This window comes from Acipenser ruthenus, unplaced genomic scaffold (assembly GCF_902713425.1).
Source record: "Acipenser ruthenus unplaced genomic scaffold, fAciRut3.2 maternal haplotype, whole genome shotgun sequence".
Classification (NCBI taxonomy): domain Eukaryota; kingdom Metazoa; phylum Chordata; class Actinopteri; order Acipenseriformes; family Acipenseridae; genus Acipenser; species Acipenser ruthenus.
In genome coordinates, this window is record NW_026708269.1 from 5,633 (window position 1) to 76,555 (window position 70,923).

Below are 70,923 nucleotides of genomic sequence, written 5' to 3' on the forward strand. Positions count from 1 at the left end.
CTCAAAACAAGAAGTGTGTGAATATAGCAATTGTTACAGCTGGGTGTAATCGTATTTAAAACAGGATTCATTCATCCGACTTCTTACATATGCGCCCTCACTCTGGTCCCAGCGCAGTCGGATTACTGTATTATAAAAGAGAACGGGACGGCCGCTCTTGGGGTTCCTAAACCTCTTGATTTTCTGTAACCAGAGTTCAGGCGACTGCTCTCCTGGTTTAAGGCATGAGGGAACCCCTTGATGCAATGCGGTCCCTGTAATTCACTGCAGCCCGTTGTATTCCGCTCAGTTCTTTAAAAACAAAACACATGTGCCGGGGTGTCGCAGTTTTATTGAACATCACAAGGCTCCGCTTACACAAACCCGGCCTCTACGCTCTCTTTAAACCTTGTTCAGGACGCTACACCTTTAATAAATAAAGAATTCCTGTAGATTAAGACTGGGATCAAGTTTAAGGTCAAGCAGACTTCTCGGAATGACAGAGCCAGAGGGTTGCAGCACTGCATGCCCGCAATACACTGACCCCAGCACTGAGACAGAACTGGCAGCAGGCACACACACCACGGCACGCCAACTTGTACCCCAAACAACCATCTTACAGCCAAGCACAGACCCACCTACAGCTGCGGACAAACCTTTAACATCCCCCTATAGAATGAACTCATTTTGCTTCATAAAGTTGAATGAAACCCGCTGAATAATGTTACGTTAACATATTGAATTACACACTGCTTTGTACTAAACCCCATATACTAAAAGAAAAACTGAAAAACGTGACATTTTGAAATCTAACATGAAAGACTACTGTACTACTATGTTGGCTTCCGGTAGACTTTTGCGCTATCATTTTGTAGTTTCTTTGATTACATGATGTGAAATAAAAAGATCAAAATTATGTTCATATATTATTATTATTATTATTATTTTTAAATGAATGTCTCAATTCTAAATCCTTTGCCCGGCGCTGTACAGCACTTCACCATTCACTCCTCTGCAACCAGCACCCCTGCAGATTCATTTCTGAAGCTATTCCAATGCAGGCTAGGTTAACTATGCTGCTTAGACCCAATTTGACAACCTTATGACACACACAGCTAGTCAGTGGGCTGTGAGTGTGGATTCAAACCCAGATCTTCCCTCAGCTCGAACCGCTGTGCCTCAGGTCACACACACACACACACACACACACACACACACACACACAGTCCGAGCTCGAGGATTTGAACCAGGATCTCTTGCCTTTAGCCTGGTTTTGTTCCAAACACGTCTCAGCTCAATTTGGAGCCCTCATGGTGGTCAGGTTTCAGGTTCCATAGTAAGCAAGGTCAGACTGGGACCCTCCAAATCCACACTCCCTGCCCCTGCTAACCCCCCTTTGATCCTGGGTACAGCTCCCTGTGCAGCTGCCTCTCCAGCATGGCTCCAGCTTCTTGCCAAGTCTAAAATGATCGATTGAATTTTTCCACTTACAGCCTTGACAGAACACCTTCCGCTCCAGAACGGAAAGGGTTAAGGACGTCCCTTGACCTCGTCAATCACAGGACAAGGAACGACCCACGATCTTGAAGAACTAACCCTGATAGCCCCTGCAGTGATCCCCCCCCCCCCCAGCCCCCAGCCCCCAGCCCCCAGCCCCCAGCCCCCAGCCCCCAGCCCCTCTGCTCCCTACCTTGCGTTTGCGATCCCGGGACCGGTTCCTTCGGGTCTTCTTCTCGTCCTCCTTCTCTTTGAGCTCCTGAGCGGCGAGAGCCTCGATATCCTTGTTCTTGCGGAGATGCTTCGCCGCTTGTGCCATGCTGCCCGCGGACGCTGTCCCCTTCCCAGCGGACAGACGATAAACACATCAACGGGAGGAACGAAGACAGGTGCGCTCCAGGGAGCTCAAGCCCTCTCTCTCTCACACACTCTCCTCCACCGAAAGAAATATCTAATTCAGTTTATTTATTTTTTATTCTCGTTTCTTTTTCTCTCCTCCTAGCACAATGCCTCCATGCTTCTGCTCCGGGATGCTAAAGGTGCTGTATGCGCCAGAGTCACTCCAGGGCTATACATAATTCACAACAATGTGCTCTCTCTCTCCCTCTCTCTCTCTCTCTCTCTCTAGCGCTCTTCAGCTCCGTAGTGCTGCTCACTTTTTCTCAAGCAGCTGCAGGAAGCAATCGCTGATGCAGTGTGCAGTAATTTCAATATTTCAGCAACACAAAATCCTGGTTTTGCACGGGCAGGCAGACAGGCAGGCAGGCAGGCAAGATCCTGGGGCTGTGTTTCTCTCTACCTTGCCTGTTGTGTGTGTACAAGAGAGATGAGATGAGCTTTAGCTAGCCGGTTTGCAATGGATCTTCCGCTAGCGCTCTCTCTCTCTCTCTCTCTCTCTCTCTCTCTCTCTCTCTCTCGCTCTCTCACTGCAATGCTGCTGATGCAGGGAAAAATTCCCTAACATCACACACTCTCTCTCTCTCTCTCCCTCTCTCTCTCTCATTCAATGCTCATTTCAGAGCCAATAAAAAGGCTTAGCAGAGAGAGGGAGAGTGAACGAGCAGCCAGGCTGTGTAACACAGAAATCAAAGCAGGAGGCTGCATTTATATCATTAGTCTCTCTGCTCTGTTTAAGACACACCGCTCACAGTTTAGCTGCAATGAGCTGTATTGTACAATTTTTCAAAAATGAAAGTATATATAAAAACTGGAATTTTGAAAGAATATTCGAACATGCAAAAAAACAAAAAAATCAACACACTAAAATGTATTTTGAGTGCCGCTGCTAATGATCTGAACAGTGGTGGACCTTGATTTGGATATTATTATTATTATTATTTGTTTATTTAGCAGACGCCTTTATCCAAGGCGACTTACAGAGACTAGGGTGTGTGAACTATGCATCAGCTGCAGAGTCACTTACAATTACATCTCACCCGAAAGACGCAGCACAAGGAGGTTAAGTGACTTGCTCAGGGTCAAACAATGAGTCAGTGGCTGAGGTGGGATTTGAACCGGGGACCTCCTGGTTACAAGCCCTTTTCTTTAACCACTGGACCACACATGATAGAAGGATAGAATGTATTAATGCTAATACGTCCCCCTTGGAGAACCCTAGCTGGATGAACACACAGCTAAAGAGCGGCGCTATTTAGACCCGCCGCGGCGGAGATCATTAAAATCGTTGGTTTACGCGATCTGATTAAGGCTGGCGCTGAGATTGTAATTAACACAGGAGCTAAATGAGGCTCTTTGTTTGCTGCCAAAAGGTGTGAAAGATCAGTTTTGTGTTCACCACAGTTCTCAGCTTGTTTTGGTAATTGGTCTCACATGTATTCTCATTTAAAGCACACTATCTGGTAGAGCATTGCAAAGTAATGTCTTCTGGTGGGGGAGCGTCTTACTGGCATGTCAGTCAATGGGGAAAGCTGCTGATTGGTTAAGAGGAAAGGAGGAGGGGGCAATGTGACCATCCAGGCGTATTGATCAGTACTGTGGTATTGTCATCTGAGAGTGAACCCTGATCACTGTACTGCCTGCTGCCCCCGGGAACCCCCTTAGATGCTGCATCAATGGAGGCTTACAGCAGGTCTGTGTTCTGTCACGCACTAAATAATACCAATACAGAGCCATCATAAAAAAAGAGCTGCTTCAAGGGGTCTGTTTGATTGTAAGGTCTGGATTGTGGTGGGTTAGAATGCACTGAGCAATGAGTCAGAAATGCAGCAGTGAATTGAAACACTCACATGAATCAGCACAGGAACCACGAGCTCAGATCCACTTTCCTGAGAGCTGGCTTTGCAAGGCAAGACCACAGCCGCTTATCTGTGGAATTGTTTTGTGTTTGCGTGCAGGGAAAAGGTCTGGGCACTGCCACCAAAAGCATGCATTTTAATATGAGGAATACCAAAAATATTCAAAACGGGGGCTTTTGAGAACAACAGAGAAGGATCCCTGTGCAGAGAATCTAAAGTGAACGGCATCTCTGAATGGAAAAGATCATTGATACGGATAGAGAGGTTACAGCAACAGGCAGTGAACCCTGAGTGAGAGAATCATAAAACACAGCCGTGTACCTCCTGTAAAGACATCGTCTCAAAGCGTGCGGTCTGTATCATTGATATGGGCAGAGATAAAAACAGCCTGGCAGTGAAAGTGTTAATCTTCACTGGACAACGCCGGTAATGAAACTTAAATGAGAAAATCATAGAATACAGCTGTGTGCCAAACATTAAGAGATGAACTCAAAGTGCACCGTCTCTATAAAGCACAAAGCTGAAACCTCACATGACTAAAATATGGCAGCCATTTATGTGAAAGGTCAACGTGAAGAGAATGGTTGCATTCTTCCAATATGAAGTGGCCAGCTCAACTGGTTTAGAGATATGAGCATTTGAAATAGCACAGGCTGCAGATCTGATGCAAGATCCACTCTTAGTTAAAATATTCTGCAACATTTTCAAAAGAATATTCAATTAAGATTTCTAGCTCAGTGGTTAGAGTCATGGGCTGCAGTGTGGAAGGCAGTGGGTTTGAGTAGCTCAGTGGTTAGAGTGCTGGGCTGCAGTGTGGAAGGCAGTGGGTTTGAGTAGCTCAGTGGTTAGAGTGTTGGGCTGCAGTGTGGAAGGCAGTGGGTTTGAGTAGCTCAGTGGTTAGAGTGCTGGGCTGCAGTGTGGCAGGCAGTGGGTTTGAGTAGCTCAGTGGTTAGAGTGCTGGGCTGCAGTGTGGCAGGCAGTGGGTTTGAGTAGCTCAGTGGTTAGAGTGCTGGGCTGCAGTGTGGCAGGCACTGGGTTTGAGTAGCTCAGTGGTTAGAGTGTTGGGCTGCAGCGTGGCAGGCAGTGGGTTTGAGTAGCTCAGTGTTTAGAGTGCTGGGCTGCAGCGTGGCAGGCAGTGGGTTTGAGTAGCTCAGTGGTTAGGGTCTGTTTCTGTATTTATACCTGTGATCACTGCTTGGTTATTTAGAATACAGTAGCATGTTAATGTGTGTAATTGTTATATTACTTTTAGTGATAACTGCAAGCAGCTATAATTGTAATGACTGCAGCATAATTGTAACCGTGATTACACGAGCAAAATAACTGTGACTCTAATGGCAATTTCAGCACAGCAATTGATCATAGTTGACCCCACGTCTGGGAAAGCCCGTTTCTTTGTCCAGTTTCTCAACAGTCCGTCAAATTAAATAAAGTCGCCGCTTTCACTCGGTAACACAACACCGTCTGTGTGATTTAAAGGACTTCCGAGCAGCGTCATTTCTGCGCCTCGAACTTCATCTATAGAAACGAAAGCAAGCTGGTAGGCTATTAAATACTGACGTATTACTGGATTCAAATGAAGTTTACATACCTCGTGTTAAAAGCGCTCATTTCTGTCTGCTGTTCGGGCTTGCGATGCATCCAGTGAATGTTTGCAAAAATAAAACTAAAAGCCTAAAAACAGCATAATACAAAATTAAAAAGCCGCGGCGTTAAACTTGAAACCCGAAGTACTCCAAATTACCCCCACTCCCCCCCCGGAAAGTATACGAAAAACGTCACAACAATTAGTCACACCTGAGCAGGTGCCGGCTGTGTGTTTTTCGGTTTTTAAATACGGAATTAATATAATAAAACTAGCGGCCTTGACATTAGTGTCCCTCAACTGTGAATATGTTATATAACTCAGGGCAGTCCTGACTTCCGTAGGAAGGTCGTTCCATCACTTATTATTATTAATAGCAGCAGTAGTCGTATTTGTGTTATTATTATATTGTATTTCCAATGTATTCATTATATATTTGACCGTGTATACATATTTGCCTTATATCAAAATATACAGTAGGGCCCTTTCTAAAGATAAATAAATGCATGGCACTTCAATGTGTAACGTGTGGACCCTGCAATGGAAACGGTTCTCTAGTAAGGGCAGCTACAATGGGATGCGGCTTCCACTGTAGCTGCTCTTGGGTTTCTAGGGTGACAAACTGGAATGCTAATGGGATCCCAGTGGGGTTTTGAGACTGCTCTGTAGCGAGAGCGAACAGGACAGCCGCGCTCAATAGAGTCAGCGTGGCAGTAACTGTGCTCACAGATACAGCACGGCTTCCTTGGACCTGGGTGTCACCGAGGCATCGTCAGCAGGACTGCACCATTCTTAGAGGTATAAAAACACACGACCATGCAACCATTTAAATAAACACGTGACAGCATAGATCGGCTTTTTGTTTTCTGAAAGAGATATCGGGAACGTCGGGTTGTTGTTGTGTTATTAAAGCTACGCGATAGCGCTTCTGTCTGTGGATCTGAGTCCTGACGGCTCCAAGCCTCTCCAGTGACGCTGTCCTGTCACACGTGTACACACGTGTAAACAGTTAAGACGCTTACTCATCTAACACATGAATGGCAGGGTGCCCTTGATCTGTTGTCACTGTGCGCGGCAGTGCTGATAGCTTCAATCCACACCAAGTCTTATTCAGGAACTCTGTATTTGGCCAGCTTGATGCTAAACTGCAGAATTAATTGACCTTGTCTCAGGTATTGAGTGAAAAAAGATGCTTGGGTGAGCTTGACGCCGTGTGAACAATGCGACAAACCATACTGTACTCACAATGAAGGGATTCTGCTGGAAATCTATGAAAAAGACTGAGGAGTTTATGTTGACTCAAAAATGTCTTCATCTAGACAATGTGGAGAAGCTATAAAAAAGGCCAACAAAATGCTCGGATATATAGTGAAAAGTGTTGAATTTAAATCAAGGGAAGTAATGTTAAAACTTTACAATGCATTAGTAAGACCTAATCTAGAATATTGTGTTCAGTTCTGGTCACCTCGTTACAAAAAGAAGCCTGCTAGTAGGTGCTTGGTTGGCAGGTGCTTCTCTTAAGTGACCGGTCACTTTGCTGCGGTCGGGCTGTTCCTGCTGACAGTGCTATGGCAGGTGTCTCCTTGCTATTCTGTGTCTGTGCTGTTTGCTTGGTCAGCCCTGCGTTGACCCTTGGAAGGACAGAGTGTTGCTGTGCAGAACGGCAAGGACAGCTCCCGTGGTCAGGAATGCGCTTCGCTCCAGACTCTGGAACGCAGAGCTCATCAAGAGAATCTGTCCGGAGCAGGGAGCAGGGAGCAGGGAGCAGGGGGCAGGGAGCAGGGAGCAGGGGGCAGGGAGCAGGGAGCAGGGAGCAGGGAGCAGGGAGCAGGGGGCAGGGAGCAGAAACCTTGCGACGAGTCTGATCAAATTAGCAGCTCACGGATCAATGAATATTCTAAAATACACCAAGGCTCTTCTTTCTCAGTACAGCACAGGAGTTACAGGCACAGCAAGGGTTAACAATACTAAATGTGCGCCACAGCGAACTGCCCGGGAGGGTGGGGTATCTGGGTGCAAGATTACGTTTCCATTGATTCAGAATCGCAACCATCTTCTCTCAATCGTACATCAGGAATGAACAGCTGGAGGCGTTGCTTTACTCGATTACTGTGTTGAATAGGACCCCCCCCCTGCTTACACGACCTAAAATAACAGGCGCTGGAATCAGAGCTTAGCACTCACTTCATTCCCTTTTCAAAAACACTTCTAAATTATGGAGGCGCTGAGCATCGGGTATTAGACGCACTACAGAGAAACCCCATTAGCCACAGTGATTCACTTGGGTGGAGAGGAGAGAGAGAGAGAGAGAGAGAGAGAGAGAGAGAGAGAGAGAGAGAGAGAGAGAGAGAGAGAGAGAGAGAGAGAGAGCATTGAACACTGGTAGGTAGAGGCGTGCTCCACATGTATTGGTTCTATTAAAGGACTAACCTGTGGAATCCTCTAGGGGGCGCCACCAGCAGTTTGCTGCAGCAGCGTTCCACCAGGCCGGCAGTTGGCTCCTGCAATTCTACCCTAACCGTGGTATGTGTTGGGGGCGCCCCCTCCCCCTTATGATCAATCGGCTATGATGCCGTTCTGCCTGCCCATGAGTCAATGTGCTACGTCTAGCACTGATACGATTGCAGCGCTATATTTAGTTTTCATAAGGATTCAATTTGGCTCGATTCTCTGTATTTAAAAAAAGACTACTTCTGTTCGGGAGCTGAAATGCAAAGGAAAGTGCAGCCTGGGTTACCAGCAATGTGTTCTCGAAAAATCGATATCTCCTATTAATGATTTCACAGCACAGCCCAGCACAAGACAGGAGAGGCAGTGCCACCTAGTGGTCAAATACAATTCCACTTCATTACAGGAAATAGATAACAGCAGTCGTGTGTGTTATCTCACAGGTTTGCTGTTTCATCTCTGAAATGTCTTCTGGGTCAGTGCATGTTACTGGCTGAAAGCAAAGCGGTATGTAATGCGAATTCAGTATGTTAACACGAGTCAGCAGGTTTCATTCGACTTTATCGAGCAACATGAGTTCATTCTATAGGATGATGCAAAACAACCACAAGCCAGACAGAGCTTAAACTGGACTGTCGTTGCATCGCTTGACACACAGCAGTTCAGTTTAGGGTTACCGGAGCGAAAAACCGGGACACATTGAAGCCGTAACAACTTTGAAGCCGTTTACAATAAGTATATCACAAACACAATCGTCATATAAAAACGAAACCCTGCATTAGACTGAATGGAAGACAGAATCCAAAATGATATTTGTTTTTTTTTTTTAAATCCTTCACCCTGTAGCGTTGAATATGGACCCGCTCAATTTCCAAGTGTATAGCACACCTCTTATTGGCTGAGTGGGAAACTTGCATCTAAAACAGCAGTCCTGGTTTTGAAAAGGGTTCAAATCTACAGCCTGCTTTTCAACACGTTTCTGAGAAGCGTGTGTTTGTCCAAACAGAGCGCTTCAGAAAGCCAAACCAAATGTTGTAAAGATGGATTATTTTTTACAGTGAAGGGGGACCCCTGCTTCAGCGTTTCTTACACCCGTGGCCGTCAATACCATTAAACAACGTTTTCATAAGCTGTGCTGCCGCTTTCACTTCTCCCCGCAGTTTTGTGTTGTCGAAGTCCTGCTGCCGTATTGAGAAACAACAGTTTATTATTAGAAACTAATATATGAATGTGTTGATAGAGCACACTTAGCATACAACGAGTGACTATACTCTCTAAACAGCCTCCTTCTGCTCTGTGCTGGTGGAGCAGAGAAAGAGAAAGGGAGGCTCTTATACTTTCCGAACAGCCTCCCTCTGCTCTGCACTGCACTGCAGGAGGGGATAGTGTTCGATACAGTGCTGCCACCTGCTGGTCAGCTCCAGGCTCACCACATGCCTCTGGGCTGCACTGCAGAGGGAGAGAGAGAGGAGCTCCCATATAGCGCTCCAATCAACCGTCACAGCTCACTTAAAGGGGCAACAGCAGTATACACTATGCACAGACATAAGCAACTCTTAAAGGGATAATACAGAAATATATATAATATGTTTCTTGTACAGTATTAGTAGTTGTCGTGGAGGAGTTGTCATAGTAATATTGTTATTGATGTGCTTGTATGTGTCTCTGATTCTATGAAAGCTGGATCGATTATTATTTTTAGTTTTTGTTATTATTTATTTGTTGGTTTTTTTTTACTTCAGTGTCTTGTTATTCCCTTTTTGTTGTTATTATTATTATTTATTTCTTAGCAGACGCCCTTATCCAGGGCAACTTACAATTGTTACAAGATATCACATTCTTTTTACATACAATTACATTATTTTTTACACATTATTTTTACATACAATTACCCATTTATACAGTTGGGGTTTTTTTTTACTGGAGCAATCTAGGTAAAGTACCTTGCTCAAGTGTACAGCAGCAGTGTCCCCCACCTGGGATTGAACCCACGATTGAACCAGTCCAGAGCCCTAACCACTACTCCACACTGCTGCCCTTATCCTTGAGGTTTCAGTATTCTCCACTAGGGGGAGCCCTCAAACTTGTAATACTGAAAATTCTGTTTTGTTTTAAAAATTTGGTTACCATTCTGGCGTTGGATTGAAATTATTTCAGTTTCCCACTCAGAATTCCGAGTCAATCCACAGCAATTCTTTCCTACGAAGACACTACCATGTCAATGCAGACACGCAGACACCAGGAGCTGGGAGAGAATGTCATGTATCGAAAGGAGCCAGATGGGGAGCTTCAGGTTTGCATTTAATCTGGATTTCTGTCTCCAGTTCCATTCTGTCTGCACTGTGCTGTGCTTTTACCATGGGAAACAGTTTAGAGTTCTTAAGCCAAATTCTTTCCCACGTGCATATGCATGTGGATTGTGTAGGTGAAAACTGGGATAAGCCCATTAATACTCACATTTGCTAGTAGGATTAGCTGGGTAATTCTATTAGGAACATGACATTTTGGATTGTGCTGCAGTTTCCTTGTTTGACCACCAGATGGTGCCAACGAGCTCTTTCTGCAGTGTGCCGCCCTGGCCATTGCAAAGCTGAGTGTTATTGCTGGATATTTCCATTCTTAATTACCAGCAAGGGGCTGCAGAACCCTACTTTTGAAATTGAGCCCATTCATTCGAGTGCTCTGTAGTTGAGTGCGTAAGAGTGGCGACAGAGAAATATTCCTCCATAACTCAATCCAAGTTCCAAACCTAGGAGAAACTAAGTCAAGCAGACCAGCGTTTTGGCTAGTGTACGCTAAAGAAGTCGCTAGCCTAGTGTTACCTACAAAACTGTAAAATGTTCAACATACAAATTCCTGTCTCTCTCTCCCTCCCCCTCTCGATTGCTAGCAGTCTCTCCTCGGCCGTGCAGCTATTTTTGGAGAGGCCTCGGATGGCGAGGGACACCCTTTGGGATGAGAAATCATTTCTCCTGATCTCGCTGTCTTGCCATTTCCTGCTGAGAGACGTGGAAAGAAAAACCACATGTTGGGTAGATGGGGGCGGGGGGGGGGGGGGGGAGGGGGGAGAGCTCAGGAAAGACGGATATCCCCTCGGAGGTGGGGGGTCCGGGAACACATGCCCTAAAACTCTTACTGCCCAAAAATTTAATAATCTGCACAAATGGCAATGCAGACAGACAGGGGCACTGCAATGGCAATGCAGACAGACAGGGGTACTGCAATGGCAGTGCAGACAGACAGGGGCACTGCAGTGGCAATGCAGACAGACAGGGGCACTGCAATGGCAGTGCAGACAGACAGGGGCACTGCGGTGGCAATGCAGACAGACAGGGGCACTGCAATGGCAATGCAGACAGACAGGGGCACTGCAGTGGCAATGCAGACAGACAAGGGCACTGCAATGGCAGTGCAGACAGACAGGGGCACTGCAGTGGCAATGCAGACAGACAGGGGCACTGCAATGGCAGTGCAGACAGACAGGGGCACTGCAGTGGCAATGCAGACAGACAAGGGCATTACTGGTTAGTGATGGGCACACACACTGTACAGTAAATAAATAACTCTAAATGTAGGACTTTTGGGGTACACTTGGCCTTATTAGCTTCCTTTTAGAATTCAGTGACATCTCTTGTTTACAGGTGAGCATTTCTTACAGTGACTGAATACAGTTGGAGAGAATGGACTGCGTGGGAGGCTCTGGGGTCTTTGTTACCGGTGCAATGTTTTGCATTGTGTCGCTGGCCTCTCATTCCTGCCTCTCTACGGACAGGCCCGGCCTGTTTGAATGTAAACACGTGATATTATTGTTGTAGGAAGTTGACTCCCCCGCTAGAGGGCGCCTCCTCTAGCCTTGCATGGCTATTCGTGATAAGCATGATAAACAGATGCAATACGTTTATTAAACCTACTCTTAACACCCCCTCTACCCCCACCCCCCGTTTCTTCACCCTGTTTCCTACACCGAAACTCAGTAGAGGGGTGATTAATTACCAAACTGCAGCTGGGCCAATTAACCAGGGCTGAGCCGTGTACAGAGACCGGGCGTTGTCACCGGTACCTTCCGTGATTAATCATCCGGGCCACGGGTCTCGCACCTTCTCACACCGCGGCTAAACATGCGGCAGACCGGCTGTGATAATGATTTAGAACCCTTTCACTGCTGATCAAACTGGCGATGGAGACGGAGGCATCAAAACGGAGCCGATTCGGATACATCACAGAGTGCGTACAGGGTTATCAAACAGCTAAACACGCGCTTTACATGGTTAGGACAGTACGCTCAGAACAGTGCAGCGGTCCTGACACGGCAGCACGCTGTCTGTCTGGTGCTGATGTAGTACCGTGGGACTGCAGTGGATTATCAACCGTGTGGATTGTGTGTTCATAGCATTGGGATCCCATCGGTCATGACAGTGTTCTCAATATGCGGCTCATCCCATTGAGTGTGCCTGCGTGTTATTGCTGGTACTGGTTTGATGGCTTGGGGAGGCACTGTTTGTTCACGCTGTGAAGTCTCTGTTTGCTGTTTCTAAACACTTGCTTTGCAGCGATCTTTTTTTTTTCACGGGATGAACACGTTGCCTCTGCGTCTGAGCAGCGTGCTGTGAAAGGTGCAAACCGGGGGAAATGCATTCAGAAAGCGCTGAAATGTCTGTGCGGGTCTATTGCGACATTTTCTGAAACAGTTTTCCTAAGTGGTAATTGAAAAGAGGCGTCTTGTTTACAGACTTGCCTCTGTGAGTGTTAATTTCTACGCAGTGCAGGGGCTGTGAGAGACGCTGGTGTACAACAGAATGCATAGTGACAGGCTGTGAGAGACGCTGGTTTACAAAACACACACACACACACACACACACACAGACACACACACACACACACACACACACACACACACACACACACACACACACACACACACACACACAGACACACACACACACACTCACACACACACACACACACAGGATTGGTCTTTACAGAGTCCAAACCACAACCGCTGGAGTTACAGATGTACTAACCAAGGCATTTAAAACATTCATCTCGTTTCGCTGTTGTTCATTCAGTTCCCCTTGTGTAGCCCTTTATCCAGCACTATGAGTTCACTTACCTGTGCAGAAGGTATTAGTACTGAACCAAGCCCCACCCAACTAACCCAGCCCCACCCAACCAACCTCACCCAACCAAAACCAACAAACCCCACAACACCCCGCCCAACCCCACCCAAACAACACAACCCAACCCCACCCACCACCACCCAACCCAAACAACCAACCCAAGCCCACCCAACCAACCCCACACAACCCAACCCCACCCAACCACACTCAACCCCACCCAACCAACTCAACCCCATCCCACCCATCCCACCCCACACAACCCCATACAACCCAACGACAGCAGAGGGCCATTGTAGCCCAGGGAGTGCAGTGAGTCAGCGCTCCGTCACAAAGCTGCTGCGATGTTTTGGGACAGCTGTCACTTTGGCATTCACAGGAGTGGTGGCTGCTTTGTTGGCTGTGTGCAATTTAACAAAATCAAACCAAACATTCAACAACAGGACTGAGGGTCCCGGGGGGGGGGAGGGGGGGGGCGAGGATTGCTGACAGTCCCATCTGCCGAGCTGCATCCCATCAAATTAGCACCTCAGGGACCAGCGAGGGGGGGCTCTCCTTCCACCCACCCCAGCCCAGAGATGAGCAGGAACGCTGGGATACCTTTGCGCTAACGTGCACAGATCAAAGCGACCAGCAGGCTAATTGGTGTTATGAACACAGCCAGGCTCACCGCTCCCAAGGGTAGCAGCGTCTATAACTGGATCACAGCTGAGTTAAGAGGAGCAGCACCACATACTGGGGAACAAAGAGTGGACCGCATTGCAGAAGCTTGTGATCTTAAATAGCAGACCCTGATGTTGATGCGATACAGACATCTGAACTGTCTTTATAATATATAGTACTAGACCCTGATATTGATGGGATCCAGTCCTCTGAAATATCTTTATAATATATAGCTCTAGACTCTGATATTGATGCAGTCCCGCCCTCTGAAATGTCTTTATAATACATAACACTAGACCCTGATATTGATGGGATCCAGCCCTCTGAAATGTCTTTTTAATATATAGCACTAGACCCTGATATTGATGCGATCCAGCCCTCTAAAATGTCTTTATAATATACAGCACTAGACCCTGATATTGATGTGATCCAGCCCTCTGAAATGTCTTTATAATATATAGCACTAGACCCTGATATTGATGTGATCCAGCCCTCTGAAATGTCTTTTTAATATATAGCACTAGACCCTGATATTGATGCGATCCAGCCCTCTGAAATGTCTTTATAATATAGCACTAGACCCTGATATTGATGCGATCCAGTCCTCTGAAATGTCTTTATAATATATAGCACTAGACCCTGATATTGATGTGATCCAGCCCTCTGAAATGTCTTTTTAATATATAGCACTAGACCCTGATACTGATGCGATCCAGCCCTCTGAAATGTCTTTATAATATAGCACTAGACCCTGATATTGATGCGATCCAGCCCTCTGAAATGTCTTTATAATATATAGCACTAGACCCTGATATTGATGCGATCCAGTCCTCTGAAATGTCTTTATAATATATAGCACTAGACCCTGATATTGATGCGATCCAGCCCTCTGAAATGTCTTTATAATATATAGCACTAGACCCTAATATTGATGTGATACAGCCATCTGAAATGTCTTTATAATATATAGCACTAGACCCTGATATTGATGCGATCCAGCCCTCTGAAATGTCTTTATAATATAGCACTAGACCCTGATATTGATGCGATACAGCCCTCTGAAATGTCTTTATAATATATAGCACTAGACCCTGATATTGATGCGATCCAGCCCTCTGAAATGTCTTAATAATATACAGCACTAGACCCTGATATTGATGCGATCCAGCCCTCTGAAATGTCTTTATAATATACAGCACTAGACCCTGATATTGATGTGATCCAGCCCTCTGAAATGTCTTTTTAATATATAGCACTAGACCCTGATATTGATGCGATCCAGCCCTCTGAAATGTCTTTATAATATAGCACTAGACCCTGATATTGATGCGATCCAGCCCTCTGAAATGTCTTTATAATATACAGCACTGGACCCTGATATTGATGCGATAATGCCATCTGAAATGTCTTTATAATATATAGCACTAGACCCTGATATTGATGCGATCCAGCCCTCTGAAATGTCTTTATAATATATAGCACTAGACCCTGATATCGATGCGATCCAGCCCTCTGAAATGTCTTTATAATATAGCACTAGACCCTGATATTGATATATAATGGATCCCTACTCTAAAGCATCACAGCATGTTGTATGCTGTTGATACCCAGTGACTGTAAAGATGTTGAACACCATACAATGCGTCTTGAGACTCAAACAGAGTGAGCACACCAGCTCCGGCTCCCCTAATGATTTCCCAGCTAAGCTTTCTTTATTATTGATAACAATATTTATAATTGAATGAGCCGAGGAGCTGCTGACAGCTGGATGTGTTTTAACAGAGAGTCGGTCACATCACAAACGCTCGCACTCCCCTCTCTCACACACACACCGGAACGAGCCTCCCAGAGCTCCGAGCAGCCTGCTAATGAAACAGTTGCTGTTTTGCTGCCACAGCATTAATTACTTGATCCCAGGACCTGGTAATGAAGCACCCTCCACAGCAGCGCTAATTACATTAGCAACAAGATGCCATTTCAAAGAGAACACAAGAGCCCTTCTTGTTTCTAAGCCTCGGGGCTTAGCTGGCCTCACGTCTCGTATCTCGGAGGACGCCTCGCTGCGGAGGGGAGGTGAGGCGAAGAGCAAAGCTTCAGAAGCAGCTCGGCATTATCCAGCACTCTCTGAAAGCCAGTGATCTTTTTGTTTGTCACTTCTGGTCATGCCACAGCGCTGGCCGCTCATTTCCTGCCTTCCTTCTCGGCAGGTAACAGGGTCTTTAATCTTGCATTCAGTGCTGCTTTGTGAGGTCGACAGATTGGGGCAGTGTTTGTGAAATCCACCAATGCGCTATGCCGGGGGGGGGGGGGGGGGGGGGTCTAATGGTTTTCCTAATTGGTCAACGCTAACTTTCCAGGTCTTTAGCCATTGCTGTTTTAAAGACACGCAGAAGACCTGCAGGATTGTGGCTCTCCAGGACCAGGGCTGGAGACCCCTGCACTGTGCACTGTCCCCCCACACGTGATCCTACACTTCCAGCCTATGTAATGTCTATCAATCGGAAGTTCATTAAGGACACATTATGGATGATAGAATGAACCAGAGGACTACACATCGCCTGCATTTTACTCAGATCGCATTGCATATCAAGCAAGCAGTTTACAAGGAGATAAAAACTTATTCATAATATAAATACAACAGCCTGGCTCCAATATAAACCCTATAATAATTATTCTGAAATTCAAATCAAGCTCACAGACAGTCCTACCCCAGCAGCAGGTGCTGTAGATCTTTGAGATCATTGCAGATCCCTGTTGGAGCAGAGAAGGCTCTTCCTGGATCACAGGGAGGGAGTGACCGTCATTATATTACTCTGACCCTGGATGACCCCTTTACGCATTTCTTTCTGTCTCAACTACACCACCGAGCTGTGAGTCTGCCTCCCAATTGAACACAGGTGTCCAATCACAGAGCTGGTGGGCAGTTCCTCACCAGGTTTAACAGGTCAGATGATATAATTAACTACTGCAGAGTCTGGATGGAGATTTCATTGGATCAATTAAACCATTAGGAACAGGGTTGGAACAAAGACCAGGAGTGAAGCAGATTAGAAATACAGGGTACAGCAAATGCAGTATTTCTGACGTCCACTAGGGGCAGAGTGTTGGCGTTACTGGCTGCACTCTGGAGAGGACCAGCTGCACTCAGAGAGGATAGTTGATTGAGGGTCCTTTTGAAGCCACACGAGTTTTAAGAAGTGTTTTGCATCACCTAGAATTTTAGGCTTGATATATACATACACACTACAAAGCGGTATGTAATTCAGTACATTATTCGGCAGGATTCATTTGACTTTATGAAGCAAAACTAGTTAATTCTATAGGGTGATGCAAAACTCTTGGCCACAGCTTGATGGAAATGTAGGACTCATGCCTAGTTTAACTCTGCACGGTAGATTATCACACCAGGAATGACTGCTTATTGTTTATTACACATATTAAATAAATACTCTCCACTCTACAGTATGAATGTTTTTTTTATTCGAAAATGATTCAGATCACTTACGTTTCATGACTTCAAATTGTACATTTGACAGTTTTTCTTCCTAATATTGAGCATGTTTTGAAATAATAAAATCAGCTGCATTTTCGTTATATCATTGATAATATTTGTATATATATATATATTTTTAACAGAACCCTTTACTGTGTAGCGACTGTAGGGATATAGTAGAAACTTAAAAATAATGCAAACAAAGCAAAAAATACAATAGAAATACCAAAGTCTATACAAAATTAAAAATAATTATATTTTCACAAAAAATATATATACTGTATATATAAAAAGGTGGTTTAGAAACCATGCATATTTAAAAAAGTGTGCAGCGGAAAAAATAAATAAAATGAAACTGAAAATAAAATTAAAAATGAAACAATAAAACAAAATCCAGAAAAGTCCCTTATGCATCGTCATCTCAAAGCAGTGAGGGTTAGAGACATGAGAACATGATAAGCAGAGACCAGCGCAGCTGGGTATAAAAATCTCAAACACACGGACGTGTAAACACACTAATAAATGAACATATTGTTCAGATCAGCCAGCTTTTAAAGGGCCGCTAATCAAGGGTTAAAATAATGTCATACTTGCAACATATTGTTTGATTTTATTTTAATAAAACATTTTTTTACATTATAGATTAGAATCCGCTGCCAGAGCAGCTTTCTGAATGAATTCTATAATAGAAGGTGGGATTTAACCCTGTTTAGCTCTCCTTTAGTCGTCTGATGAATCAGGTACTTAACAAATCACAGTCGGGCCGCCCCCTCAGTTTATTCTAACAGTTCCTAATTAGATTTTGCCAAAATAGTTTTGCTTTTGAAAACTTTTCACATCTCACTTTTCTTCCCCTTGTAATTCTTATTTTTATATAGGGAGAGAACTATTCAGCAAGATAATAATAATAATAATAATAATAATAATAATAATAATAATAATAATAATAATAATAATAGTACAAAAATGGAGAACAAATGGGTTTATATTATGCCTTACTCTAACTATAATAATAAGTTAAATTGTATCATTTTTAAATAATGGACAAAGGGGCAGCAAACGCCGTGCTTGGGTTCTGAGCGTGTCTGTCTGTCGGTCCGATCCCGTCTCAGTTCCTCACAAATAAGAGTTTGTAAAACAGAGCAGAAAGCTTAACTCGTGTCTTTGCAGTTTCCTGGGTGGGATAATGTCCTGATACCAGCTGGTAAAATGCTCAGATCTCTGCGGCTTCAAGTCTGCTGCTCTTGTTCGGTTCCTGTGTGTGTTTGCGAGTCGAGAGAATTGCTCCACATCCCTTTAGTTAAGAGACAGACCCCCTGAATCGTCTCGCAGTCCCCTGTGTGGATGGACAGCAGCTTCGTGCTGCTTTGTCCGCTTGGACAGAAGCATTAGCTTGTTCTCCCCGTGTCGTTTCTGCCAGGTTAGCTACAGGGACCCCTCCAGTCTCCCGGTGTGTTTATCCATACAGTTTGTACCAGGCTCGAGGATCAAGTTAAAAATCCCAAAATGGGGGAGTCCTGAATCCAGGGTTCAATCGGAGGGGGCCTCCCGTTTTGGGGTTCCACTGTCATGCCGTCAGAGGGGATAGGGGGAGGAGGGGAGGTCTCTTACATTGGAGGGATAACAAGACCGGTCATGGCTGGAGAGAGAGAGAGAGAGGGAGAGAGAGAGGGAGAGGGAGAGGGAGAGGGAGAGAGAGAGGGAGAGGGAGAGGGAGAGGGAGAGGGAGAGGTGAGAGGGAGAGAGAGAGGGAGAGGGAGAGGGAGAGGGAGAGAGAGAGGGAGAGGGAGAGGGAGAGGGAGAGGGAGAGGTAGAGAGAGAGAGGGAGAGGGAGAGGGAGAGGGAGAGGGAGAGGGAGAGGGAGAGGTTGAGGGAGGAGGGAGAGGGAGAGGTGAGGGAGAGGGAGAGGGAGAGGGAGAGGGAGAGGTTGAGGGAGAGGGAGAGGGAGAGGTTGAGGGAGAGGGAGAGGGAGAGGGAGAGGGAGAGGGAGAGGGAGAGGTTGAGGGAGAGGGAGAGGGAGAGGTGAGGGAGAGGGAGAGGGAGAGGGAGAGGGAGAGGGAGAGGGAGAGGTGAGGGAGAGGGAGAGGGAGAGGTTGAGGGAGAGGGAGAGGGAGAGGTGAGGGAGAGGGAGAGGGAGAGGGAGAGGGAGAGGGAGAGGGAGAGGTTGAGGGAGAGGGAGAGGGAGAGGTTGAGGGAGAGGGAGAGGGAGAGGTGAGGGAGAGGGAGAGGGAGAGGGAGAGGGAGAGGGAGAGGGAGAGGGAGAGGTGAGGGAGAGGGAGAGGGAGAGGTGAGGGGTTGAGGGAGAGGGAGAGGGAGAGGTGAGGGGTTGAGGGAGAGGGAGAGGGAGAGGGAGAGGGAGAGGGAGAGGTGAGGGATTGAGGGAGAGGGAGAGGGAGAGGGAGAGGGAGAGGGAGAGGTGAGGGGTTGAGGGAGAGGGAGAGGGAGAGGGAGAGGGAGAGGTGAGGGGTTGAGGGAGAGGGAGAGGTGAGGGAGAGGGAGAGGTGAGGGGTTGAGGGAGAGGGAGAGGGAGAGGGAGAGGGAGAGGGAGAGGTGAGGGGTTGAGGGAGAGGGAGAGGGAGAGGTGAGGGAGAGGGAGAGGTGAGGGGTTGAGGGAGAGGGAGAGGGAGAGGGAGAGGGAGAGGGAGAGGTGAGGGGTTGAGGGAGAGGGAGAGGGAGAGGGAGAGGGAGAGGTGAGGGGTTGAGGGAGAGGGAGAGGTGAGGGAGAGGGAGAGGTGAGGGGTTGAGGGAGAGGGAGAGGGAGAGGTGAGGGAGAGGGAGAGGTGAGGGGTTGAGGGAGAGGGAGAGGGAGAGGGAGAGGTGAGGGGTTGAGGGAGAGGGAGAGGGAGAGGGAGAGGGAGAGGGAGAGGGAGAGGTGAGGGGTTGAGGGAGAGGGAGAGGGAGAGGGAGAGGGAGAGGGAGAGGGAGAGGTGAGGGGTTGAGGGAGAGGGAGAGGGAGAGGTGAGGGGTTGAGGGAGAGGGAGAGGGAGAGGGAGAGGGAGAGGGAGAGGTGAGGGGTTGAGGGAGAGGGAGAGGTGAGGGAGAGGGAGAGGTGAGGGGTTGAGGGAGAGGGAGAGGGAGAGGTGAGGGAGAGGGAGAGGTGAGGGGTTGAGGGAGAGGGAGTGGGAGAGGGAGAGGTGAGGGGTTGAGGGAGAGGGAGAGGGAGAGGGAGAGGGAGAGGTGAGGGGTTGAGGGAGAGGGAGAGGGAGAGGGAGAGGGAGAGGGAGAGGTTGAGGTTGAGGGAGAGGGAGAGGGAGACGGAGAGGTGAGGGGTTGAGGGAGAGGGAGAGGGAGAGGTGAGGGGTTGAGGGAGAGGGAGAGGGAGAGGTGAGGGGTTGAGGGAGAGGGAGAGGGAGAGGGAGAGGGAGAGGTTGAGGTTGAGGGAGAGGGAGAGGGAGACGGAGAGGTGAGGGGTTGAGGGAGAGGGAGAGGGAGAGGTGAGGGGTTGAGGGAGAGGGAGAGGGAGAGGTGAGGGGTTGAGGGAGAGGGAGAGGGAGAGGGAGAGGGAGAGGTTGAGGTTGAGGGAGAGGGAGAGGGAGACGGAGAGGTGAGGGGTTGAGGGAGAGGGAGAGGGAGAGGGAGAGGGAGAGGGAGAGGGAGAGGGAGAGGGAGAGGGAGAGGTGAGAGGTTGAGGGACAGTTAGCATGTTGCTGTTGTTGTTGTTAATTAATTTACAGGTGGTTCTTTGGGACAGTGGTATCACAATGGCATGTTCACACAGCACACGCTGTTCCATTGCAGTCCCATGGTCCCCTATCAGCACCAGACAGACAGTGTGCTGCCATATATCAGGTCCACTGCACTGTGCGGTATCTGCTCTCAATGCATTGTGATGCCATGGCTGGTAATGCTGTGGTCTGCTGATGGTTTTGCTAGCCAGGGTTTCTGCAGGGCGATCCCGGTGGGGTTAGTGAAAGGGGAGTAAGAGCTTTGCCCCACAGGGCAGGAGCCCCAGTGACTCCCCATCCTGTCTGCGTGAGTGTGAGGGGTGGAAGGGGGGAAGGGGGCTGGGTTCTCATAGCTGCCAGCTTCAGGCAGACTCCCCTGGGGTACTGAGTGCTGACAACTAGCAACCAGACACCCGCACACTCTCACACCATCAAACACAACAAGAGAGGGAAACTGTTTAGGAAAAAGAATGGGAAAGTGGGGGGGAGGGCAGGGGGCTATGCAGATATGGCCAAACTTTTATGATACAGACTTTTATGATTACCTCTGAAGCCGTTGCCCCCGGCGCCTGGGCAGGCTGGGGAGGGGGAGCCCTGCGGGCGGATGACTGGCGCGAAGGCACTCTTCTGCTTGACCGAGGGGAAGGAGGAGAAGGGCAACATGGAGGCGCCGCCAGAGCCGGGCACTGTGGGGCTGGAGGGCATGACTGTAGGGAGACACGCGAAGGGAAACACAGCCTTTAACAAAGCAATCCACAACACTGCATAAAACACAGCTGCTAACAAGGCAATCCAATGCAGCCCGAGCTTGTGCCTCCTCAGGGTGGAGATGAGACTCACTTCCGTAGGGTGAGGCTGTGGGGGAGGCGCTGGTGAACCCTGGCGAGCCTGGCACTCCGAGCGAGGACATGGGCACCGTGCCGTACCCGTTCATCCCGCCCGTGCTGCCGTAGCCACCCTGCTGGGGCGTGGAGGCAGAGGGGTAGCCACGCGGGGACAGGCTGCTGGTGTTCCGGATGTAACCTGGAGCAGCAAGAAACAAGAAGGGTTACATATTGGGCTTTTCATACTTTGCATTGACTCTCCTGAAGTGCGGATTAGCTGTTGTAAACTCTGCATGCTCAGGGATTACCGCCAGCATGGAAGTAAGTATTACAGCATTAAACAGGGTTTATCTTTAATCCCCAGCTGACACAGAGACAGAGGCAGGTTACTGCATGATCCCGCTGGACTATGGCACACACCCAGAGATTGGAGGGCTTACCTTGCCCGTTCTGGCTGGGATCTCCGATGCTGACCCCCAGCTGGCTGCTGTAGGAGTTGAGCCCCATGACACTACCGTGGGCCGGGGAGCTGGGCAGGGCCTGGAGCTGACTGTGAGAGCGAGGGACGCTGTAAAGAGCCTCCGCGATATCTGCTGCACGCTTCAACAGCATGTCCTGAGAGAGGGGGAGAGATAGAGAGAGTGAGAGAGGGTTAGGGACTGAGAGAGGGGAGATAGATTTAGAGAGAGTGAGAGAAGGTTAGGGACTGAGAGAGGGGAGAGAGATTTAGAGAGAGTGAGAGAGGGTTAGGGACTGAGAGAGGGGAGAGAGATTTAGAGAGAGTGAGAGAGAGGAGAGAGTGAACATCAGAGACAGAGAGGGAAAGTGAGAAAACAGGAGACAGAAAAAGTTGAGAGCTTTTGAGACAGAGAGAGAGAGAGAGAGAGAGAGAGAGAGAGAGAGAGAGAGAGAGAGAGAGAGAGACTAAAACAGAATGAGAGAGAGAGACACAGACAGACAGGCAGTTAGTTACCTGGTTACTCTGTGCGTTTCCATACAGAGCCTCCACCAGGTCAGCAGCTCTCTTGAGAAGCATCTCCTGCAGAGACACAAACACAGGGGAGCAAAGTTAACAGGAGCACAGTGGAGTCCCAAGTCTTGCTGTCTAGAGAGAGCCACGTGGCTCCAGTGGATGTCCAGTGGGGTGTGTCTGCAGCACGTACGGTACGAGGGCAGTCCCACGAGAGCTGTCCAAGGTGCTGAACCACACTCAGGGTTCCTCCCTTCACTGGACCACGGGTTACTTTTCACCCAGAGAAACGTTTTTATTTTTCTTAAACACCATTACAAGAGAGTTCAGAACTGCATTCAACTACTATACAGTATAGTAACCCTTAGAAAAGTTGGGGGTAGTGTGAGGGGAGGCTGTCCTCAGGGAGTCAGGGTGGGGGTCGTGTGAGGGGAGGGGTCCTCTCACCTTGGCCAGCCTGTCTGGGTCTCCTGGGTGTCTGGGAATGACCTTCTGGAGACGCTGGAAGCCGTAGTCAATGGTGGGTTCGTTCAGGGCTGAGGAGAAACAGGAAGTCCAGGTGTTTACTAGAAGCACCCTGTTACTGGTGTTCTGTGAACCAGCAGTACAATGGCAGGGTCCATTTCCACATGCATTGGTTTATTAAAGCTCATGAAAGAGGAAAGACATCGCTCCCTCTCCTTTAACCCTCTCCCCTCCCCTCCCCTCCCCTCCCCTCCCTTCCCCCCACACAGTTATCCCAGTCCCCGGAGAGCCCTGAGCACACAGACCTCAGTCTTGCTCTGGGGGCTCTGCTCCAGTGTAATGTTACACTTTTTCAGACCGCAAAGCTGGCTGCTGAATCCCAGCAGGACCAGGCAGAGGAAGCTTCAAGAGAGCAGCGAGCCCGGAGATCTCACCCGAGAGCTGACACTTCTCTGGGGGAGCCGGCGCAGCTCATTCAAACACAGGGCCTCCCTGCTGCCCTCACTGAAGATCCTGGAGCTAATCAATCACTGTTGGAAATCTTCCCTTGGAACGCAGACTGTGTCACAGACCCTTGATTAAAAAAGCCCCACACTTAAGGATCTAGTCCGTGCTCTCTCGATACATGGAAATGTGTGTCTGCTTAGGACAGATGGCTGCTTATTCAAGATCCCTCTCTCATTCACTTGTATTGAAATAGTCCTGGGGGTCACTGGCTGGTAAGAGCAGGCCAGCTCTTAGTCCAGTGGCATTTAAAGTACATGCCAGTAACTCTTACCTAATCTGTTACGCCATCATATTTTTCGATGGGAAAGATGTATTTTGAGACAGCTTTGACTGGAGGAAATCATTTTAGTATCTCTGTGCCTCTGGCTTGTGAAGTTGCTTGAAATCGAGATACACGGCCAAGACACTTATAAACGAACATCCCTTTGCAAGCCCAGTGCATCCTGCGGTGGAGGCTGTGCATTTGATCAGAGCAGTGATTGGAGGAGCTCACCTGTGTATATGAAGCGGCCTGGCGCCCCCTTGCAGAACTGCTTGGACTTGTAGGACAGGGTCACCTCCACCACTCCAGGGATGTGCCGGGGAGGGGTCTGCACGCGAATGGCATGGGGCGTGATCAGCTGCAACACAGCAAGAAGCATTCAAACAATCCGTCTCCATTCAAGAGACTTTCTCTGATCTGCTGTACTGATAGGCATCAGTAGAATGGTCCAATGGCACATTACAATGGCATGAACACAATCCACACGCAGTCCCACGGTACCCTATCAGCACCATACAGACAGTGTGCTGCCGTATCAGGACGGTGCAGTATCTGCTCCCGGTGCATTATGGGTAGCTGGTAATGCTGTGGTCTGCTGATGGTTCTGCTAGCTAGGGACACTGGGATTAGACTGGGATTCCTGGAAGGCGATGCAGGAATGTGTGTGTCGAGTCTGCAAGCCAGTCACCTGACCGCCTCTCGCAATGAAATGCAGTCACATGGGAAGGAAACGGGAGCTGGGGTCAAGGGTCGCCCTTCCTTTGCAATCTGGGGCTGTATTTCACCAGGAAGGCGTCTGACACCCTTTCCCAGCGTGAAATCCGATCAGTGCACACGGACAAAAATCTCACATCTTGACAGAATATATTATACCCCCCCCCCCCACCCCGAAGCACTAGCATGAAGTTTAGCTGCCCCAGCACTGCGGTAGAGCCCCCCTCTGCCCCCTGCTCACTCTCCGTTCGGTCCCCTCACCTCACTCCAGACCAGCATGGTCCCGAAGACCACCTGAAGCCCATCGAAGAAGTGCTCTCCAATGACCATGACCATGGCGCCTCCTGTTGTCCAGCCCTCGCTAGGACTGACGGCTTTGATACAGGGCGTGGCTGCAGGACCAGAGAGAGAAAGAGAGAGAGAGATGTGAGAGTCACAAGGACGCAGACGGTCGAGCATACATAGAGTTCATTTAGAAGGAGCTAAAAACTGTTCACACAACAGAGAAAAAAAAAAGGTTTTACAATTTGCGGGACTGAAATCGCGCTTGTCTCTGTGTTCCTGCGTGTGCGTGCCGTGTGTTTGGAGGGAGCGTGTGTGCATGCGTGTGCGTGCCGTGTGTTTGAAGGGCGCGTGTCCGTACCGTACTCCATGCCAGGCTCTGTCGGGTCCGAGGGGTCAAGCCTCCGGGCGCGGCGTCCGTGCTTCGAGTTGTTGTGGACGAACATGTTGTCGGACACCGCCAGGACATGACCGTCCACATTGACCGTCGTGGAGAGGACCACCTGCAGGGGGCAGCACACACAGACCGGAGGTTAGTGCCCACAGCTCACTGGAGCATTGCAAAGAGGAGTGAAGCAATACAAGGCATGCTCTTTAATACACTGTAAATCCCATTGGTGAAAGAATGGGAAACATGGGGAAGAGATGGAAACTGAAGAGAAGCACAATCGTGGAGAGTGGTAGAGCCCAGGCAAGCGTGCTTCATCTGAGATAGTCAGTGTAAAGCACAGGGACTCCGAGACGAATGGGGGAACAATTTGAAAAGAGATTCTGGAAAAAACATCACAGCAAGGGTTTGATGTCAAATCAGAAACACCTGCCACAACACTGTCGATAAACTGTACTTCCACATGATGCCGCTGTTTCAAAGCGAGTCCTTTACATTGAACTGGAGGGATACGTGACCCATCGTCACGGTTACCAGCCTCCAGTTCCTTCAGAGAACTTGCATTGAGGGTGAAAATCTTCAGAAGTCAACACTGAGACCTCAACACATGCATTCCTGCAGAAGGAAGCACCTGTCCAGTGAGTGCCTGTGATCAGCTCTCTGTCAAAGCCTGTACAGTCTTCCAGCATATCCTGAAGTCTGTTCCTCTCCCCAGTCTATCATTAATCCAGACCTGCGTTCCTTTCCCTTCCCTTCCCTGCCAGAAACAAGAACCGTGGGTGTACAGGAGAAGGGATCAGCCATGACCGCTCCACACATGGAAGCAATTATCTTTTGATAAATTGTGGAAATAATGTAATCCTTGGAATACAATGCTCCTCCACCTCCCTCGCCCCTCTCGCTGCTCACCAGATCAAATCATCGACCCATTACCAGCGTTAACGTGAACCAGAGGCCCAGGAAGGGCCGAGGCTGGGGATTGGGTGGAGCAGCCCACTCACAACCTCCCTGACCTTTCACCTCAGCACCCATTGGACGAGTGCTGCTTGTTGTAAAGAATAATGGGACTGCAGTATCCCCTAGTAAAAACACTGCAAATCACTGAGAGATGTGGTACAGTATATTGTACTGTAGTAATGACATGATTAGCAAGATAAAATGCTAAGAGACTTGGAGGCTGTGTGGTCTATTGGTTACAGCTGAGGGACTGGGAGGGAGGGAGGCAGTGGGGTCTAGTGGTCAGAGCTGTGAGGGAGTCAGTGAGGCTTAGTCTATATTAATCATATACAGCCATGAAGGAGTTAACAAAAACATGAAATCTGGGAAAAGAAAACAGATTCGATCTTCTGGTGCTGAATGGTAGAGGAAGTGAGGCGGGAGTCTCCCTAGTGACCACTTCCTGGGTCACGGAGCCTGACCTCTGCATCTGGAGCCAATCACTCAACTCTTGACAACTTCCTGAAACACCTCTATCCATTTCCTGTCTCACTCCCCCCCTCAGACAACTCCCCTGGAAAAAAACCTCACACACACTTACTGTGGTATCCCCCTGGTAAAAGCACAGCACAGTGTAGTAAAACACAAAGATAATGAACCAGCCCCTTCTCAAAGCACAGAGAAGATAATGAACCAGCCCCCTTCTCAAAGTGTACTGCGGGATCCCTTAGTAAAAGCTTAGAAAGACAGATGGTTAGACAGATAAAGCAGATAGATGGGGATACAGACAGGCAGGCAGGCAGGCAGACAGACAGACAGGCAGGCAGACAGACAGACAGGCGTACCTGGAAACGCCGCATGTCTCGCGGGTTCCCTGCTGTCTTCAGACAGTTCTGGTTGCACTTGAGGAAGAACTTCAAGAAAAATCTGTAGGGGAAGAAAAATAATATATACAACGTCAACATTGCAGAAATCCATTTCCTGTGGCAAATGAAGCAACGATTCTGCACGGCAGGGCAGTGCATTCTAATGCTACAGATCCGAACGGGATTGGTTTAATGTGGGAAGATCAGAGCTACCTTTCAACACAAGTGATCCACATTAATCCAAGCTGCCATGAAGAAAGCGATTTGCTACCAGGAAGAAACAGCTGATTGTGGTCTGTTGGGTAAACAGCACAAGAACAGGGGGCTGTGGTAATAATGCCTGTGCTTTTAAAAGGTACGAGACTGGATTTGGAAGCCTTGGCTAGTACATGTTAACCACTTGAAATGCTGGCGCACCTGCATTCATTAGAACATGAGAAACAACAGATAGCCCCCACAGCGGGGGTTTGAAACACCCTCCCGAGTTTTAGAAGGCTCTAGACTCTTTGCAGTGTGTGGTGGATCAATGGCGTTTGAAACTCCACACAAACCCATCTCTCTGTCTCTCTCTCTTTCTCTCTCTCAGACTCTGAAGGGTGGCCAGCGGTCCCTGAAAAATAATTCAGACGCTGCGGAGAAGCCCCAAATCCCAGGTGAGCTCGGCTCAGCTCCCTTTCCCGTCGCCATGGCAACCAAGTTTTGCCGCAATCCCAAAGCCCCCTTGCTGCTCATGAGCTGCTTGTGTGTGTGTGTGTGTGTGTGTGTGTGTGTGTGTGTGTGTGAGACGAGACTGGCAGGAGGACTGCTCACAAAACAATGTGCGCTACAACCAGACAGGGTCTCTCTGATACAAAACACGACACAAAACCAATGCTACCCTCCATCCCAGTCCCTCAGCTCTAACCACTAGACCACACTGCCTCCCTCCCAGTCCCCTCAGCTCTAACCACTAGACCACACTGCTTCCATCCCTCCCAGTCTCTCAGATGTAACCACTAGACCACACTGCCTCCCTCCCTCCCAGTCTCTCAGCTCTAACCACTAGACCACACTGCCTCCCTTCCTCCCAGTCCCTCAGCTCTAACCACTAGACCTCACTGCCTCCCTCCCTCCCAGTCCCTCAGCTCTAACCACTAGACCACACTGCTTCCCTCCCAGTCCCTCATCTCTAATCACTAGACCATACTGCTTCCCTCCCTCCCAGTCCCTCAGTTCTGTCCACAAGTTCCCAGAGTGTTCTACCCTGCCCCTAGAGGTTGCCTTCTATACAACAGAACAGACTCCAAGCACGTCTGTCGGGATTCTGGGCTCAGCTCTTGCTGTTGTTACGAAGACAAACTTTTCACCTCCCTCCCCAATCCCCCACCCCACCCCGCCCTGCCCCGCCCCCCCAGCACACACACATACACACACACACACACACACGCACACACACACACTCACGCACACACGCACACACACGCACACACACACACACACACACACAGCTGCACATTTTGTAAATGAAGGTGAGAATCGTCTGCATTCATTAGCATACATTACCCGGACCTCCTTTCCACTTAACATGCAAATCTACGACTGTGTTACCCAACACCTTCTGCCACACATTAATTTGCTGAATTATAATTAGACTAATCTTGCATAATTAATAAGCGGGGGACTCTCTCGAAATCTCTCCTTTGTTTTTAATTTATCTATCAGTTGTTGTTTTTTTTCCCGGGGTCTGTGAAAACTCCTCGGAACGGAGAGAGAGAGAGTGTGGGAGTTAAATTGCAGTGAAGTCATTTGGGAGACAGTCCAACAGTCACTACCACTAGCATCTAGCACATATTTGAGTGCGAACGGCCCTAAAATGATCCCAGCCTTGTGCGATATTAATGCTGCACCCCCTGTTCAGTGAGGCATCAGATCAGACTTGATTAGGAGGCTATGACAGCCGGTGTTCGGTTGGAAGGTGCTTCCACATTCAAGCCTGCACAGATGACATCATGGAATCCAAGCAAATGGAAATCACGCTGAACTGTGCTTGGATTGAAAACGGCGGGTGATGAAAAACAGCGCCTCTTATGGGCCACAGTGGAGCACAACATGTAGCTTCACTTCTCTATTGCTTAAACCCCCAAACTCAGTTTGGGGGGTTTGACTGATCAGCAGAAGACACTGCAATTCCCGAATGATCTTCACTGACGAAGCAGACAGCCAGCAATGCAATGCAACCACATGATAGCACAACGGCAGCTACAGTGTGTCTTTAATATTCATCCTCCTCTCAGGAGCTCCCCAGCCTCCCTGCCTGTCTGTCTGCCTCTCTCTCTCTCTCTCTCTCTCTCTCTCTCTCTCTCTCTCTCAAGGCGCTGTGGACTCTCTCTTTGGCTATGTGAATAAACAGGCTCTCCTTCTCTTTCCAAAAAACTCCCATGACCATATCCATTACTGTCCCAATACATGTTGGATGGTGGTTTATTTAGTGTAGGTAATGATGGCATACCAGTGGTGGCCACTAGGGGACTCCCAGCAGACAAATCCCCTGAGTGGGAACAGTTCAGTCTCCATGCCTCAAGCCTGCCCTGGACTGGAGGGAGCACCCTTTCTCTTAGGGGGGTGAGGGAGGGAGCAGTTCAGTCTCCATGCTTCAAGCCTGCCCTGGACTGGAGGGAGCACCCTTTCTCTTAGGGGGGTGAGAGAGGGAGCAGTTCAGTCTCCATGCCTCAAGCCTGCCCTGGACTGGAGAGAGCACCCTTTCTCTTAGGGGGGTGAGGGAGGGAGCAGTTCAGTCTCCATGCTTCAAGCCTGCCCTGGACTGGACTAGAGGGAGCACCCTTTCTCTTAGGGGGGTGAGGGAGGGAGAAGTTCAGTCTCCATGCTTCAAGCCTGCCCTGGACTGGAGGGAGCACCCTTTCTCTTAGGGGGGTGAGAGAGGGAGCAGTTCAGTCTCCATGCCTCAAGCCTGCCCTGGACTGGAGAGAGCACCCTTTCTCTTAGGGGGGTGAGGGAGGGAGCAGTTCAGTCTCCATGCTTCAAGCCTGCCCTGGACTTTCTCTTAGAGTTAAGGGTTCAGTCCAGTCTCTTAACTGTTGTGCATTGGTTTGTTTTGAGGTGTGGGTGACAGCGAAGGTGCCTGAGTGCTAAGCTGAAGCAGCTGTATCTCTCCAGAGATTCGACTCCTCAGCTTCAGAGCTGGGTTTACTAATACACTCGACCTGTGATGCTGCACGTTATTACTCACACAAACACAAGCTGTTGGTTAAAGATTGTTTCTCAATCCACGGCAAACCTCGCTGCTGCTAAAAATAAAAACCTCCGAGCTTGTCAGTCCTGCTCCGTCGCCGCGGAGACAAGTCCCGCCCTTGGAGACGGGCGCTAATTAGCGGCACAGCAGCAGGTGCGAGGGAGATCGTTTGGTAATTAAGATTGTTTACTTGTTGTTCTTCAATAATTAGGTTCTGCTGGTTGCTAATAATGCACTGCCAGCTTTCTATTTCTCTCTGGTCTGACCGGCAGTAGCGACTGTTTGCATTGACTTTAACATGGGAAATGTATCCTGACTATAGAGGCCAGCTGTCAAGAGAACCACTTTTTTACACTCCCTGGAGCGGTCATTTTTTCAGGTTTCATTCCTGAAAAATCTCTCAAGCAGGACCATGAGCAGCCATGGCAACACAATGGACTGGGAGCAGGTTTTGCACAGTCCAGCGGTCCTGATACGGCAGCACACTGTCTACCAGTACTGTCCTGCCTCCTACTAGCAGGAGAATACAACAGGATCCTTGCCAACCCAGACCTCGATCCTGCTCCACCAGACCACCTCAAGTCTGGAAGACCGTTCTGGACTCACGCCTCCACACTTTGATCCTCAGGTAAGGACACTTGCATGCCGGAGCCACGGATCCTGGTCTGATCAACTTTCCAAACGAAGCCCTGATAGAAGATCTGACAAAGGAGCCCCGTGGTATCCCTCTCCTCGGAGACTGGTCCAAACTCAACCGGATAAAAACTACACCCAGGAGGTGCATCCTGCAGTGAAGTCCAGACTACCAACCACACTGTGAACCATTGCCCGCACCTGAAAGTCATTTAGCGATACCCAAACCATTAAATGGCTTTCAAACCTCAATATAGAACTGTAGTCGTTGTGTTTCGACACTCCATACGGGAAGAAGATGACTGCCACATGCTGTATTGCACTTTGCTGTGCTTTTACTGTAGGAAACTTTTTGAGAGTGTATCTGCGCTTTGTCACGGCAATGACAGATTCCGTGGATTTAATTAGGACAAGAATGCATGGGAAGAACATCTCCCATCGAAGAAACTGGGATCCCTGGAGATTTAACTGTTCAATCGGAGAAGGGAAGAGGGAGGAAGAGACGAGGGGGGTTGGAGAGAGAGAGAGTGAGACAGAGAGAGAGAGAGGTTGACTCTCTTGGGAGCGGGAGAAAGAGGAGGGAGAGGAGGGAGAGATAAGAAGGGGGAGAGAGGAGAGTGTTGATTCTCTTCGAAGAAAGAGAGAGGGTACAGAGAAATGGTAAAAAAGGAAGGGGGAGCGAGGGTGGAAGAAAGAAAATGGAGAGATAAAGAAGGGAAGGGTAGAAGGAGAAGAGAGAGGGAGAAGGGGAGAGGGTTTGAGAAGCTAGAAGGCTTGATTGAGAGGGAGAGAGGGAGAGAGAGGGAAGGAAGAGACAGAGAGAGAGGGAGGGGGAAAGGGAGAGACAGAGATTGAGGGATCTGGCTCTGACGCCATTCATCTCACCACAGAACTTCTCCCGTGACAGGAGGACCGAGGCAAAACTAGAAAAACAGATGTGAGCCATTAAAATACATTCAGGGCTTCAGTCCCTCTGCTCTAGTGCTCACCCCTCAGCACTGTGCTTCAGAGCCAGGGGTGTGGCTACATGGAGTGGGGGCGGGGATATATACACATGGGTGTGGCTTATTGGATGAGTGGGCGGGGTTATCTGGTTTATGGGTGGGGTTATCTGGTTGGTTATAGATTGTGTTTTTCACACCAGTGTTTCCAGTTGATCAGTTATTGATTGACTTGTTTATTTATTTATAATAATAATGGATTAAGTTTTATAAATCGGACAGGTCACATATCTGAAGACAGAACGGTATCGTATTGTATTCGCTTTGAGCTGGCACCAAGGCAACACATCTGCTACTAGGAACCGGACATAACACCTAGTCCTGTCTATTAGAGGTGCAGGCAGGTGGAATTGCTAACGAATGCTTTAAAATCCGTTTTCTTACCTCTTATTAGCTTTAGATAACAATATTACTGGCCCCCCTTTTACTGCGCTGAGAAGCGTTTGGTCTCAGCTGTGTCTCTGTCAGTCTCTCGGGGGACCCCCGCTCTCCAGCACTCACACAGGTCAGGGGTCAGGCTCAGGGGTTCCCTGGGGATTGGCTGATTGTTCCTGCAGGCCCCGCCCCACTCGTTACTGATGAGGCCCCCCCCCCCCCCCCGTCACCTGACACATCATCAACTGCACCCGCAGCACAGAGTGATAATTCACCCCATCCAGTAACTCCCCAGACATTGTACAGTCGTCTGTAGCAGTGTGCGCTGTGCAGTGGAGTTAATTAGTGTCCTGGCCATTTTAAGCACCTATGGGCCGATGCTAAATGTGACATGAATTATAAGCATATGATAGGTAGATAGATAGCAAAAAAAAAATAATCGATAAGAGCATGAAATAATTCTCTCATTGTTCTCTCCCTCTCTCACGGGGGTGTCCCATCAGACTGCAGTGAGAGGGGTCACCAGGGTCAACCTGCAGGACGACTGACCCCTGACCCCTCTAATGGGGCATGGAGCCCTGTGCAAAATAAGACCAGCGTTCCACATACCAGAGCGGGACCTTTCACACCATCCAAACACCTCGGGGGGGGTCTCACCTTACCCCAGACTAAGACCCCCCCCCCCCCGGTGCACAAGTCTCCATCCACACCGAACACAGGGAATGTTTTAGAACTGGAGAAAACTAGAATCAAGCAGACAAGCAGACAAGCATTTTGGCTACTGCCTTCATCAGTGTTACTTCGGCTCATGCAGGGGTGTCCAAAGCAGTGCCTGTTACTTTGTGAGTTGATTTCGTTAGCCCATCAGTAACCTCAAACACTCGTTCCCGTAGCAACGGCCAAGGCAGATTCTGAGGATTACTCCATCACCACAGACAGGGCTGACAGCTTTTCAGATGAGACTCCCTGCGATCGCCTGGTTAAACTGTACTGACTGATTCACAGGGGGTTCAGCAAGGCTCTGCGTGTGAATAGAGTGAGGAGGGTAATGAAGTTAGCAGAGCCCAGCACTGCCCTCAGAGAGGAGGATGTGCCGGACAGTGATCTACGACTCAGCAAACTTCAAACAGCATGAGGAAGAGCCTTCACTAGACTGCGCTGATGAGGGCTGCAGAGAGAGGCTGTGTGCCTGCAGAGGACACGTCTAGCACATAGAATGTACTGTGCCAATAACAAAAGAGAGGGAAGGGAGGAAGGAAGGAAGGAAGGAAGAGAAAAACAAAAAAGAAAGAAGCTAGGAAGGAAAGAATGACAAGAAGGAAGGAAAGTACCAAAGAATAAAAGAAGGAAAGAAAGAATACGTGAGAGAAAGAGCAGTAAGAAGGAAAGGTAAGAGAGATGGAGAGAAAGTGAGAGTGAGGAGGGAGGAGAGAGAGAGAGAGGGGGGAGAAGAGACAGAAAGTGGGGAGGGAGAGATGGACAGAGGGGAAGAGAGAGAAGGGGGACAAAAGAGAGAAGAGAGAAAGTGAGAGAGAGGGAAGAGAGAAGAAAGAGGTGAGAATTATAGAGGGAGAGGAGAGAAATGAGAAGGGGAGAATTATAGAGAGGGGGAGTGGAGCAGGAGCCATGGAGCAGGGTGGCGTGGTGGGAGTCTTCTCCCTCCCTCCCTCCCTCCCTCCCTCCCTCTCTCCCTGCCTGCCTGCCTGCCTGGGAGCCTGGTGCAGTTCCAGGGGGATGATTTAGGAGAGGGATGAGGGGAACGTGTGAAGAGACCGGTATGGAATCACTCAGGCCTCTGAAATGAGAGCCAGACCTTTGCTAATTTACAGCCCGTGGCTAATCCACAGCAAATGCCAGGGGCTGCGAGGAGATGGAGGCTGTCTGGGGCTCAGCATGCCTGCTGTGAGTCTGTCATCACACACACTGGCAGGGCTAACTGACTCATCAATACAATCACACCAAGGAACATGAACCTAGCAAGCAGGGGCCCAGGGTCGGGGCCCGGGTGCCTCTCAACGCACAAGCTAATCCAATTCAAGCCACCTCTTTCTGGTCCAGAAGCACTGATTCCTCCGAATCCCCGTTGAGTTTGGCTTGTAACACATTTGCGTTCTCTGATTCTTGGTAATAGGTTACAGAAGGACTGAGTGCACGCAGACGCAGTAATGCAGGAGACTTGCACCTGCAAAGAGCACAACCTCTCCTTTATTAATAATCCTCTAAATCACAAACATCAAACTGTCCTTTCCAAATTCTCAAATTCAAACAATTGCACAAGGGCAGCTGCAATGGGATGAAGCTGCTGTTGGTAGCAGGGAGATTTTCCTACCATCGACAGATTAATGGTAGGACAATGGTATCGTATACACGATTAGCTGTATTATCAATATTTCGACCAATTCCTTGTCTACTTGTTTCTTAAGCTTTTAACTGAGAACGATATGTATAGCTTGATAAGTGAATAGAAAACGTCCGCGGTTTGACAATAGATGCTTGCTATCACAACCTAAAATAACAATTATATTCTAACCCACTGTCACGGAAAAATGCGAACTGCAACTCCTCCAATCAGAAATGTCACTGCTCCAAAACTTCTGCTCTCTAATGATCGGGGGAGTAAACAAAGCAAGCATTCCGAAGTTAGGGCTGTCAATCAGTCTGGGAAAACACTGGGAATTCCTTCCAGAATCCCAAATAAACAAGCAAGCAGCATGGGGTGGTAGAGGGGGGTCTGTACAGGGGGGGGGGGGGGGGGGGGTCGGTCCATCACAGCAACCTGATACATGTGTTATTGGAGCTGGAACACCACACTGAATACCCTGCAGTGCAGGGAGATGCAATCTGCTCACATTACTACATTACAGAAACAGAGTTACATTGCACAGAATAAAACTCCAATAATGATCACTCTGGGTCAGAGTTTGAACTGTTTTTTTATTACTATTTCTGAAAAGACAAGTGTAACGGAAAACTGTTGAGAAACTCTCAATTCACCCAAAAAAATATTTAAATAATGTTTAAATAAATAAGAAGAAAGTTTACAAACGAGAGGAGGCCATTCAGCCCATCTTGCTCGTTTGGTTGTTAGTAGCTTATTGATCCCAGAATCTCATCAAGCAGCTTCTTGAAGGATCCCAGGGTGTCAGACCTTCAACAACATTACTGGGCAGTTGGACTCTCACAATAACAATGATCTCACATGACATGCTTGGAACTTCTGTAGCTTAGTTCTAGAACAGTTTTGTGAATATAAAAAGCACTGCCACGGCCAAGATCGTTTTGGAATTCCAAATTAATTTTTTAAAAAATTATTATTATTTCAAATCTGCCCTTATAAACGGTCTCGAATCCCGGCTCAGCGCAGCTCGATACGGCAGGGTTGAAAACACACACAGAGCGCAATCCGACTCCTCCTGCTGTCAATTACAAATTACAACTCGTGACCTTCTCAAACGGGGTGTCACTGCCCCTCAGTCCTGTGTGTTGGGAGAAACGTGCTCCCTGTGTTTAGCTGCGCTGCGGGCTAGCAGAGGTGAAACCTATTAGTGGGGAGATAACTGGGAAGACGGTGAGGTCGTTGCTGTCGTTGCTCTGCGCGCTTGTGTTCGTCTAATGAGCCAGCGACACTGGGCATGACTTCGGTTCAAACGTTTACCCCGTTTATTTGTTTAGAAGAAATTAAAAGTCTAAAAATGAAATGTTTGCAGCAGAGGAGAGTTAAACTGGCGAGAATAAAGCAGCCAGAATCGACTTGACCACAACGTGAGAATGAAAAATCACAGACATGTTCAAAGCAGCAAACCAGGGCGACTCAAAAGTCACTCGGAAAACAAAGGAAATGACGTAAACTGAAACAACTGCGTATAAATCTCTCTCAGTTCTCCTCCAGTACGTATCCTCACGCGTAGATAACCCCACTAGCTTGTAAGTTGTGCTTGCAGGAAATATGTTGAACTATTGTTTTTGTATGGTGATTATTATCGTTGTTATTATTGGGTGTGTGAGAGTCCGGTCAGTTTAATACATGGAGGTAATGTTTCCCTGGCTAACGCACACACACAGCCACTCTCGGGAACAGAGCTGAAGAAACGCGGAGCTTTCCAAACCCTTCCTGCAGCTACATGCTTCTCTTATGGTTTAGTTTTTTTTTTTTTGTTTTTTTTTTGGCTAAAGTTGAGGGTTAAAGTTCAGCGTTTTCCCTTTCCTTACCGCATGCAGTTACTGAAATCTCATGACGTCATTTCATATGGACTCGCCAGCACTGCAGCCTAATTAGGAGCGACTTTCAGATGAAGAGATCATCGTGCAGACTCGGTTTGCTGTTTATAAAGCGCAGCATCCCAGATCACTCCTCCCTGGATTGCAGATGGGCTTGGTTCAGAGTAACTGCTGTTAATTTGAAGGAGGAGATGGATGAGGAAAGCAGTCGATGCTATTGGGAATCTCGCTGATTCGTTCAACTGCCACAGGTGATCAATGGAAGCGATCGGACCTCCCATTGATTTGTCGTTTGTGTTTTTAGTCAGTTAGCACATTGACGCGGGTCAGTAACTGGCACGCATGCACCTCCAGTGTAAATGGTTGTTACTTAACCTCCCAGTCCACAGTCCTGCAATTTCCCAATAGCCCTGCCCTGCACATCATTTATCAGACTCTTCCATAGCATTCAGCACCGTGCTGTTTGAAGCCTGGTTTGATGATGACAACCCAGCGACCAATGTTACAGAACTAGCAAGACACTGATAAGCAGTTATAAAAAGCTCAGCACTTGTGAGGCTGTGTGTCTTTATCTCATTCTGTTTCCAGGACGTGCTGAATACCACACTTCATTCAGCTGGTGATTTTGACAAGCCGTGATTGCTCGACGACACAAATATAATGAGTGAGACACAGTGTATCTAACTAGTGGTCCCGGGCTGATGTGATTTTAACTTTGCCAAGGCAGATCCGACACGTGGAAATCAATACCTGGATATTTAAATACAGAGCTCAGAGGGCGTCAGTCACCAAATACACACTCCTGCTACTGCTTGGAGCACTGTGGGGTTACATACACAGTGACAGCTTCAAGTTCTGCTCTAGCTATTTAAACATGGTCTTGTAAAGTAGCAACCTCCTTAAATAAGTGAAAAACGAACCATGAAATGTTTGGCAGCCTCCTCCCATTGCAGCTGCTACAATTGCTTCTTGGTACAGAACCATTGCATTGCCATTGTCTGTCTGTCTGCAGTGCCACTGTCTGTCTGTCTGCAGTGCCCCTGTCTGTCTGCATTGCCATTGCAGTGCCCCTGTCTGTCTGCATTGCCATTGCAGTGCCCCTGTCTGTCTGCATTGCCATTGCAGTGCCCCTGTCTGTCTGCATTGCCATTACAGTGCCCCTGTCTGTCTGCATTACCATTACAGTGCCCCTGTCTGTCTGCATTGCCATTGCAGTGCCCCTGTCTGTCTGCATTGCCATTGCAGTGCCCCTGTCTGTCTGCATTGCCATTGCAATGCTTCTGTCTGTCTGCATTACCATTGCAGTGCCCCTGTCTGTCTGCATTGCCATTGCAGTGCCCCTGTCTGTCTGCATTGCCATTGCAGTGCCCCTGTCTGATCGCTGAAGATTAGTTGTGATCTGGGCAGGACAGGCTTACCAGGGCAGACCTGCTTTGTGCTCCTGTGTTTAATCCAGCTTCGTGCTTTCAGTGCAGCGGTGGAGACGCTCGAATGAAGTGTGCGGGCCGGGTTAGGAGGGAGGGCTGGTTTCTGAGAAGGGGATTAACAGAAGTCTTGGGAATTGTGCCCTCCATGTGTGTAATGCGTGGTAATAACCCTGCCTAATTACTTGAGGATCAGATTGGGGATGCAGGGCAGCAGCGGCCCCAGCTCCTCGCATGTTAATTGGAGAACAGGTGTTGGAGCCGCTCAGAATGAGACTCCTGATTACCGCAGCCCAGGAAACAAATGGCTTTGGCGGCTCAGCATCAATAACATGAATTATTTAGGCAGAGAGAAGCTACTTGGGAGAGGTCAGACTGGGGGTCATATACACCCCCCCTACTCATCTATATACAGCCCCCAGGGTGCGACGCAACCAACATATTGTCAACTAGGCAAAACATTTACAAGCAATACCCCTCCTTTACAAAATCACAAGCCACTCGCACACACACACACAGCCACACACACACACACACACACGCACAGAGACACACACAGAGACACACACAGACACAGACACACACACACACACACACATCTCCGATACAAGGAGATTGTACAGCCCTGGTTATCTCTCCTTTTCGAATGGGATTTATTCACAGCTTGTTTCTAAACATTTTTGGATGAAATCTGGCAGGGTGTGGGTGGGGGGGTTTGGAAAGTTATTTTGTAAATGAGAAAAGCAGCTGTGCACAGGAATTTAGGGAAACTCGAGAGACAACAGGGTTTTCTGTTTCGCTCTCTATTTTATTTTTTTTTCTATTGAAAGAAAACGATCTTGAGCGATCCTCGGAGACTTACTGTCAACAAGCCAGGAGCAGAGGCTGAAGCTGAGCGGAGAGGGAGAGGGAGAGCAGAGAGAGAGTGAGAGAGCTCAAACAGCTTGCATATAAAATGTAGATTCTGGGAAAAGATTCTACTTTACAGTATATTAACTCACAAGAAAGTGTCCCTCTCCATACAGTTATGTTAGGGGCGCATTGCTATGAAACATGTAGTAGAATGTAAATATGTGTATATGATTTCATACGAGTCATGTGTTTTACATGGGGAAAGAATCACAATGTATTCAGAATATATTGCAATATAGCAAATGTGGCTGTTTTATATGTATTGCAGTGAGTTTCTAAATATATTTGGATATATATTCATTTTCCATGCGGACACACACACACACACACACACAGTCCCCTGCTGTTCTACAGAGTCACTGTACTTTTCCCCAGCCAGTGTTAAACACAGACCTCTCCAGTAACTCCCCCACTCCCCAGGGGGTTGTGTTTATGAACAATAAAGCTGCCACGAGCTGGAGGTGGGGGGGTGGGTGGGGTAAGAGCTGACCAAAAATCATCCATCTCCCCCATCACCCCCCCGGTGTGAGTGTGCCACTGATGGGACAGTGAATTAGTGCTGGACCCCCCCATCTCTATTAGGAGCCTGTGTTTCTACAGGGAGGGGTATGGCTGGGTGCAATTACAGGACTGACTCCAACAACATGCACAGAACATGGATCAGCACAGCCCGCCAATATGCTGAAGATCAGTGGTGGGGGCACCTAGTGTTGAGCTGCATTGGAGCCACAGATACTTCAGACCAAGTCTGTTTCCCAATGCAGAATCTGAGAATCCTGAGAACCACAGGGCTGTGTGGTAAACCCTGGTGTTAGCTGGATCAAGAGGACCCTGCTCTGGCAGGAGAGATGTTGTTTTAAGACCCGCCCTTCTCTTCCATTCAGAATTACTGAAGATCTTTAAGAAGCTGGTGGAGATCCTTCACAAAGCTGCTCTACACCTCAAGAAAACTGGGGAGCATTCCTTCCAGGACAATCCCATTTGGATCCCAGTGAGTGTGGGGAGGATACTGGGGTGTGCGACCCCCACGGTACGAATCAAAGCCCCATGCTCTGGTGAAGACCCTACCTGTCGATGATCACGGGGTCTGAGGGGGTCTCGTTGCGATTCCCACAACTCTTCTTCTCACAGCATCGACTGGAGAGAGAGAGAGAGAAGGAGAGAGAGAGAGAGGAGAGGGAGAGATTTCATTTCACATTCACTCAGAAGAAGATTGCTTGAGATTGTGTAAATCTGTGATATGCTGCATGCTTGATTCTTAATGGTCTTACTGAGCAATAACAAGGTGACACAAAAAGTGACAAAATGTAATAATTACTATTTACCAAGTATTTGTAAGAAAATAATTTTCTGATGTTATCCATCCTATGTATCCCATTTGTGCATTGTTACTAAATGTAAGGTGGTTTCCCATACTTTGCATATATTTTTTTAACATGAGTCGTATCATTAAACAGCTTCAGTCGTCACTGTGTCGTTCAGCGTTGTGAGATGTGATGAATATGGAAAGATGATATTGTTTAAAGATGGCATTAAAAAAACCGAAGGATAAAAAGCAGGAAAAACAACCTAAAAAATATATATATGCAGATTTCATCTTTTTGAAAATTGTAGCCATTTAAAAAAAAAAAAAATTGTCAGATTTTGAAAATATTTTATATTTGCCCCTCAGCCTTCAAATGACTATTGTTTAATTTGTATTTATTTTCCCTCATAAGACATTTCCTTATTCAACACTGGGGTAGTGCTATCAACTTTCTCCAGAAAAAAAAGTCCCAACAGTAATCCTGCTCTTTGGCAATCTGTCACTAATTCCCCCCCCCCCCCCCCCCCCCCCCCTCCAGAGTCAGCCTGGCTTTTGTTTTGGCTGCAAGAGTCCCTCCCCACTACTGAATAACAAAAGTATATCTCAGTTCACACCATCTGCCAGGCCTCTCCAGTGCAGAGGGCCAGTGTGGCCCCCCCTCCCCTAGCCCACTGGCTCAGACCCCAGCTGTGCCGGCCGCCCTCTCCCAGTCCGTCTCGTTATTAGCCAGCTGTGAGCCGGCTCTGGCATCTGCTGGCCGCACAATGGCTTCTAACCCTGGGATCTCTCCCAGCGTGGGGCCTCTTATTAAACCCCAGTACCGTCACTTTTCATTCTAGGATTTTTGTTTTCTTCCCCCACTTATATAACTTACAGTAATTTTGCCTTTTCCTCATGGTTATATTACACATTAACCATGGTTTGACTTGTTTTTTTAATATGCTTTACCTCTCTGTGCTTTACCATGCTTCCCCTATGCTTTATTACACTTTGCTATTGTTCTGATAGCAGTGCAAAAGATAAATAACCCCGGGCTCTCAACTAAATGCAGACTAATGAGCCGGGGTACAAGGCATTGAAGAAGGATCACAGTGTAGCTGATGCCAGATTGAATGAGTGAGAATGCTTTTGGAGTCTGATCGTCTTTAGATTTTGTGTATTAACTATACTGCTGCCAGCTGATGTAAATTACACTTCGGTCTCTGTGGGGTTTTCCTGGTTGAAGAATAAATAAGTAAATAAATAAGCAGTTGCTCGTTAATTGCTCTTATTAGCCCTCGTACAAAGCATCACATGTTATCGTGAGGCGTGCTCTATGGTGCAGGGGTGGGCACAATCCTGCAGGTTTTCTGGGTGTCTGATCAATGGTTAAAGACCTGGAGAAGATGTTAGTGTTCACCAATTAAGAAAATAATTGGTTGGATTAAGTAATTGAGAATGAAAACCAGAAGACCCTGCGGCTCTCCGGGACCAGGGTCTGGAATGTGGACCGGGATGCTGAATCGCCCCTCAGGAAGCGCTGGAAGCTGAGCTTGTGATACCCTGGCATGACGGCCAGCACTGCCAGCCTCGCTCTTACCTGCACATGACTTCGTGAGTCAGCAGCACACGGCACATCTCAGGGTTCTTATTCTGCCCTTCGTACGAGATGGGCTGCCAAACAAACACAAGGAAGAGCCAATGAGACGCCTTCGAGACACTGCTTTAGATGGTATTGTATTACATGCATGATCAAGCCGTGCTGTGTGAAGTGTCCAACAGAGATTACCGTCCCTCCACAAACGTAGGCACTCAGTCACTAGCTAATATTGCTCCTTCACTGTGGAATGACTTGAATCTCACGTCTGAAGTCAATCAGATCTATTCAATTCATTATAGCTGATCTAAATACTGCAAATATTAAACAGGACCAAACCTAGCATGTTAATTGTCCACTGAAGAGTTTCACACACCTTGCTGTGTTGTGGGTGCTGGTTTTCACAGAGTCCATGTAAATGAATTACACACTGGCAGTGTTTAGATACACTGTCCGGATCACTTCGCTTTGTTTCTCTTTGGCGCTGCTGAATATATCTTGTTATAAGGCTGGAGGGTTTGTATTTAGACTCCTGAGTCCTTCCTTACCTGTTTGGATGCAGAGTCAATGAGCCTGATGTACAGATCCTGCTCCGTCCGCAACCCTGTAGAAAAGAACAAAGGCAGGGTCTCACAGTGAGGATATCGTGTCTGGATGTTTTGATAGATATAGAATACTGCATGGGCTAGTGTGTGATATGATTATTTACTGCCCACCCAAGTGGGGGTGGTGCTACATAAACCCTGAGGGAAAATCCAGAGGGGTTTATCCAAGCATCCCTCCCCAAGGGTGGGCATTAAATTCTCATTTATCACACACTAGCCCATGCAGAATTTTCATAATCTCTGGTGAGCAGTTTCTCTAAAGTTCTGTTCTGTGCTGCTTGTTGTGGGGAGTTCACTCTACTTAGGGGCTTACTCTGCTTCCTTTGAGCTTGACAGCTTGCTCTGGGGTCAGCCACGCTCTGCTGCTGGTGTTAATGAGCGTGTGTTTCTCGTAATAACTGGACGTTTACTACGGGAAATATCAGCTGGATGAGCCCATTGAAAAAATTGCTCACCAGTTATCATAGATAGATAGACTCACCATTGCTGTACAGAAGCTGGAGTTTGTAGTGTGTTCCATTATTTGTCTTCTCACCACTTTGTTCCTTTTAATGAAACAAAACAGGTAAGTTAGTAAATGAGATCCCACCGCTGCCACCACACTCTTCTGTATTTCACACTGAGCATGTCAAGTACCTGACAAGGGGAAAGAAAAATAATAACAAGGCAAGCCTAGGAAACACCTGTGCAGAGGCACCACGTAAACACCTGTGCAGAGGCACCATGTAAACACCTGTGCAGAGGCACCACGTAAACACCTGTGCAGAGGCACCACGTAAACACCTGTGCAGAGGCACCACGTAAACACCTGTGCAGAGGCACCATGTAAACACCTGTGCAGAGGCACCATGTAAACACCTGTGCAGAGGCACCACGTAAACACCTGTGCAGAGGCACCATGTAAACACCTGTGCAGAGGCACCACGTAAACACCTGTGCAGAGGCACCACGTAAACACCTGTGAAGAGGCACCATGTAAACACCTGTGCAGAGGCACCACGTAAACACCTGTGCAGAGGCACCATGTAAACACCTGTGCAGAGGCACCATGTAAACACCTGTGCAGAGGCACCACGTAAACACCTGTGCAGAGGCACCATGTAAACACATGTGCAGAGGCACCACGTATACACCTGTGCAGAGGCACCACGTAAACACCTGTGCAGAGGCACCACGTAAACACCTGTGAAGAGGCACCATGTAAACACCTGTGCAGAGGCACCACGTAAACACCTGTGCAGAGGCACCACGTAAACACCTGTGCAGAGGTAATACTTTTCTGAATGGATAAAACATAAATGACCTTTTCATGTTCTACAAAGTCGATGAAGGAGGTCCTCTCGATTTCGATCGGCTGTCCTTGTCGGTCGTATAGCGCCAGTACGAAGTGGAAGAAGTTGGATTTGCGGAGATTGGAGGGGGGCTGCTTCTCAAAGTGAGCCCGGGACAGAGCCACGCCACTGCAGAGCAAACAGACACACACCATCAATATACACCACGAGTACACACACACACACACACACACACACACACACCATCAATATACATCACGAGTACACACACACACCCCATCAATATACACCATGAGTACACACACACACACACCATCAATATACACCATGAGTACACACACACACACCATCAATATACACCACGAGTACACACACACACACCATCAATATACACCACGAGTACACACACACACACACACACACACACACACACACACACACACCATCAATATACACTTTGGTCAAACGTTTTGCATCACCCTATAGAATTAACTAATTTTGCTTCATAAAGTCGAATGAAACCAAACCTGCTGAATTAATCTAACATGAAATACTGTACTGCTATTTTGGCTTCCGGTAGAGTTTTGCAATTTTTTTTAATTATGTCTCAATCCTAACATTCTAGGTCATGCGAAACTTTTGGCCAGAGCTGTAGTTCTCTTCACTGAACCCAACAATACAATGTACTGGGAAAGTTCTGCCGAATAGCTCTGTACTGCAGGCTCCTAATCGTTTCTTCGCACTTTGAAGAAGTTGACCTTGATTTGAAACTATAAAAAATGTCATAGTGAAATACGCGGTAACATTGATCTGCTTTTAATCTGCAGATCAGATCTGGCTGCAAAGATACGAGAGACAGACAAATCTGCAGCTGCAAATCATTTTCCTTCCTTGATCCTGAAACACTAGGATCATTAAACACGTTCGTTTGTTCAGGTTTAGGGACGGTGATAATCAGGCTGTGCTAAACGGTCTTCCAGCGCTGACACATCCTCTTCATCTGAAATAAATAACAGATATTTAACGGAGGACAACTTCAAGCCAACGCTCCCAGAGCCTGCTCTGTCTAGCGGAGTGTTTCACTGCAGCGATGTTATCTGCTTTCCAGTTATTCTTTTTGGTCGGTTCCTGTAATTTCAGGACCGATATTAATAATGAGTTCATGTATTATTGTTTGTTTATGGCCACAAAACGAGAAGGGGAATAAGTTACATTGCATGGATGTAGGGTGTAATATAGGCTGTGTGTTTGGGTGACGCGTTCAATTGAATTGACGTTTTTAACCTTTTTTCAATAAGAACTATATAACGCACAATAACACTATTTTGTATGGTTTTTATTCCGTAGTATGTTTATTTCGAGGTCTTCCAAACGTCATCAAATGCAGTAAACCCAACAGCGTACGCCTTTTCAAGACACCCCGCTCCACAGCGCCCAAAAGCGCCGATAGAAACCGGGACATCCGAAGAAAGCCCGAGATTCACCCACAGCGAAAGCGACCGCAGACACTTTTGGTCGGTTTTACTGTATCCTACAATATATTGGACGCAAACTCGTCAGAATTTGAGCAGCGGTTCAAAGGTTGATAACACACTTTGTTTTCTCCTTGTGTCTCGCAAGAGGATCACAATAGGCAACTACATTTGCGTTTTCCAAAAACGTTCATTTAAAACAGCTCCATGTTTTGCTTCTGTGTTGATCAGAACCGGCGCGCTGAAAGCAGGTACTTCTGGTCTGGCGAGGGCTCCATACCCGGGCCGCGCTGAAGGCGTTTTAAGGTAAATGATATAGTATTACTTTCACGCGGCGTGTGTGCTATTTATATTGAAAATACATATTTGTAGCCAAACGGCTTTGTAGTCTTGAAACACAAATACATGGCAAGATGTTCAGCTCTGGACACAAGCTTTCCATCACCCTACAGAATTATCCAATTGTGCTTCATAAAGTCGAATGAAACCTGCTGAATAATGTTACCTTCAAATATTTAATTACATACCGCGTTGTGGTTTGCCATATAAACGAAAAACTGACAACAATTGAAAAATGCTTTGATTACACGATGTTAAATAAAATATCTAAATTATGTTCATTCAATTTATAAACAAAACAAAAAAAGATGTCTCAACCTAAAATTGTAGGTGATACTAAACATATGGCCATAGCTGGATGTCGAGTTTCCCAATCAAATTTCACAAAGAAACTGTGTACACTGTAAAACCAAAGAACGCGTGACGAGTTTAATATCTAAACGGCACGTGTGTACAGTAGAACAGACACGTTCTATTCCTAAACAGCAATGTTGATACGTCATCAGGTGTCTAGTCAACTCTAAATAATTGTTAAACGCTATGTGTTTAATCTGTGCCTGTTTTGCTAACTTTAATGTTTAGATTTTAAATACCCGCCATGTTATAAACGCGTACAAAAGTTTAAAAGTGTTACAAATCATAAACACGTCCGAGAGTTTATAAAATAAACACCACATGGGGTGTTTAAATCCTAAACGCATTAAGAATTATAAACACAGTGAAGTGTTTGACAAATAAGCCTTTTAAAGTTAAACACTCGGTCTTTGCAGCATCGCGTGACCGCCAGAGTTTTCCAATGTAGATTCATTTATTTGTTGCTGTATTTAATTATTTAGTTAGATTGTTTCAAACGTACAGTGCACACTGAGAAAAATAACCGGACCGCGCTGCAGCTCCCGTTCTTGCTCTGTTAACGTTAGAGGATCCTTTTCTCAAGCAGAAATATCGTGAACTGTGAGCAAAACGACATCTCTGGTGGCTCTAGTAATGGCGCAGAGAGGAATGGGAACATTTCAAGCTTTATAAAAAGAGAATCAAAGAGTGAGGTGACCCCGCGCGCGTGGCGAGGGTTCTGCACGGTGCAGTCCTCTTGTATTCAGAGGAATGCTTCACGTTTTCAGTCCTTGGTTTACATTTCCAGTGTAGCCTCCAGCTAAACAGCGCATTCATTTCACACCCGACTTCAATCAGCTGTTTTATCTATATGTTTTAAGTTTGCAAAGATATGTTCATGAATATTCCGGTTTTTTATTATTTAATGTTAATCAACTTTTTAGGTAAATGTATATATTTTTTATATAATTAATTACTCAAAGTTAAAATACGTTTATTCGGTTGCGTGCATGGAAAAAAAACATAGGAAAAGTACAAATTGGATTATTATTATTATTATTATTATTATTATTATTATTATTATTATTATTATTATTATTATTATATTTTTTAAAATAAACTTTTAAGCTTAAACAAAGATCAAATCGAACAATAATTCACTTAAGAAAAGGGTGTAGAAATGTCTTCAGAATACGCATTTATTTAAATTCGACCCTAATAATAATAATAATAATAATAATAATAATAATAATAATAATAATAATAATAATACTTTTCACCAACTCAATGAAAGGATTTTATAATATGTTTTAATCTTGCAAATGGAAACATTTGGTTATTTGAAATGTGAAGATCCAAATGCTAAATATGTAATCATTTCTTATATTAAAATATGTAGGCTAGCTGTTTAGGGTTTGGAGGTTAGCGTGTGTGTGTGAGTGTGTGAGCGTTTTGACAGACTTTGATTTATTGAGTAAATAGGGTGCAAGACTTAAAACAAGCGTTGGCACTGTTATAAAAAACAAATGTTTATTTCACAGTACACGCAGACCGTAAGCCTTCCTTTCATAGCTGCACAAATAAACCGCGAGGCGCAAAAAAATAATAATCACACAGTAAAGTCAGATGGGATAATCGTTTGAGCTTCAAGTCGAGTAAAAATAATCGCGTTGGGTAAAAATGATCCGTCTATTTGATCAAACAGAATTCATTCAGTTAAATTACACACGCGTTATAAGACTTGCATTTGTAAACAAGAATATTAGTAATCGATCTGGAATTTGGAATTTCGATTTGGAATCTATTTGGAATAGCTGACGTATGCGTATGCTGCGTTTATTGTCATTAATATCAAAGAGCAGTCTGTCTCTAGCAAAATGACGTGTCAGTGAAGTAAAGGGCATTTTATTTTCTCATACAATTACAGCCTCGGATTGCTGGCGTTCTTTTTGTGACAAAACTTTTATCTACAAACATTTTGGAAAACGTTACAAGACGTAAGTCCATGCTTGTTCATTAAAGGACTGGGGCGTCTCGAGTCTGCTGTGTGCTTTTCGTGTGGCTCCTGACACGAGCACACCGCTCAGAACAATGCCGCGCGCTTGTCATTTAGGAGGAAGTGGTTTCAACTAATAATTCACAGACCATGCACTTTGCATCCGAGCGCAGTGTCACATGTTGCAATACAGGGATACTACGTGAATAAGATCATCGATATACTAAATACATACATGCATAAATACAATGACATGGGCACAGAATCCCAAAACACAAGGGATCCAATTCTGCTTAATGCGTGTCTGACAAAACCCATTCAGGGGTACAGTGCCCTGTGCCGGACCCTTCACCTTGTGAGCGTCTTCTCTGTTGAATCTGGATTTGGAAGCCTCTGTGCCATCGCAAAGGAAACTAAAATGTTTTCTACGTTGAGAATCGTCATTTGAAAAATGCGGTGCTTATTTGTGGCCGAGCTCTGTTTTGAGAAATATCGTTAGGAGAAACCTTTTCATTCTAAAAAATAACACAGGTCTGTCTTTGTGTTAGTGCGGCACTGTTGAGATGTGCCTGTGCTAGCGCTGCGGACACAAAGTGACTAAACTAAACTAAACTAAACTAGACTAAACTAAACTAAACTAAACTAAACTAAACTAAACTAAACTAAACTCAAATGAATTTCCATTCATAAATGCCCTGGGGTTCTTTACCGACAGCCTATCAACATAACTGGCATTATAGCTGGCAGATCATTTTTAATAGGCATTACCTGCAAATGGAATATACATAAACAGACTGCACCCGGACATCACAAAGAAATCGTGTTGTTTTTTATATGTGTGCACGAATGTTTACACTTTCTAGTTGAAAAAATGTGTTTTATGTTCGTTTTGATAGATAGATAGATAGATAGATAGATAGATAGATAGATAGATAGATAGATAGATAGATAGAATGCTGGATTAATAGAGAGATGGGATGCTGGATTTTACGCATTCTGAAGTACAGCAGCCTGTATATTTCTGTATGTTTCTGAGCAGCTAATAAATAATATAATAACATGTAGGCTGTTCCGTGTTATCTATATATTTAAATGGCAACAAAGCACCGCTTTTAATATTTTTAGACAGCTATTAAAGGATTAAACAGCCGTGCGTAAAGTTTCTGTCATTATTGCAGAGAGATATTTTGTAACAACGCATTCAAGTCATTATTCTTGCGATGTCCCGTGTCATGTATAGGCCGTTCACACCCGTGTCCTATATATTTATATTGATATACATTACCTTTGCGACGCTACATTAGCATCCACAACACCGACATTGCGCACCCAAGACCGGATGGAATCCATCTCAACTCCGACGGTCTTCTGTTTAATATCCGATCCCCCTCTGGATAAATGATCGTGGATTCCAAACATTAAAAAAACAGATTGCTATAAAACATTTAAAACATAAAAAAAAAATCCGAGACGGGCAATCACAAGAGGGGTCGTCTATATGGTTATTCAAAGAGGAGAAACCCACAGCCAGCGAGTGTATTAAATAGTTTCCGATGTGTATAAATACACAACACAGAAACAGATATATAGATAATATGGAACAAACTTTTTCCGGCTGACCAAAAAAATATCTTCAAAAGTTTCCAGTAAGAAGATTTGGGGATATTTATTCTCCTTGGGGTGCAGTCATTGTTCAAACGCAGGAATGCGTCCAAGATTTGGTCACAGTTTAACGTAGATCACGTTTTCTGTTGTGGACACACACACACACACGCACACACACACAGCGGCGCTGCCAGACCGATGCGTGATCTACCTTCTAATCCGGAGATCAGGTACTCTGCTCGGAGGAAACCCTCGTGTTAGCACGGATCAGCTCCCGATAATGATACTGTTAGCTCGATTCGCTTTGTCATGAATGAGTTACCTTGGCTGGGGGAGGCGTGGACTCTTCCCATATTTGGACAGGCTCGTTTGCATATCGGTTTTCATTGGCTGTAGAGTGACAGTTTGTTGGAACGATAAGACACCTGCCTCCCCAGCTGCAGCCAATCATTGTCTAGGTCATTTGCATGGGACAGGCACGGCGCTGACTGAACTTTCTCGCTTGGGTGTTTTGGAATACGGTCCCTGTTTCATGTGTAGGTGTACTCTACTGGACGTTGGATTGTGTCAGATTTTGGGATGACAGATGCGTCGCTGCGTTTGCTCCACTGGTGACACTATGACTGATACCGGTGTCTGTTAGCTTTGATGTTAAAGTTGATATTAATTGATATAAAACGTGACGCATGCAGGCTTACTGTATCTGCAGCACCATGTTGATGTTTCATATAGCTCGTCTGTTGGTCGTGTTTAAACAGTCAGGCTATTGAACTGAAAGCATTTTGCAAAGTGTGAAGCATTTTGTTTGAAATGTTCAGATCTAATAGCTATTCTCAATACCCCAAATCGTGTATTTTTTCCTTTTAAAAATGCGTTCTGCAGCTTGATAATCTAGCTCTAAATTAGGTATAAAACCATGTATAATATTATTTTTTTTAATGAATGTAACACGTCATTAAATGGCTTCTTATTACGTGGTTAACAAACTGTTCATATTTCTGTACGCGTTTCATTTACGTTTATCCGATCTCTTTGCACTTCCCAATATTTTCACTATAAGAAATCGAATTCTCTTCTGCTATTTTTATGAAATCGGATTTATTTCACGAGATCATTCTTGTAACATGCTGCCGCTTCAAGTAACCTGATAACCCTCCGGGATCTGAACCCGGCCTCCCGGTTCATTCCATTCACTTTTTGAACACATGCAACTTGACAAAATTTTAACCTAAATGCAAGGATATCGAAAGCTGTTAGAGTCTTAACAACGTGTGATATCTGAAGCTCCTGGTAGCTTTTCTGTTTAGAAATCTCTTCTGATTCGGAAAGTGTTTTGATTGACTGATTTGTTAAACATCTCTTTTCTATGGATCACTCCGCTGAGTTTGTGACAGTTGGTAACCCGTGTTCGCCACACAAAGAGACGCTTGGCCGCCCCTCTCCCCGCTGCACAGACAATGCTGGCCTGCGCTTGAATTCACGAGTCTCACTCAAAAGAGGCTGCATGGTGTCAGTTTCTCTCAGCACAATGGGGACAGATTACCGAATTACTGCGCGCTTCTGCAGTGTGGGCTATTAAAAAACCGTGTCCATAGTACCCGTGATGTACCGCTGATATAGGAGAGTCTCCTCTCAAAATATGAAAATTCAATCAATGAAACATGACAGCCCTGCAGAGCTGTGATACAGACTGTCCAGTGTGTGTGTGTGTGTGTGTGTGTGTGTGCGTGCGTGTGTGTGTGTGTGTGTGTGTGTGTGTGTGTGCGTGCGTGCGTGCGTGCGTGCGTGCGTGTGTGTGTGTGTGTGTGTGTGTGTGTGTGTGTGTGTGAGATGTAACACAATCTGTCTGGTTCTGCATCAGGCAGAGCTGTGATACAGACTGTGAGACATATCCACAAAGTATTGCGACAACAGCGTGCTGAAGTCAACCTTTCTGTCTGAAAATAAAACAAAAACGTGGATGGTAAAAAGCTTCGAATAAATAATTCAGAAGGAGCTTCCACAAGGACCTTGTTTGTGACTAGCCCCAGTTCGGTAAACATTAGCAATCTGTTTTGTGTTAGAAAATGTTGCAAAATAATCAATATGGTAGTAATGATGTGTTTATTATTATTATTATTATTATTATTATTATTATTATTATTATTATTATTATTATTATTATCCTGAATCATTTAAATAACTGAACGCCCTCTCCCTCCAAAGATCGTTTATAACTGTATATGGTATTGAACCCTATATAAATATTAATCTAAACGTGTAGGAGAGAGTATTGGGTGTCTGCATTAAACGATAAACAAACTTTTCAGACCGGATCAGATACCGCTCTGCACAAGGCCAGCGCGCCCGGGAGGTACAGCGAGGACGGGCAATATAAAACAAGGGGCTCGAGGCTGTATCAGGGGCCGTGGATATTCGTGCTCTGCACCGTCAACATGACGTTTTAAAAACTTAATTATACTGATGAGGGCAGCTGTCTGGGCTCGGTCCCCGACAAAAGCGCCACACATCTGAACGACGCGCATTTCTTGCATGAATTTCCGTTTTCTGTCGTCTGAAAGGGAAAGTTTCTTGCCCCTGCCGGGGTATTGTCTTGGGACTGATCTGGCGGAACAATGGATGCAAATCTGTCTTCAGAGACACCATCTGCCGGCCCGTCGAGTCAGCTGTTCTTCCAATTAAAGGGAGAGCCCAGCGGATTCCCCGGCCGTCACTCACCCACTCTCAGCCTGAGTGACACGTCTACTTAACCCAGAAACCCTTAAATAGCTACAGATGCTAGAGACGAGCCAAACCCGCCCCTCCCGCCACTGAAATCGATCCGCACAGAAAACGCACTGCAGTTATCGGAGAGGCAGGGGTGTGGTATTATTTCAAACCTTTTTGTTTAAAACCACTGTCGGTCCCACAGGACTCAACCGCCTCCTTGGCTGACTCTGACTGGCACGGTCCGATTTACCACAGAGGCAAGGAGAAGAGCGTAGATAACTATAGTGCTGGAGCCTTTTCTTTCGATACAATCGCGCTAATGGTTCTGTATCCGAACCCCCCTCTGTCATATTGAACCCTCTGTGTATGGCAATGGCTCTATAGAACCAGAACAAAACAGCGTTGACCTGATAAGCCAGAACGAACCATACAGCGCGCACACGATCCATCTTTTCCGAGTCCTGGTGCTATGCGCTCCTGCAATGACAGTCCTGAATTAGACCCCACAACAGGACACGAATCGGGCGATAACAGTTATAATGTGAAGGTATGTTCTTCAAACGCGATTGCACGGATCCGGCCCCACTAATACCTGGAGATGTTTATTCAGACCCGAGTGTTATAGGAGCCTGGCCCGGCTGTAGAGAGAGGACGCATGCGCTAACCCCGTGTTGAGTTAGGACCCTAATTGAACTCCGGGGGGGAGCAGTCCAGTAATCCCATTAACCGGCGGGAGGTACATTAGTGCTCCCCGCCTCCAAACACGCATCCGTACAGCGTGAAGCGACAGCAAACTTTGCCTACAAAAGCTAAAAAGCAACACAATTCAGAGCGGCAATGTACTGCCACGTATACCAGAAAATAAAATCTTCTTTCTTAGGTTCATCACGTTCATGACATGCTGTCTTCTTTACAACAGGAATTCTCTATCACTGCTGCTGTAAATCACGCGAATTACAAATAGTAAGATTATTAAATATAAAGAATACAACGAAAACTATGCTAGTGAAATGATTCATGATTCCTTTAAGGAATAGCAAACGTAAAACAAATAAAACAGCACATTGTTGAAATGCCTCACGCAGTAAAGTTTTGTGAAGCGGGTGCATATTCTATACAGTTCTGAACCACTGCGCTTAACTGTGAATATTTCATTCATAGAACAATCAAAATTGTATTAACTAAAGAAAGGCGCATCATGCCGCGCGCTGATTTTACATTTTAATAGCGGTTGAATACAACCACGTTCAAAAAAACAGCATATATTTACTGTAAACCCAAATAATCGAACATATATCGTACTCGACAGATTGTAAACCCGTTTTATTTAGGACTTTTACGCTGAGAAGGATATTCTCAAACATTTACAATAAGATTTTTTTTTTCTGAGTTTATTTCAAATTTCAAATAATATGAATTGCTGACCTTTCTGATTTCGATTAGTTTGAATCTGACTCTGTGTGTATAAATTAAATAATCATTCTTTTGATAACAAACGCGCGATTAACCCCTCTAAATATGATACATTTTAAAAATAGCAGAACATGTTCTAACATATTAAAATACATTGTTGATCAAATTAAATAATAATACAGAATAGACGACTATCTCAATGTATCACAAACTATAATTTCATATATTGATAAACGCACGTTCCTATACAATGCTCGTTATCTCTGGTATATTGGACTCTATTAAACTTTGTGCGTGTTTAACAATGCCACTCTAATTTAAGGTAACACAGAACTCAACACCCGAATACAGAGATGCCGTTCACCTTAAATTAGCCTCAGTCGCGTTTTGAAAAAGGTTCTGTTGCCGCTCTGCCGATGGGAGCTTTTATACATCAGCGAAAACACAGGCAGCGGCAAAGACTGCGAGGATTAAGAGGATCAGCATCAGAAACTCGTTTGCGGGGCCACCGTGAACCCTATCAAATACACGGCCTCAGTTGTATATATATATATATAATGTTCAGGAGCGCTGGAACTTGTGTTCTTGGGTTCTGTAAGAATTCTTCTCAGCCGTTTGCAGCCTTTTTGTTAAATGAAAAACCAAACCTGCTAATGCTTGCAGAAGTGCTAGGAAGCAACTTTGCATACAAGCTCTTAAATGATTTGTACACTATTTGTAATCAGTGTTTTGTTGTCTTTCTTTTTAAACTTGAATGCGGCTCCGCGTGTTTAATAAAGTCTGCTCGGTTGAGAGCAACGCGTTCGGGTTAAAAGTGTAGAACAAAGAAAAGGTCAGAGGTCGGTTTGTATAGAGAAAGTGAATATGCATTGCAGGTATAATATAAAAGAGCGATCGTGTTTGGAACGTCTAGGACGATCTAAGAATCTAAGAATAGAACGACCAGGCATTCTGTCAATATTCGCATTCTACTATATACATTTAAGTAATATTTTTCTTCACTGGAAAAGACTTGCGTTTTTAAATGTAATTTTACGAACAAACCTCGTTCTCTCTCTCTCTCTCTCTCTCTCTCTCTCTCTCTCTCTCTCTCTCTCTCTCTCTCTCTCTCTCTCTCTCTCTCTCTCTCTCTCTCTCTCTCTCTCTCTCTCTCTCTCTCTCTCTCTCTCTCTCTCTCTCTCTCCTTATTGGTTTAGTTTGGACGGATTAGTGAAATCTGTTTGCAATTCTCACACACAATGTGTGAAACGAGCGGATCCTGATCAGTTTCACCCGCGCAGCCTGTCGGTCTGTCTGAATGAGAGAGGAGGGGGAGAGAGTGTCCCTGGCAGTGAAAAGGGCGCAGGGTCGGTGATGGTGTTACCGAGACAATGCGGGCTCGTGTGCCTGGGCTCCCCGGGGACAGCGACGATGCGGTCCGGTCTCCCTCTGTCCACTCCGGGGCAGTGTCGGGGGTCGAGGGGGCGGTGACCAGCCTTCGCAACGCTGAAGCAGCTGCCACTATACACCCGCTTTTATTTGATTTTATTTATTAAATTGCTTGACGGCGGACAGCAAATGCATAGGTTGCATTGATTATTACCCACAATATTAAATTACTGCGCGTCTGACATGTTTAAACTCTCACTGTGGCCTGTATGTATTTGATGGAGAGAAAGAGAGAGAGAGAGAGAGAGAGAGAGAGAGAGAGAGAGAGAGAGAGAGAGAGAGAGAGAGAGAGAGAGATTAGATCACAACACAATTAGAGTAAAAAACAGAGAGGTTTGCTGTATCGCAACAACTCAACCATACCAGCGAATTGTTTCATTCGAGTTGTTCCAGAGATTTCAAATTTTCAAATAGCCTCCCTTTCGTTTAAAAACGTGACGGAGAATTACATTTCATTTCGTCTTTTCAATAACTACATAAATATGCAAACCAGTCAAAAAGAAAGAAAAACAGCTCCTGTCGTGTATTGCATTCAATGGTACACTGAGGCACTCTGGACCCCCCAAAAACGCACAGCGCTGTGCGGGCTGTTAGCTACAAAACACAATCAATTCGAGCGATTAGAAGAGAAACAGCCCCACCTTGTGGTGAACTACAGCGTAGCAACAGCAAGATTCATGTTGCCTGATTTAAACGGACCTCACGCACCTCGCAGCACCGCAAACAAGTCAGGCAGCGCCTAGCCGCACGTTGTCAAATGTATGTGCATTTTATATACAGGAATGTATTTGATGTATTTAATGTAATTATGATATGATTGCATCTGAATATATTTCTCTTTTTGATGCAGGAATTTGTTCACCGCATTCATATGAAAACCAATGTAAAATAAAAGAATGAGACAGGTGTGTATTTACACAGTGTCCGTTTTATTGAGAGCGCATGTTCGACCCCTTTTCGTGTCTTATCTTTACAGGACCGTGGAAACGGGGCCCTGGCATTTCCAAGTATTTGTCAAATCGGGTGACTTTTGTGCCTTTTAATTTGAATAACAGATAACGGATCCACGCATCTAAACCTACTGTGCCGTAGAACGGAACCCTTTTTTTACCTACCAGGACACCGTCCTACAAACCTACATAACATTATGATTGGCTAGGAGGAGTTAAAGCGCGGCGTGTGATTGGCTGCAGAAGTTAGCGCGCGGAATGTGATTGGCTGAGCAGCCCACGGGAGGCTCCCTTGTAAGGCGGGGCTTCGGAGTGTTTTCAGGACGGGTCAGTCGGACGGTACAGACAGGAGAACAAAACAGTCAGCCAGCATGGCTAGGAAAAGAACCGACCTCTACGTTTGGGAAAAGCTGCAGATTTTAGACGAGCTGAAAAACGGCAAGACGCAGATGCAAATCGTGCGAGAGCGGGGGATCAAACAGTCTTCCCTCGCCACGCTGAAGCGCAACGAGGAGAAGATCCGACAGCAAGCGGCTTCCAGCGAGCACCCGCAGCAGCGGCGCTTCAAGCCGGCCTCCCCGGAGACGGTGGAGAGCGCGCTGTGGAAGTGGTTCAGGTTCATGAGACCAGCAGACGCGCCGCTATCCGATCAAGCATTGCTCCAACAGGCCGAGGAAATCGCCCAACGCCTTGGGATCCGAAACTTTGACTCTTCCAACGGTTGGCTGCAGAGGTGGAAACTTTCCCACAGAGTCGATTTTAAAGACATCTCAAGCGAGCGGGCGGCAGTTGTTGTACACGAAACGCTGCAGAGCGCACAGCCGAGTCAAGCAGAGGCCGGTCTGCAACACACAAGCGAATTCCGCCCTGAAACATCGGAGCTGCGCGGTGCATGTTCTGTGAAGCAGCAGCTGTGTGACTCTAATCTGAGCTCGGCAGCGAGTGATGAGAGCACCCATCCCTCCCCGTCTCTGCTCCCCACAACCGCCGAGGCGCAGAGGGCGCTGGAGTTGCTGCACCGCTACCTGGAAATGCACGGCAGGAGGACCGATGACTTGCGCAGCGTGGCGAATGCAATCAACGAAGTGGCGCGGGAGCAGCGCCTGCAGATGCAGGTGAGTGAACAGACCGGCGCGTGTCTCAGGTGAGTGAACAGACCGGCGCGTGTCTCAGGTGAGTGAACAGACCGGCGCGTGTCTCAGGTGAGTGAACAGACCGGCGCGTGTCTCAGGTGAGTGAACAGACCGGCGCGTGTCTCAGGTGAGTGAACAGACCGGCGCGTGTCTCAGGTGAGTGAACAGACCGGCGCGTGTCTCAGGTGAGCTGTCAGGGCAGGTAAACGGTGCTGTGCTCTGTCTGTATAGTTCAAGAGTTTGCACCACGGATTAAAATCCTAGTGGTGGGCTTGTAAAAAGGATTGTCAGTGAACCCTTGTATGTGAAGTGGTTTGGCTGTTGTTTGTGAGGCACTGTCTTATGAAAACTCCATTCAAATAAAATACTGCTCCGGCCAAATGTTTTGCGTCAACTATGGGCAGCAGTGTGGAGTAGTGGTTAGGGCTCTGGACTCTTGACTGGAGGGTCATGGGTTCAATCCCCAGTGGGGGACACTGCTGTTGTACCCTTGAGCAAGGTACTTTACCTAGATTGCTTCAGTAAAAACCCAACTGTATAAATGGGTAATTGTATGTAAAAATAATGTGATATCTGTATAATGTGAAATAATGTATAATGTGATATCTTGTAACAATTGTAAGTCGCCCTGGATAAGGGCGTCTGCTAAGAAATAAATAATAATAATAATAATAATAATAATAATAATAATAGTGTTTTTGCGTCTCGTTCAGTGCACAGTTGCAGGGCTGAGAAGCTTTCAGGACGGTGTGAAGCTGGACCGCGTTGCTGCCCCTCATGTTGGGAGCTGTTGGGGTGCCTCTCCCCCTAATCCTGCCCCTGTGTCTGCAGTGAAGGAGGAGCACACTGGGTGTGACTGGAGCGCCGGGCATCGCCACATCGAGGGGCCATGTGAGTGAAATGAAACACAGGAGAGAGAGAGAGAGAGAGAGAGCTCGGGTTGGTTTGAACCTGGAGCCTCATGACCCTGTTCCCTGTATTGCATTGAATCAGTGCTGAAGTGTCAGTGTGATGATGTCGTTACTCCACAGTCAGCAGTGCTCAGCCTGCAGAACAGAGAGTTATCATCCTGTTTGTTTATTATATTAAAAACAACTGAATTTATTCATGTTATAAACGTATAGGATGGTACGAGGAAGGACTGTAGTCTGAAGTTTCCTTCCACTAATAGATCTTCTTCAATGCAGCCGTGTGTTCAGAAAGAAATGCAACATTGACAGAGCCCTGCTGTATGGAGCTTTCATTCTACCATCTAATGCTTTCAGTTATTTCAGATTTGCTGGAAGACATTGACAGCGACTCCCATCTCGCACTCCCTGATCCAAACACAGTGGAAACACAGACTGAGGTGGGTGTGTTTGCACCTCTCACCTTTTGCCATGTATAAAGAAAACATAGAAATACCATGTAGCAAAGCACGACCAACCAGAGAGAAGATAGCAAACCATTCTCGAGAGCGATCTCCACAAGCACAGAGCAGATAATGAACCAGCCCCTTCTCAAAGCACAGTGAAGATAATGAACCAGCCCCTTCTCAAAGCACAGAGCAGATAATGAACCAGCCCCTTCTCAAAGCACAGTGAAGATAATGAACCAGCCCCTTCTCAAAGCACAGTGAAGATAATGAACCAGCCCCCTTCTCAAAGCACAGAGCAGATAATGAACCAGCCCCTTCTCAAAGCACAGAGCAGATAATGAACCAGCCCCTTCTCAAAGCACAGTGAAGATAATGAACCAGACCCTTCTCAAAGCACATTGAAGATAATGAACCAGCCCCCTTCTCAAAGCACAGTGAAGATAATGAACCAGCCTCCTTCTCAAAGCACAGAGCAGATAATGAACCAGCCCCTTCTCAAAGCACAGTGAAGATAATGAACCAGCCCCCTTCTCAAAGCACAGTGAAGATAATGAACCAGCCCCTTCTCAAAGCACAGAGCAGATAATGAACCAGCCCCCTTCTCAAAGCACATTGAAGATAATGAACCAGCCTCCTTCTCAAAGCACAGAGCAGATAATGAACCAGCCCCTTCTCAAAGCACAGTGAAGATAATGAACCAGCCCCTTCTCAAAGTTCACTGCTTTGGTAGCCCCTGGTAAAAGCACAGCTCAGGGTAGTAAAGCACAGATGAGATAACGAATGATTGAGCTTCATCAGGACCTGCCACACATATTGATCGTAGGACCAGCACATTGAGTCAGCGGTTCATTATCTTCTCTGTGCTTTGCACCACTTTGCAGTAATAGCTGCTATTTGAGGATCCCCCGTCAGTCGGACCCCCAGGGGAGACTGTGCCCCAGGTTGATGTGATCCTTTGCTTTCCTGCAGGACTGTGAGCAGCATTCTGCACCACAAGACTCCCACACGGAGCCTGACAAGCAAGCGGAAGAGGTGAGGATGACGGCTCTTCAGATTAGAGACGGGAGTCTGAACTCCATTCATCTACAGCCTGTTTGCTAACACTGCCGTGGTGTAGTTTTTATATCCCCACCCCCCAGCAGGTTGCATTCAGTTTCATTCAGAGCGATGCGAAGTCTTTGTCCTGAGCTGTAGGTCTGACGATGAACAGTGCTGATGTGACGTGGAGGCGAGTCTGTAAGAGATACATGAGCACTCATCAGTGACTGCTGCCTCTGTGCCCATGTGCAGTTTGTCTAATTTTATTTCTTACATTTTTACAGAAAATGAAAAGCCAGCCAGGTGATAAGTGGCTGGCAATAGAATATGAGAAACTGCAACTGAAGCGTGCCAAACTGGAGCTCCTGCGAGAGCAGGTGGACTTGGGGAGAAGCCAGTCGCAGACCCTGAAAGACATTTTAACAGCATTGAAATAGGTGCCCCAGCTGCCTGCATCGGATCAAGGGGTCCCCCGAACCGAAAGCGAGTGGGGGGGGCCTTTATTAAAAACCATTTCAAGCAACTGAAAACTGAGCAAAATTTTTTTTTTTTTTTGAAATCTTTACAGAATGTTCTGGGGCATCCTTTGCTGAGTTGGAGCAACACTGGTCTAAATGAGCCCTCCTACACCGCAGTGAACCCTGTGGCTCTCATGGACTCCTTGCCAATGCAATAGGAGCGTGCCTGGAGAGTTCTGGCACTCTGCCGTGTTCTAGAATGTGGTGCGATGATGTCATGTCGCTGATTCACAGAGTCTGCACCACAGAGAAATCATTGCTGTATGCTTGCATTGTAAACCAGTGCTAAATAACAAGACTAACTCAGGTTGTGGATGTGATGGACTGGGAAGTGATATTCAAGGAGCACTCTGTTTAAATTCAAGTGATTCGGTTTATTCATTCATCATTTTAAACAAGCACTCATTTCACACGTTCAAAAACAAAATCACAACTTTTTAAAATCGGCTTTTTTTTTTTTTTTCTTTGTAGAAAATGATTTTTTAAAATCAAAAAATTCCTGTACTGTGTATAGAAAAAAAAAGATCTGAAATCCCAATAAAAAGATCAACCAGCCGTGCCTCTGTTTCTGAAGTGTTTGTTACAGGATCCCAGTTTGAATAACGCTTAAACCAGCCAGAATAATCCTGCTGGTAACACATTCACATTTTCGTTTTGTTGAAACCAGGGGAGAGAAATGGTCCCGTGCCGTCCAGCTCAAACCATTGAAACGGTCAAGATACTACTGAAGACCTGAGTGAACCGTGGCTATGAAAATCACACCTCTGCCAGTCACTCCTGCCAGCCAGTCCCGTTTACAAGCAGATGGGACCGATTAGTCTCTGTGCGTCAATAAGTGTTTGCATCTATTGGCTATGCCTCTGTGATTGTCAATAAATGTGAAATTTCAAGATATTTAGGGTTTCCCCCCCGATGTATCCTCGGTTTCAGGTAGATTTTGTTTTCATGATAAAAATAATAAGTACATGTTTGTATAATTCAGATGGGAGGGCTCAGCGAACCAGGCGTCACCTCATTATACACTCTCTGTATCTAAACTAAAAATCTGACTTTTTTTTTTACCTGATTCTTGTTTCTTGTTTCTCTGAGATACAGTCACAAGCGTTGTGTGTTCGGAACCTGCCTTTAATTTGTCCTTCCGGAATGACTCTAGAAGTTCCATCTTATACAGCCCTATCCCAGTTAATAAACTAAATACAAAATAAATAAACAGTGAGGGCTGTCCCATCCTGATGCCCTCTCCTTTCCAGGCAGCATTAACAATAATGCCCGGTCCTGGTGAGGAGTCGAGATCTGGCTTAGAAAAAAAAAAAAAGTAACACTTTAAAATTAGTGTGTTAATGATTATTTCATGTGTATTAAGGGAAATGTTATGAAGTCATGAAAAGTATCTTCATTTGATTTGGAATCAGTAGGAAATCACGTGTTCATTACATTGGAATTGCAGACACATTGTAAAGTGTTATCATAAAAATCAACGCATTCGCTTCATTTTAGTTGCATTGCCAGTGTCGTCGTGTTTTTCAGTTTCTCAATTTTCTTAATTAAAATCCTGATTTCTTTTTTTTGTTTTCCTAGTGGAATGTACTGAAGCATCATGATAATTTACTTTAAACCCTAGCCCAGCGCGTTCCTAACGCAGGGATCTGGAGCTCTCCCAGTGCACAACAGCAGGTTACAATTACACCGACCGCTTCAGTGAGTCCAAGAGGCTCTTGCTTGGCCACTAGATGTCAGTCTGTCTTGGTATGCAGATAATATGGGTTTAGAAATGCTCTCTTCTACACCCAGATCTCCTGGAGCTTTCATCGGGTTCCTCCCAGGTGTGCTTGCAGCCTCGCAAGCATATTTCATTGTTAGGTAGTGCTGAGAAAATGTAAAGGGGTCCAGTATTCGGGTCATCGCTGAGCTTCAAAACGGACAGCTGTGACCCAGTTAGTGAGGTCTCTCGCCTCCGTTCTGATGCAGCTTGAACCCACAGAGGAGTTTATCACAGAGACTGGTCCCAGTAATCAGTCTTCGACTCTCCCAGTAAAAGGCAGTTTCCCTAAGACCTGGAAGATGAGAAACGGAGCATTAGATATATAAATACATATAAACACACACTGCTGTGCAAGTCTTCAACACATTCAGGAGTTACAATATATATCGATGTTACGAGCATCAACAATTTACTCAGAGCCTCCACTAGTGTTTTCCACGATTATAACAACTTTGACTGTTATTAATCCAGCTTAGTTTGGGTGAGAAGAAACCAAGCTTGTCATTTAGCAATCTTTAATTCACATTGATCTTTAATTCACATTGATCAGACACACAGCTCCACCCACCCTTGTGTTCACAGCAGTGTGGCCTCGGAGTCGGGCTTCTTGCCTCGGCTGCTTTCCTGCTCTCTGCGATATTCCAGGAACTCCTGTCTCAGCTCGTTGAATCGAGCCTCACTGAGCGATCGCACTGGGAGTCTGTACTGGGAGGAGGCAGGGGACACTGGGGGGTCTGGGGAGAGCAGACCTGAGAGAGGAGAAGAGAAACACATCGCCATATTACTTGGATATTTCTGAAGGGCCACAGCTGGTGTACTACATCAAAAGAGCGGTGACCAAGGCTTTAAAATCCACATTCTTCTGAAGAAGCCTTATCTAAATTGTTTCTCAGTTAGCTTTTGTTCTATACTGGTATCACTTCCTGTACAGTAGGTCACATGGTCCGATTGCAGCTAGACAGGAAGTGATTAGATACCAGGATGCCGGTAGTCTTAAAAAGAGGCAAGAAAATGTATTTTAAAAGCCTTCGTTAACACTACTGCTTACATATAATTGTTGTAACCAAGCAGTAGTGTAGCAGTGCTTTGGCCAGACAGACAGGTGCTCTCACCTCTGCTCTCCAGCTCCCTCACTGCGATCGTAGACCTGGGTCTCTCTCTCTTCCGCTCTCCCGCTGTCTCGCTCTCTCTGCTGTAGAGTTTCAGAGCCTCAAGGATCTCTGATTCCACAGGGAAGTCCACGGAGTCCCACTCGTAACTTTCATCTACTGATGTGTCTCTCCTGCAACAGAGAGATAAAGATGTGAAGCAACTAGACCTGAACTGCTCCCTCCCTCTTCCCCCCCTAACAGAAAGGGTGCTCCCTCCAGTCCAGGGCTGGCTGGAGGCATGGAGATTGAACTGCTCCCTCCCTCCCTCACCCCTGAAGAAAAAGGGTGCTTTCTCCAGTCCAGGGCAGGCTTGAGGCATGGAGCTAACTGCTACCTCACCTCCTGAAGAGAAAGGATGATTTCTCAAATTATTGCAAGCGTCATCAAAGAATGACCATGCGCATGTAGTACAGGGACTGCATTCTTAGAAAAAAACTGGACTTTAAGGTAGAAAAAAACATTTAGATGAATGGTTGGTTTCAGAGACCCTGATTAGCACTAGTTTTGGATTACCTAATCTCACTTTAGGTAAGGTAGTCTGTGAAACCAGTCGAAAATGTCTGTCGGGGCGACAGCGAAAACTCTACCTTTTCTTGGCTCTGCTCCCCAGGTGCGGCGGCACGGACCTCGCTGTCTCCTCCGCTCGAGTTTCACTCTCTTCCTCGTTCTGAGTGGTTTCGGGAGAGGCGGGAAGAGAGGGAGTGAGCGAGAGGGAGTAGCGATGGAGAGAGGGAGCGAAGGTGGGCCCTACACTCCCCCGGCCACTGCTTTGACTAGCAAAACTGGCTCGGGCTTCTTTAACATCCCTCACATCTTTCATTTCAATCTCGGCCTCTCTCTCTCCCTGCCTCTCCGTCTCGCTCTGTGCCTCCCCCTCCGACTCCCTCAGCTCTAAAGAGCTGTGATAAGGGGACGGCCAGCTGTAGCCCCTTGGCAAGTATGTCCTGAAGGGTAGTCTTTTAGCCTCTGGAGGCCTCACCAAGCTGCTTTCTGTCTCAGGCCCTTGTGAAGTTGGCTGGCCTGTGTTTGAAGCTTCAAAACCAGACGGCCTGATCTGGAAAGTCCCAGGATGCCCCTGGAAGTGACTAGGCCACTGTGAAGTCTCACAGGTAAACCTGTTCTGGCTTTGCAGATCTGAGGAAGTCTGTTCCAGGAAGATACCGTCTCTCTTTTGAGAAGCTGCTTCATTCTCTAAATATCCAGGTTCCTGAGGTATAGACGTTGTAAGCTCTCCAGTGCTCTCCAAACTGGGCTTATCTTTAAATAAGCCTGCAGGATTTTGGTCCCAGGTAGGCCCTGACTCAAACCCTGGTGACTGTTTTAGGACACTTGCAGGTGCGAGGTCTGCAGGAAGCCCACAGTTCTCCAAAGGATTTGTTCTCAAGCTTGTATCTCTAGCTTCAAAGGGGTCTTGGGGAAATTCTGAGCTGAAAGCAGTCTTGTCCTCCAAGAAACTCCCAGGGCCTGAATTCTCTTGTAAAGATTCAGAACCTTGCAGGAAACTCCCAGGCTTTTCATCTGCACCAGGCCCGGGTGGGTCTTCAGTTTTGGGCTCGTCTATTGGTTCGTCGACACTCATTTCAATAAACCCAGGTGAGCTCAGGTACTCCAGGATTGCACTGGTCTGATGTTTGGATCTTTGTGAGGTACTTGCAGAAGACCGAGATGGCTGTTTCTGTAGCCTTACCCTTGAAGAATCGAGTGATTTATAGATAGACAAGTCAGACTGGTCATGAACTGTATCATTGTCCGGTATTAAGGCTAACGGGGAAAGGCAAATGGCACTAGCGCTGAAATTGTACTTGTCACTTTTTCTTGAACGAGTTCTCACACCTTCCTTTTCAGGGTTTGGGGATATGATAGTACTGTCATCTGAGTGTTTATCAGTGTTTTCATGCTCCATCGCTCCCTCCCCCTCTCTCAGTCCCTCTCCTTCTGTCCCTCCCTCCTTCTCTCGCTCATAAAGAAAGGCAGAACAAGCTTCGTACCTCTCCATCTCCACCCCCCTTTCTCCTTCTCCCTCCCCCTCCCTCACACTCCCTCCCTCCGGGTCGCAAACTGGGATAGTGCTGGTCGAATAATGATCTCTTTCCATCTCGGTCTCTGGATTAGAAATGAAGGCAGCACAGCCTTCCTTCTCCCTCTCCCTATTATAAACTAGAGTAGCTGCAGAACAATATGCATCCATTGCTTCCTCTCTTTCTATATTTTCTGGATACCTCGATTTGGCCTGTCTTATGTCCCCAGCAAAACTGGAGAAGGTAGCACTGTGTGGAGAGAGGAAGGAGGTTGAGGGAGGCTGCTTGACAGTTGTAAAGTTATCTGTAGCAACTAGAGTAGATTCCCTAGCTGGAGGCATCATGTTTTGAACGCTGCCCTGGACTGGGATGAGAGTGGTTATCGAGGTCACCGGGCTGATATCCCAGTGGATGTAAGGGGAAGAGGAGGCTTGGTCTAAAGGGCTGCTTGTGTTACCAAAATAGCACCCTTTCCGGAACCCAGAATTCCTCTGGTCCTTGCCAGTCAGCATCTTGTTTTTGGACCGCAGGGTTACGGCTTGGGGTTTCCATATTGGGTCTGTTTCTTCCGGTTCTCTCTCCCTCTCCCTCTCCCTCCACCCCCCTCTCTCCAAGTTACCCTGGCTCACTGAGTAGCTCTCTCCCTCTCTCCTGCTCTCTCTCTCTTTCGCGTGTTTATAATATCTGTTCAGACTGTGCCCCTCTCTTTCTCGCTCCATTTGGGACACCAAGGTGCTGGCGTTCGTCAAACGTTTTTCTCTCTGCGCCTCTCTTTCTAAAGGAAGGGTACTCATTGAATACGCAGCCCTCTCTGTCTCCATCGCTCTTCCTTGTCTGGACAAGTCAACACCCCCTGTCCTAAAACGGGAGGGGTTTAGGGTGACCACTTCCCCCAAAGACTCCTCCCCCACACCTGAATGTGTCCAATTGTATTTCTCCTTCCAGACTTCAGATTTGCTACACCTGTCTTTCCTCATCTGTGATTGGACGGGGCACCCGTCCTTTTGAGTAGAAGTGGGGTGACCTACTTCTATGGTCCCTCCTCCCTCTTTCCCATTTGCTTTCTCATTGGCGTAAAAATAGGCAGACCTTTTCTGAACATCAATGTCTAATTTGTCATCGTCGTTTCCATAAAACTGCCTGTGGCTTTTAGGGAAGGCTGTGCCTAGTTTGATCTCTGTAATGTTACTGAAATCTGAAGCACTGCTTTCGGAGAGACTTCTTTCAGTTGGGTCCTTCTCTTTCTCATACAGAACAGAGTTGCTTGTAGTCGATTCTCCATCCTCTGTCTTATTCATGCTAACATAAAGACCACGCTGGCTTTCGGACCAGTCCTCACTCAGTTTCTTATCCTCGCTTGCATAAAAGAGCGAGGGGCTCTTCCTAAAGTCCTCCTGTTCGTTTGTGTAAAAACAGCCGCTACTTTTGGACCACTCTTCAGCATCTTCAGTCTCTTTAACATAACAGCAGATGTGTTCTTTCTTTGGCCCTTTTCCCACACTCCTCTCCTCTTCATTAGTAGTGAAACAGGAGTGACTCTTTGACGAATGTCTTGTCCTTCCACTTTTTTCACGCTCTAAGCTGGCCAGACCGTTTGGGCCTTGTGGGAAGTGTTTTTTCAGACTGTTCTTGACGCAAGCTGGGGTGATGCATTCTGGGTAGGGCTGCACGATGAATCGCCCATCGGGTCCTCGCGAGATGGACTCGATGGGGGAGGTGGGCGGAGCCGAGCTGCCCAGGTAACTCTCGAAGACTGCGTATCGAGGGGAAGCCAGCGGATTGGCTAGGAGCAGCTGTCTCTGCTGGTGATGCGACTTCCTGGCCTTGTTGGAGGGGGCGTGGTCATAAAGGAGCGGGCGGAGCTTCATGACGCTGTCGGGGCTGTCAGTAAACGGGCCAGCTCTAAAATTGAAGAGAGAGAAAACGGTCAACAGCGTGGAAAAATCAGGCACTCGTTCGCCGAACAGACACCTTAATGTTTCACTGTTAGTTTTCCAGGCTTTGGGTGAAGATGCTCCATTTCCCCGGCTACCACACTATACATTCACTGCCTTTCTCCTGTCTGTCCTGCAGCTATGAGGATCCCACATGGAGTCCTGGACTGAGGAACAGATTGTGGGATCCTGGTACCTGCTTCACAGGATGAAAGGCAATTTACAGGGGGAGAATGACAAAGCCATTTAGTTAACAGTGTTAGTAGCTCTATTTAAGGTACAGTACTTGAACTAAAGAAGCGAGGACTTCAATTCAAGGCTCTTAGGTTTTCTTAAACGGTTTATTTGTAGTTTAAGGTAACCCTGGCAAGAAACCTGATTCAGATGAGCCACAGCATTTTACAGCAACAGGGAATTGTTGGTTGATGAAATCAATTTGATTCTTTTTAGTTTTACCTTGTAGTCTATGGGCAAGTTTTTTCTAGCTTCAGGGAGTAAAACGTTCTGTGAATTTCAGGGTAAATTGGTTCAAAGTGAAATAAAGGAAGTGTGGAGAGCTTCAGCACAAAGAGGAGGGATTGGTGAGTGGTGAAGAATCTGGATTAATCTCCTTGCTTACAACTCCGGTATCAGCCAGAGCTTTTAGACACTCATTGGTGTTAAACTCAGAAATACTAAATTCAATGGCAAACGTTTCATCTAGAAGTCTTCAATGGAAGACATTGAGAAAGACCTCCAGTCAAAACGTTTGCAGTTGGACTTACCAAGTTTCTTTGAGCATTTCTACAGGTTTAACTAAAAAGTGAATAACTGATTATTCTAATTCATGCAACACACTGTACGTCTTGAAAAGCGCCTGCTTGCTGCTTTCCTCCAGAGGTCTGCCTCCTGCACACTACTCTGCTTTACAAAGAAACTACACACAGGAAACAGGAAGTGATGCGATGGGCGGTGGGATGACACTTACGGAGGAGAGGGGTCCTTCTGGAAGGCGTGTGTGAGATCTGAAAGGTCATGAGGGGGAAATTAATTCAAAATGAGATGCAAACGAGATGTGAACATGATAATTCACAGCACAGCATGTAGAAATAAAATTGAAAAAAATAACAATTTGTAACACTTCAAAATAACAGCCACTAAAATCACAATGAATTCCAATGGAACATGACAGGAATTGATATAGCAATGGAACTAATATGGATTGTCTGTTGCCTATAGTCACTGAGTTTTCATTAATGTCTTGGTTTCATAAACACCTATTCATCTTAATTCATCAACTCAAACCCTTTATTGGTACAATTGTCAATCCCTCTCTCTCCCTGTGGCTACAGTCTGTATAAACTTCATTCTATTGAACTCCATTTCCCATGAGACTCCACCACGGCAGCAGACTGAAGAGGATCCTGGGAGTTGCAGTCCCAGGGCCTCCACACTTAGCACTGCAACTTTAAACAGACACTGCACACGAGACTTCACTACATTGAACACCGTTTCCCAGGAGCCACCGTCATAGCGGTGGACTGCAGAGGATTCTGGGGTCTGCAGTTCGGTGCTCTCCTTACCTTCTCTCCTCTTCCTCCTGCGTCTCCCTCTCCTATGGTTCATGACGCAGGCGGTCAGCACTGATAGGATGATGGCCACGCACAGGAAGCTGACCCCGCCCACCACACCGGCCAATATGGGCCCAGGCAGCAGCTCCGAGAGGCGGGTTTGAGAGGGGTACGCGTCCATACCTGGAAGAGACAGCGGCGGTCAGGCCTGGGCAGATACTGCAGGTAATGCCCACAGTGGAGGGGGATTACTGCCATTACAAACTGGAAAACAGACTCTGTGAATAAAGGCATTCATGTGTTTGCTTGTTTTGTGCTGGAGTGTATTTGAAAAGCCTTGGAAAATATCAGCTCCTAACTTGTAGCACCTACACGATATTCAATATGCAACAGGACAGTACATTCAGCTGAGCTTGATGGATAAATAGCTTTCAGACTGGAGCAGCAGATTCGACTCCACACAGACAGACAGACAGACCTGCAGTGGAGATGTTGACGGACTCGCTCGGTGCGCTGATCACATTGTCCCCCAGAGACAGCAGCCGCAGCTCATAGTTATAGTCCTGGAGAGAGGCGGAGGGAGGGAGGGAGGGGAGGGGAGAGTGTTGGGATTGTCAAGGGCTCTCATGTAAAACTGTACAATGGCTTTGTCAAAATAGTGGATGCAGTTAACAGAGCTAAATAAAAGCGACAGTGATATGGATTCAGTGAAATCAGTTTAATTTCACGCAGGCTATTCCACAAGCAAAGGAAACCCAATGCATGGAAATGCAGGAGTGCTGAGGCGACAGTGGCCCTGGGGCCTGAATCTATTCTGTAGTTTTTATATATTCATCCATTCATTCAATACCCTTAGCAGTCCCTGCACCAGTATCTCGCTCTGATTGGCTGGGATGGAGCCATCAAGCACCGCCCAGTCCCCATTCTCGCGTCTTGATTGGAGGATTATTCCCTTGATCGACGGGGACGGTGAAAGGGGAGGGTTCCACCTCAAGACCACACCCCTCAGGCTCTGGTTGACTGATAGCAAACTAGGCGGGTTCAGAAGGGGTGGTGATGTCACCAGTGGAGGCGGGGCTTCTGTTTGAGGGACAGCTGGCGAGAGAGAGAGAATTTTGTTAACATTTGCTGTGTCAGTAAAATCCATCCCCCACCACAGCTGTGAAATCAAAATCGAAAAAGTGAATGACCTGGGATAATAAAGCCAGAGTATCAAGTGAGAAGAGTCCAACCTAGATGACAGACAGACAGACAGACAGACAGACAGACTCACGCAGTGTGAGCACCGTCACGACCTCGCTGAACGGCCCGCTGCCCAGCTTGTTCTGTGGCAGGACACTGAACTGGTACGCAGTGTCCGGGAACAGACTGGAAACCAGTAAGCTGGACTGGGAGAGAGGAACTGGGAGGGACGTCCACTCGTGTTTCCCCTGAGACACTCGCTTCAACCTGAGGGAGAGGGAGTGGGAGGGTCAGGGAGATGTGATGCACCACAGGTCAGCCGCTCTGCGACTCATTACTTAGCACAACTTCTAAATGACTGCCAGACAAACCCCTCCCCATGAGCACAGACAGACACACGGACAGACTGACTCACCACACGCTGAATCTCTGAGTGTACCCCCCGTCGAAGCCCGGCTCCCAGGTCAGGTTGGCAGTGTTGACCCCCGGAGTGACAGCGAGCTCGGAGACTGCGTGGGGGCTGGTACCTGCGGGCAGACACACAAGGGACAGGGTTTCAAAGGGAAGAGTCAGGGCTTCAATGGGAGGAGTCATAGCTTCAATGGGAGGAGTCAGAGCTTCAATGGGAGGTAAAACTAATAAGAAACAGACAAACTGACACCATGAGTTACAGCTTTGCTGAAAGGGTTGCCGTATTGTTGGAGATGCTGCTTGTGCACTGCGCAGACCCCCCCCCCCGTAGGGGGCAGTGTGACTCACCCAGCACTGACACGGAGGTGCGTGTGGAGACGGTCGCCACTCTGTTCCGCGCGTGGCACTCCCACGCCCCCTGGTGGTCCTTACTGAGAGGGCTGAGGATCAGGGAGCCGTTCACAGCCACTCCGAACAGGGAGTGAGGGGTTAATCCCACCTGCAGGAGAGGGAGAGAATCACTGAAGCATTCAACGCAGGACCAGATGAGAATCACTGTCAAATCACTGAAGAGTTCAACGCAGGACCAGAAGATAACCACTGTCAAACCACTGAAGCATTCAACGCAGGACCAGAAGAGAACCACTGTCAAATCACTGAAGAGTTCAACGCAGGACCAGAAGAGAACCACTGTCAAATCACTGAAGCATTCAATGCAGGACCAGAAGAGAACCACTGTCAAATCAGTGAAGCATTCAATGCAGGACCAGAAGAGAATCACTGTCAAATCACTGAAGAGTTCAATGCAGGACCAGAAGAGAATCACTGTCAAATCACTGAAGAGTTCAATGCAGGACCAGAAGAGAACCACTGTCAAATCACTGAAGCATTCAATGCAGGACCAGAAGAGAACCACTGTCAAATCACTGAAGCATTCAACGCAGGACCAGATGAGAATCACTGTCAAATCACTGAAGCATTCAACGCAGGACCAGACACATCACTTCCCCTAGAACTCATTCTCTCATTGACTGCCAGCCAGCATTGGAAGGTCCTTCTGTTAAGTTACTTTGTTCTGTGCCACTGAGATAAAGTCAGAAGGACAGACAGACACACTTGAGTTTGCCTGATTGACAGCTC

General features: G+C 46.8%; 3 protein-coding genes across 5 annotated transcripts in view; 1 reads left to right on the forward strand and 2 right to left on the reverse strand.

Annotated features, from left to right (window-relative positions):
• Window positions 1-16,999: 16,999 nt before the first annotated feature.
• Window positions 17,000-49,527, reverse strand: LOC131730501 (transcription factor COE2-like). The gene is made up of 16 exons (XM_059020532.1): window positions 48,910-49,527; window positions 43,496-43,652; window positions 42,674-42,737; window positions 42,136-42,191; window positions 41,591-41,664; window positions 39,774-39,842; window positions 26,893-26,974; window positions 25,085-25,226; window positions 24,703-24,833; window positions 23,959-24,085; window positions 22,941-23,029; window positions 22,497-22,562; window positions 21,964-22,138; window positions 21,540-21,722; window positions 21,245-21,406; window positions 17,000-18,673 (listed from the first exon to the last, which is right to left on the reverse strand). Exons 1-16 carry the CDS (start codon window positions 49,041-49,043, stop codon window positions 18,642-18,644), a joined length of 1,743 nt encoding a protein of 580 aa, XP_058876515.1. The 5' UTR covers window positions 49,044-49,527; the 3' UTR covers window positions 17,000-18,641.
• A 6,466-nt stretch (window positions 49,528-55,993) lies between these two features.
• On the forward strand, window positions 55,994-60,330 carry LOC117397844 (uncharacterized). Of its 3 annotated transcripts, none has more exons than XM_059020531.1 (5): window positions 55,994-56,844; window positions 57,576-57,753; window positions 58,128-58,210; window positions 59,189-59,251; window positions 59,826-60,330. In XM_059020531.1, the coding sequence occupies exons 1-5, from the start codon at window positions 56,101-56,103 to the stop codon at window positions 59,931-59,933; spliced, it is 1,176 nt and encodes a 391-aa protein (XP_058876514.1). In that variant the 5' UTR covers window positions 55,994-56,100; the 3' UTR covers window positions 59,934-60,330. The 3 variants fall into 3 exon arrangements, with proteins under 3 accessions (XP_058876514.1, XP_058876511.1, XP_058876512.1); XM_059020528.1 differs by having other exon boundaries at window positions 55,999-56,844; window positions 59,542-60,330; XM_059020529.1 differs by having other exon boundaries at window positions 55,999-56,844; window positions 58,137-58,210; window positions 59,542-60,330.
• Window positions 60,129-70,923, reverse strand: part of LOC117966102 (uncharacterized) — a gene marked incomplete at its 5' end in the record, with an annotated part of 14,865 nt that continues 4,070 nt past the window's right edge. The window contains 11 exon segments of the mRNA XM_059020527.1: window positions 60,129-61,829; window positions 62,106-62,286; window positions 62,650-62,819; window positions 63,276-66,608; window positions 67,608-67,644; window positions 68,203-68,373; window positions 68,669-68,753; window positions 69,041-69,285; window positions 69,464-69,639; window positions 69,788-69,899; window positions 70,132-70,282. Coding sequence (XP_058876510.1) covers window positions 62,114-62,286; window positions 62,650-62,819; window positions 63,276-66,608; window positions 67,608-67,644; window positions 68,203-68,373; window positions 68,669-68,753; window positions 69,041-69,285; window positions 69,464-69,639; window positions 69,788-69,899; window positions 70,132-70,282 — 4,653 coding nt within the window.

Excerpts from the sequence above, each read along its gene's own strand:
- LOC131730501 (XM_059020532.1), bottom strand. The coding sequence starts at position 49,043 with ATGTTTGGAATCCACGATCATTTATCCAGAGGGGGATCGGATATTAAA. Across the intron at positions 39,843-41,590 it reads ACTCACGAAGTCATGTGCAG|TCGATGCTGTGAGAAGAAGA; the intron begins GTAAGAGCGAGG and ends CTCTCTCTCCAG. Across the intron at positions 23,030-23,958 it reads AGGCCGCTTCATATACACAG|CCCTGAACGAACCCACCATT; the intron begins GTGAGCTCCTCC and ends GTTTCTCCTCAG.
- LOC117397844 (XM_059020528.1), top strand. The coding sequence starts at position 56,101 with ATGGCTAGGAAAAGAACCGACCTCTACGTTTGGGAAAAGCTGCAGATT. Across the intron at positions 58,211-59,188 it reads CAGTGGAAACACAGACTGAG|GACTGTGAGCAGCATTCTGC; the intron begins GTGGGTGTGTTT and ends GCTTTCCTGCAG. Across the intron at positions 59,252-59,541 it reads CTGACAAGCAAGCGGAAGAG|AAAATGAAAAGCCAGCCAGG; the intron begins GTGAGGATGACG and ends ACATTTTTACAG.